We start from the raw sequence: 65,032 nt of genomic DNA on the forward strand, positions 1-65,032 counted from the left end.
GCACATGGCCCCCACCACCAGCAGAAACAGCAGAAATTGTACTGTCATTCCAAGACCGGGTCTGAACCCGAGCCTATGGGAGGGTTGTCTTCTGAAGGCCTCGGGAGCAAGAGGCTCACTCTCTCTAGCCAGTCTTCAAATAATGGTTAATTCCAGACTTCTGACACTCTTCCTATTTCTTTGTTCTCAATCTATGGTTCATATATTTTCTATGCCACCTGTATACTCAGCTTTATGCAGAATTCCTACTTAGATATCTAGTAGGCATATGAAACACTGTCACTGTCACTGTCATCCCGTTGCTCATAGATTTGTTCGAGCAGGCACCAGTAATGTCTCCATTGTGAGATTTGTTGTTACTGTTTTTGGCATATCAAATACGCCATGGGGAGCTTGCCAGGCTCTGCCATGTGGGCGGGATTCTCTCTGTAGCTTGCCGGACTGGACTGTCCAAGAGGGGTGGAGGAATCGAACCCAGGTTGGCTGCGTGCAAGACTAAATGCCCTACCGTTGTGCTATAGCTCCAGCCCATATGAAACAAATATGTCTTAAATGGAACAGATTAACTGGCAGGAATTACTGTCTAATAGTTACTAATTTCCTTATGAAGTGGGAGATTATTCATTGTGATTAAAGATTTTGTGTGTGTGAGTGTGTGCTTGAGAGAGAAAAGTCTTAAAAGATTTTTTAGCTGATCAAAATATTCTAACTACATAAAAACAAAGAACATGATCAGAGAATTTTCATAAAATTACTCATTCTAAGATGTAGAAAAGTATGAGCACCTAAATTCTGATTTCTTGTTTTTTTGTTTTTTGTTTTGTTTTGTTCTGGGAAGTGGGGACACACCCTTCATTGCTCAGGGGTAACTCCTGGCTCTGAACTCAGGGATCACTCCTGACTGGGGAGCAGGAAATTGAACCTATACCTTCTGGTTTCTAAAATCTTTGATTTGGGGGGCTGGAGCAATAGCACAGTGGGTAGGGCATTTGCCTTGCATGCGGCCGACCCGAGTTCAATTCCTAGCATCCTATATGGTCCCCTGAGCACCACCAGGGGTGATTCCTGAGTGCATGAGCCAGGAGTAACCCCTGTGCATTGCAGGGTGTGACCTAAAAAGCAAACAAAAAAAATCTTTGATTTGGGCTGACAAAATAGTACAGGAGGTAAGGAGCTTGTCTTGACCCTGGTTCGATCCTGACACTGCATATGATCCCCTGAGCTTTATGATGAGTCACTCTTGAGTAGAGAGCCAGAACTCCCCCTGAACACCACTAACACCCCTTCCCCCTAAGCTAATAAATAAAACAGAATTCTCAGCTTTGACTTGTGCCTTCTGTATTCAGTAGTTCTGTATCATTGGGCAAGTTACCTAACCTTTCTCTGAGTCATGATTGTTTTTTCCATCTAAGATCATGATTAACAATATTCAGCCAAAATTTATAATTCTTTGTGAGGATTAAAAATGATGTTCTTAGAACAGAGTATGTTATCTAATTCCCCAAGCAATTAACAGAAACTTTATTTGCTTTCATCGCATTCTTCTGAATTCTGTCTCTGTCTCCTAAATAGCACTTGGATCTATTTCTTCACTGCTCCGTGACTCAGGTTCAAATCACTATAATCTCTCAGTTAATGGTCTATCACGACTCCTAATTGGTCCATCTCTCAATTTGTTCTCCATATCTGCCACTCAATCTCTCCAAGTCTTTCTAAATCTTAGCACATGCACAATGTTCCCACTTCTCCCTGGATGGCTTACAAGGGTCGGCATTCGCAACCTCCTGACATAAGCAGTGGTCAGCTTTCTGTGGCTACTATAAATTACTGTGAATTGGCAGCATAAAACAACCTCCATCTATTAGCTCACTGACATATAGCTCAGAACTCGGGTGCAATTTGGCTGAGTTCTCGGCTCAAGTCTTCATGCTGCTTCACCAACCTAAAGTTAACATATCAGCTTGACTAAATTCTCTTCTGGAGGCTCTTGGGGAAAATCTGATTCCAAGCTCATCATTGTCATTAGCAGAATCCATTTCCTTGATATTGAAGAATTGAAATCCCTGTTTTCCTTCTGGCTATGATTTAGAGCCTGTTCTTGGCTAGTAGCCACTCTCAGGTATTTATTCTGTGTCTTCCTTCTTCATCAAGCTAGCAACAGCATATCAAATCTTCTTCAAATCTCCTTGAATTCTTCTGCTGCCTGACAAAGAAAACTCTTGACTTTTGGGGGATGGGGAAGCCTGGGGAGGGGGAGAAGGAGATTGGGGCCACACCTGGCAGCACTCAAGACTTGCTCTTGGTTCTGTGCTCAGGGATCATAGAGCTCAGGGAGCCACATGTGGTACCAGGGATCAAACCTGGGTCAGCCATGTACAAGGCAAATTCCCTACCCACTGTCCTATGGTTCCAACCCCGAAACTCTTGGATTTTAAAGGACTTTGTGTGGCTTGGTTTGGTCTTATTGGATAATTACTCTACCCTGAGTCAACTGATTAGTAACATTAAGTATATCTGCAGAATCTTATGTCATACAATCATCTTATTTGTAATTTTCATTCATCCTCAAGGGAAGGTGATCTTGTATGAGAGGAAGTCAGAAGCAGGATGGGTAGGGGAAGAGTTTTCTTATAATTCTATCTACCATTGGATGAGAAGCCAGGAAAAATAAACCTGAGAAAAGTTATGACCTTAAGCTAAGATGCAAAGGACAAGTAGGTGTTCATTAAATAAGGAAGGAAAGTTTGCAAAGAGTAGAGCAAATGCTTTGTACCTGGTGCCAAAGAGATAGTACAAGGGTCAAGGCCCATGATTTGATGCAGCTGACCCTATTCAATTCCTAGAATCACGTGGCCCTAAGCATCACAGAGAATAGCCCTGGAGGCCCTAAGCACCACCAGGTATGGATTTGTCCCCCACCTTCACCCCTCGGAGCACTGTAAAGGTGGCCTGGGAAATTTCAGGGCTAGAGCAACACCACTAAATCCTTAGCTCTGGCACTAAACCACCAATCTGGTTAGTTGAGAACTGGCAGGAGTGGCCCTAGGGTCCCTGAACACTGCTTAGGAGGCCCCCTTTGTAATGGAAGGATATAACAAAAATATAGATATATCCCAAAATGAAATATAAGGTCAGTGTGTCTGCAGTAGAGAGAATAAGAACCATGGTGCCTTAGAGCTGAAGAAATAGCTTAAATAAGGACCAGAAAGATAGCACAGCAGGGAGGGCACTTGCCTTGCGAGCAGGTGACCCGGGTTCGATCCCAAGCATCCCATATGGTCTCCTAAGCCTGCCAAGAGCAGTTCCTGGGCACAGAGCCAAGTGTAAACCTTGAGCACAGCTGAGTATGCTCTCTCCCACCAAAAAAAAAAAGAAAGAAAGAAAGAAAGAGTTCAAATGACTAAATACATGCTTCGCATATGAAAGACCTGACTTTAATCCCCAGCACCATATGGTCCCCTGATCACCACCTGGAGTGACCCCCAAGCACTGCCAGGTATGTACCTGAGACAAATCCCTCAACCACAGCTGCTGCAAAGAACCATAGTTATTTGAATTAAGTTTGCTAGATACTAGATCAATAAATAAGTCAGAGGAGCCAGGGCATATAGATTTCATAGATTCTGTTAAAAGGTTTTTTCCTCCATTGTAAAAGTCAGATGAATGGCAAAATAAGATTTATATTATGGATATACCACTATGCATCTAAGGTGGAAATTATATAGAGGTGTCACCTAAATTTGGACCATTCAAGCCAGAGCTTCTTCAAATTTTTCCACTCATGACCCCTATTCACCAGAAGAAATACAACACAAGCCAGCACTGCCAGAAACATCTCAGATATACAAATAATTCTGAATTAATTTTTTAACATTGCACATTTAGAAACCTTTTACTGTTGCTCAATTTTTATGAACTCCCTTCCTCATTTAGTTACAAGACCTTAAACAGTTTAAGAAATTAGGAGTTAGACCCAAAAGGAAAGAGAACAAATGGGAATGCCCTGCCACAGCGGCAGGGTGGGGTGGTGGGGGATGGGGTGGGGGTGGTGGGAGGGATACTGGGAACATTGGTGGAGGAGAATGGGCACTGGTGGAGGGATGGGTAAGCGATCACTGTATGACTGAAATGCAAACGTGAAAGTTCATAAGTTTGTAACTGCACCTCATGGTGATTCACTAATAAAAAAAAAATTTTAAAGATATTAGATGTTTCCCAAGAATAGTAGAAATAAGCACCAGGAGGTTGACTCCATGGCTTGGAGGCTGGCCTCACATTCTGGGGAGAGGGCAACTCAGATAGAGAAGGGAACACCAAGTAAAATGTGGTCGGAGACCATGTGGGGGAAGGGTGATGCCTGCTGAATGTAGACTAGAGACTGAACACAATGGCCACTCAACACCTTTATTGCAAACCACAACACCTAATTAGAGAGAGATAACAAAAGGGAATACCCTGCCACAGTGGCAGGGTGGGATGGGGGAAGTTAGGGGGAGATGGGATTGGGGAGGGTGGGAGGGATGCTGGGTTTATTTGTGGTGGAGAATGGGCACTGGTGAAGGGATGGGTTCTCAAACTTTGTATGAGGGAAACATGAGCACAAAAATGTACAAATCTGTAACTGTACCCTCATGGTGATTCACTAATTAAGAGTAAATAAATTAAAAAATAAATAAATAAAGATATTAGGTGTTAGGTGACCATGAAAGTAGTTCAAGAGACAATGGAGCACCATCAGTGGCATTCCAAGCAAACCAATTCAAGAAACATGCTAAATTTAACAGGATTGCATGATTAATTTAATATGGGAATGAGAGGATACGTTTCCCAGGAAACAGGCTTTAAGACAGGGATTAGTACAGAGGATGTTTACTAAGAAGTGAACTTGGAATTAACCTGTGCAAAAAGGCATCGAAGTAAAATTGAGTAAAGACAGAAGCCAAGCAGTAGTTTAATTCTAGCAAAGGCCTTAGTCAACCCCAGGAGGAGCTGTGAACATATTTCAGAGTTATCCACTTTTGGTGAGGGGGTTGACCAGAACACTACTGTGCCCATAAGTCACTGATACAGGACCCCTTGACTTTCTCTAGCTCAGGCAACTCCCAATGGACTGACAATAGAGGGCTGTATTTTCACAGCTGGAGAAAAAAAACCTTCACTTTTAAGAAGGAGTCTGTGTTATTTGCTGTTGTTGTTGGTGGTGGTAGTGGTGGTAGTGGTGGTGGTGGTGGTGGTGGTGGTGGTGATGGTGGTTACAGCCTCCACCACAGGATGAAGGCACATAGGGAGGAAGACATCCAGGAAGATTCCTAAATTTGATTAGTGCAGGGCTAGACTGATAGTACATGAGTAGGATGCTTGCCAGCAGACCAGGATTCAATCCCCAGCACCCCATTTGGTCCCCCAAACCCCCCAATGAGTGATATCTGAGCATAGAGCCAGGAGCAAGTCCTGAGCACTGTTGGGTCTGGCATCCCCCCTCAAGCTTTTGATTGGTGTATCTATGAGGTCGCATGAAAACCATGTGTGGTCAAGGTGGCTTTACGGTCACTTTCCCTCTGTATCTGACAGCCACTACATAGCCCTTGAGCTGACACCTACTTTGCCCAATAAGTGAGCGCTCATCTACTTCTATCTCCTCTCCTCTCTGCCCTACATATTCTTTGCTCCCCATCACCACTCCCTATTATCATTTGATGTGGGAAAAAGTCCAGCCAGTTATCGACAGGTCCCACCTGTGCTGGAACTAAACAAATAGCAAATCAGGCTCCTCTGGTCCAGGCCTCAAATGGGGCAGGCAGGTAGTGCCAGGAACCAGGCAGTGGGAAACAGTGATTACATCCCTACCCACCTCAGGCTAGACCTTCCTTCATTTTCCCGGCACTTAAACAGTCCTAAACCAGTGCCTTACCCTCCCTATATATTTGCATAAGGGGTGGGGCCAGAGAGATAGCACAGAGGGTAGAGCTTGTTTTGGCTCAGCCCACCAAGGTTTGATCCCCAATACTGCATCTAATCCCCTGAGACCACAGGGAGTGATCCTTGAGCACAAAGCCAGTATTTAAGCCTTGAGCTCATCCATGTGTGACCCAAACCTCCTTACCTCATCCGCCCCCCCATTCCCCCTCTCTCCTCCCCCGCACACACATACAAAGATTGACCGGGTAGGGAGCTCTGATTCTCTCAGTATCCCCTTACTAATCTGGTTTTTGATGCTTTCTCCTCTACCAGCTAGTGCAGAGATCAAAGAACAGAATTTCGGGCGTTATTGGAGTTCCTCGGGGATGAGGAATGCAAAGAAGCCAGCAGGGCTGAAATACTGAAGAAGTCCGTTTCCTGCCCAAGCGGCTAGACCCGCTTCGGTCCTGCGCATGCCCCTTCCAGCTTTGTTCCCGCAGCACCCCAGCTATGCTGGCTGCATCCGACCCCTCCCGTGGGAACCTGACGCCCTACACAGGCTGTTCCACCTACCTGAGAGCAAACTGGAAGCGTCAGCGTGTTGGGTGGGGGTGGGCGCTGCTTGGAGACCACGGACAAAGCCAGCCGCCTCCTCCCCCTTGTATGCTCACACTGAGGCCCTATTGGACCCCACCCCATTTGCCCAAGACAGTTCTCACCACCCTCCCGACTGTCCTTAACACCCAGTGAGACTTTTCCTCCAGACGGCCCTTTAACTCCCTGCTAGAGTTCTCAGGAACAAACCTAGGGGGCTTGAGGGGACCCCTCCCCGCCCCCATCCTAACTCGCTGCTGCGGGTGTCTTGAGAGTTTGCGGTAAAAGTCTGGGTGTCGGGCCCGAGGGAGGAGGCGAAGGGTGAGAGAACAGATGCAAGGGCTTCCCGGGCCGGTGGCAAAGGACTGCAGAAACTCTGGCGAGCGCGTGTCACCGAGGCCACTGCGGCACTGTCAACCGTAACCAGTGCCCCAGGCGCCGCAGACAGTGGCCCACGCACGTGTCCTCTGCCACGGCTGCCACCTCCACGTCCCCAGACTCGCCCGAGACGCAAACACCACGGCAGCCGTGCCCTCCCTCCCGCGCCCCTCTCTGCCCCTGCGGCCCTCCCTCCCCTCCCTCTCCCTGCAATCTCCCTCCTTACGGTGTCTCCATTCACCCTGAACCCCCAACCCTCCCTCCCACTCCACGCCCGTGTCTCCTCTCTCTCTCTCTCTCTCTCTCTCTCTCTCTCTCTCCTCTCTCTCTCTCTCTCTCTCTCCTCTCTCTCTCTCTCCTCTCTCTCTCTCTCTCTCTCTCTCTCTCTCTCTCTCTCTCTCTCTCTCTCTCTCTCTCCTCTCTCTCTCTCTCTCTCTCTCTCTCTCTCTGTGTGTGTGTGTGTGTGTGTGTGTGTGTGTAGGGGTGTGGGCGGGTGGGCGGGAAGACAATCTCTAAGCGAAGGAGCAGAGTGGGGAGATCCAGGGAGGGGAGCCCCGAGAAGCAAGCGGCGATGAGGTCCTGAGCGGGGCGGTGAGCCACCAGGTGGGACAGCCGCCAGCCGCCCGGGAGGGACGCGGGCCCGGGCGGGGCGCGGCGCGGCGGGCGCAGGGGAGGGGCGGGGAGCAGGCGGGGCGGGAGCCGCAGCCGCCCGCGAGCGCGCGCCGCCGGAGCAGGTGGAGCGGCCGCAGGAGTCCCGGCGGCCGGGCAGAGGGAGGCGGCGCGCCGGGCCCGGGCCATGGAGCAGCTCAAGCTGAACACCAGCGTGCAGGGGTCGGGACCCGGGCCAGTGGCTCCCCTGTGCCGCCCGGGGGGACCCCTCCTCAACAGCAGCGGCGCTGGCAACCTCAGCTGCGAGTCTCCACGCCTCCGCGGAGCTGGCACACGAGGTGGGTATCTCTCTAAGACCCCCTGCATGCGTCCTTTCTCACCGCATCCACCCGGCTCATCGATACCCCCCGCCCCACTGCCCCCGCGAACACCCACACCAGTCCGATACAGCACTCTTTGGGCTCCCGACACGTCTATGCCTCCCTGCTCCCACCACTCCACCAGACGCCCCCCCCTTTACACCCTGACACACCCTGAACCCCTCCCCCACCCCAAACCACAAGCCCTCCAAAACGTGGTGAGACTAGAATCTCCTCTAGCCGACCCTCCCAGGCATCTCCTTCTGTAATCAGTTCACAGAACCACAGTGGGGAGGGAAAGCAAGAAACCAATACAAGGTTGGGGGAAGGAGGAGAACGGGACAGGAGAGGGAAAACTGAATGGCCAGAATGAGCCCTGTCCGCCTGATCCGCAGTCTTCTCTAAAGAAAGTCTCAAAGCAAAACTAAATTGAATTGGGGGGAGGGGGGGGCTGGAGGGAAGGAGGCTTTTATTCTAGACCTCTCTGTTTCCATTTCACTCACTTTCGAATTTCACCTCTCAAATTGAAGTCCTCAAGTCTCTCTTAACTCTGACCCCAAATATTATCTGAGTTCCTTCCCATCCCTCCCTGGCTCTCTAATCTGTCTTTCCCGTAGATGCTCCCCTTCTAGAGCCTGGATGCCCCATTCCTCACCATCCCTCTGAACTATTATTGCCCATTCCACCTTCAAACTGCTTACTTTTTATCCCAGTCTCCAGAGCATCTTTCGCTCCTCTCATATGCCACCATCACCTTTTGTTTTTGATGACCCGGGTCAAAAATATATGTATATTTTGCACCTTGCCTATTCTTAAGTAGTTATTAGATGCTTACTATTAGAGTTTCAGGGCTAGGTAGAGACCCAGGAGAAACTAGACACAATCGGAATCCTCATTGATCCATAGTCAAGTGCCCGAGGAGGGACAAACCAATGGAAAAACTGCAGTCAGCATGGAAAATCCCCAGAGAGGGTCCAAATTGTGGGCATCTAAAGGAGAGGGCATTTGAGAACGTCACAGAGGAAACCTGTGAAGTTTTCCTCTGAAATCACAGAGGAACTGCTGGATTTGGAGTTCAGTAGGCACAAGAGTAAGAAGTGGATGCCGAGGAGAGGGAATAGTGTTAAGCAGAAGGTAATTAAAACAAGCTCAAGAAGGGAACAAAGTATAATGCAAGCATTTACCCTCACAAAATAACGCATGCTTTCACAGACAGTTTGTTACACATGCTCAGAGTTTTTTTCATTCAACAAATTTTTATGAAATCAGAGATTGTGCCAAATACTTGAAACGTGACTAGAACAAAACTGATATAATTCCTACTTTATAGAGTCCCCAGTGTAGAGGGGAGACAGGTAAGTGGAGTCCCAGCACCAAGTGGGCACTGCCTTGTGAGGTCTAGAGAAACCCAGAAGAGGAACATTACAGCCTAGCCAGGTCTTAGGAACCAATGTTGACCTCTTTAGAAGGTGAGTTTTTTTTCTTTTTGGGTCACACCTGGTGATGCACAGGGGTTACTCCTGGCTCTGCACTCAGAAATTACTTCTGGTAGTGCTCAGGGGGGGCTGGAGCGATAGCACAGTGGTTGGGCGTTCGCCTTTCATGCAGCAGACCCAAGTTCAATTCCTTTGCCCCTCTCGGAGAGCCCGGCAAGCTACCGAGTGTATTGAGCCCAAGTGGCAGAGCCTGGCAAGCTACCCGTGCTGTATTGGATATGCCAAAAACAGTAACAAGTCTCTCAGTGAGAGACGTTACTGGTGCCCGCTCAAACAAATCGATGAGCAACAGGATGACAGTGACAGTGCTCAGGGGACCATATGTGATGCTGGGATTCGAACCAAGGTTGGCCACATGCAAGGCAAACGCCCTACCTGCTATGCTATTGCTCCAGCCCCAGGAGGTGAGTTTTATTTATTTTGTTTTGGGGGCATACCTGGCAGTGTACAGGGCTTACTCCAACCTCTGCATTCAGGAATTACTCCTGGCAGTTTCAGGGGACCATATGGCATATCAGGGATTGAACCCAAGTCAGCTGTGTTCAAGAAAAACACCCTACCCACTGTACTATTGCTCTAGCCCCAACTCATTGGAGGTGAGTTTTAAGCTGACTTAAAATTTGAATTCACTTCCTACGTGAAGGGCAGAAAAGGCAAAAAGCATCTGAAGTACTATAACAGATCACGGAAATGCCCACAGTCTGTGGCAGTTTTGCTGTTTGTCAGAAATTCTGGATGTTTGAAATATATGCCTTTCTCCTTAATAGATGAGTAATGAAAAGTCCAGATGAAGACCACTCACCATTACTCATAGAAATCCTAGTGGACCTGGCAAAGAAGTGTGGATTTTATCCTGAGGGCAATGAAAACTACTAGATTGGTCCTGTGGCACTGTAACACTGTTGTATCATTGTTTATTGATTTGCTCGAGTGGGCACCAGTAACATCTCCATTGTGAGACTTATTGTTACTGTTCTGGGCATATTGAATATGCCACGGGTAGCTTGTCAGGCTCAGCTGTACAGGCAGGATACTCTCAGTAGCTTGCCAGGATTCCTCCATCCCAAGAGGGATGGAGGAATCGAACCCAGGTCAGCCACGTGCAAGGCAAATGCCCTACCCCCTGTGCTATCACTCCAGTCCTAGATTAGTTCTATGTTGTAGAAATAGGAAATGGAGTGGAGGACAAGAGATTAAAGGGGTGAATGTGATATGTTAGAAAGCTATTGTATTACACTGTGGTGAAAGGTGAGTCTGATTTAACTAAGGCACTGGTGTGGGAATGGAGAGAAGTGGGCGGATTTGGGGGGAGCCTCTGGAAACAGAATCAACAGAACCGGTGGTTTTATTAGACATGGAAAAGGAGAAAGAGGTCAAGGTATGATATCCAGGTTTCTCACTTAGGAAACTGAACGGATGTTGGTATTTTATAATAAAAAGGATACAAAAGAATGGAAACAAATTCAAAAGATGGGTTTGTATGTTCAGCTTGAAGGCCACTGAATTCAAATGTTGGTCAGGTGTCAAGGTAGGAGTTTCCCGGAGACTTTGAATCCAGCTCTCTGTAACTTAAGGAAGAAATATGAGCTAGAAATATAGGATTGAATGATTTTTATATACAGGAGATAATGGAAGTCACCAGAATAGATAGAACCACACAAAGATTATGTTGAATAAAAAGAAAATAAATACTGGGACAGACCTCTAAAGAAAACTATTGTACGGGGCCAGAGCGATAGCACAGCGGGGAGGGCATTTGCCTTGCACGCGGCCAACCTGGGTTCGATCCCCGGCATCCCATATGGTCCCCCAAGCACTGCCAGGAGCAATTCCTGAGTGAAAAACCAGGAGTAACCCCTGAGCATCGCTGGGTGTGACCCAAAAAGCAAAAAAAAAAAAAAAAGAAAAAGAAAAAAAGAAAAGAAAAGAAAACTATTGTACTTCTGTTGTAATTAGTTAAACCAATGTGTAAGAAGCAGGCAGAAGGAGTATCCACAAAGATGATCCAGACAAAACTACCAAAAAGCCAAGAAAGCAAGAAAAAATGATGTTTCTAGGCTTTTTTGGTTTGTTTTTTTTTTCAGGGATGGGAAAGGTTTGAGCTACACCTAGAAGTGCCCAGGAGCTGTTCCTGGTTCCGTGTTCAGATATGACCCTTGGCAATACTCAGAGCACTATATGTGGTTCCAACCCTATGCAAGACTGTGCCTTATATTTCCTGCTATCTCTCTGGTCCAAGAGAAAAAATGAATCTTCAGTGCTTATTACACTGAAGTTGGATTCGGTAGCTAGTCTAAGAGGAAAAATGTGGGTTTTAAGGGATGCTTAAAGTAGAGACCACAGAAGTGAAAAAGTGTGTGTAGAGAAAACTTTCAAGAAGTTTGGTAGGAAGAGAGGAAAAAAAACTAGAACAGAGAGAAACAGCAAAGGGTTGAAATGTGGTGTCTTTGTGTGTACCTGTATTTGTATATAGTCTATACACAAACTAGTCAGTATAGACGATGACATTTTTATAAATTTTCATGGGAATAGTTCATGAGAAAGTAAGGTTGAAGGTAGTAGGGATAGTCAATAGAGCAAGCTATGCTGAGTAAGGAAAATGTGACACAGTTCAGAGAACAGGTGCAAAAATTGGCTTCAATTTGCTGAGCTTGTTAATCACATACACCTGAATGCATGTTACCCAGCACTCAGAAATTACCCACTGGAGTCAGGGCAATAGTATAAGAGGGGAAGACACTTGCCTGGCATGCAGATGACCCAGGTTTGATCCCCAGTACCCCTGTGTGGTCCCCTGAGAACTGCTAGAAGTGATCCCTGAGTGCTGAACCAGGAATAAGTCCTGATCATTGCAGGTGTGACCAAAAAAAAAAACAAACTAAAACAAACTGAAAAAGAGTTACCCACAGATTTTCTTAGCTACTCCCACCTCCCACTCAGATATTACCCCAAAGATCCCCATTACCCAGGCATATGCTAGTGTTGCCAATAGAAATGTGTGTGTTACCAACATTACTCTGTTGTGATATACACATAACAGAGACTGGATATTACCTGTGCTCACTTAGACACTACCCACATAAAAACAGCTGTAACTCACACTCACTTATAATATTTCCCACACTCATTTAAATGCTACACATCAATCAAACACTTAGTTTCCTTTTCTTATTATGCACATGCAGACATTGCCCATGTTCACTTCAATTTTTCTCCAGGTATTACCCACACAGTTAAGTATTATGTTCACTAGGGTACTGTGATATGAATACTCCATCATACTCACAATTTTACTTACCATCTACACATCTTCATTTAACTTCTCACATACCTAATGACTAAACTATTGTGCTTACATGCTTGAATATTATTTTTGTTCACCCAGCTTTTACCATCATCACTTTCCTGTTCACATTCACATCTCTGAATAGGACCCTTGTTTCTTGAGATGTTGAGGTTCTGTGGAATACCTGCAGATTCTTGGATATTACTGTTGCTTATTCAAATGTTAAAACCCCTTTTGAGGGTAGCACATCAGTCCTTGGGAAACTGGGATCAAATCCAGAGCTCCCTCACACAAAACATGAGCTCCAGTCCTTTGATCCATCTCCCTGGTCACCCATATCCTACAATACTTACTCAGATACTACCTAAATCTAAATATAACACACACACAATCAGACATGATCTATAAACATTGTTATTACTCTTCTCCAGATATTGCTTACAGAAATATGTATTACTGTCACCCACCCAGTTTCAAAGACAAAAGTATTGCCCACTGATCAATCTGATATTTCCTGTACACCTACATCCTTGAATATTGCTCCTGGCTCTTCTGTTACTGCCATTATACTTGGATGCACCAGCTTACCTGGTTATTACCCACAATCAGTTTGATGTAATCCATGATCATCTTAGACACATGGGTATTACTTTGAGGTTCGTGTGCTTGTGTTGACCATATCCAACACACTAGTGAGAAATATGATTGGAGGCATCAGCAGTTTAAATTCATGATTTACATTAGTATTCATTCATACTGGATAGAAGTTTGGGGGATTCCAACAAATAATAACAGCACTCCAGATTTATTTTATTATACAGGGTAATAAAGTATTCACTGCTCTAAAACTTTCCCATGCTACACCAATTAATTTCTCCTTCACTCAGATCCTTAAATCTAAGATTTGCTTTCAGTGTTTGCTAACTTTCTTTTAGTTAGTTTTTTCATATCTCCTATTTAATAACAAAGACTTGTGAATTAGTTATCATTTAACATAAGGTAACAACTGGAAATGCCCAGTGAAGTTGCAAAACTCTGTATCATTGTTAGTCACTGAAACTTTGTCCTCTATTTTTAAGACTCCCACATACATTTGAAATTTCATAATAATGAACATAGACTCATATTCCTGCTCCACCACAATTCACCACATTTCAGAGCTCACATACAAACACATTATTTGATGAATGTATGAGAACTGTATCTTTTGTGCTTCAGAATATAATACCAACTTAGAATGTAACTATTGAATCAAGAACTAGCTGAAGCTCAGATCCAGAAAAGAATCTGACTGCATTTATAGTAGACAGATTGGGAGGAGGAGAGAAACAAAAAGAATACAACAAAGATTTGGGTTAAAAGACTAACGATTTCTCAGAGAGGGTTCCCCTTACAAACTTTATTTATTTTACACAGACACATACACACACATCTCAAATTTTCATATGTATTTTCTATAAGAAACACTGATATGTCTTCCCTGCAGAAAGGTTCATAACCCATCTCTGTGCAACTCAGATGGCTTGCGTATAATAACAAAAGTAACACACACATTAAAATCACAGCCTGTTATTGACACCACACACACACACACACACACACACACACACACACACACACACGATACTTAAACAGTTTTATCCGAGTCAGTCAGGAAAGTACATGCTGGAGCTTTCGGAGCAAGGAGTGGAAAGATACTGGGATTAGGGGCAAAGCAGCTGCTTTTGTGTTGTGATAGACTTTTTACAAATTTGTTAATGAGCATGAGTTAACATTATGCCAAGTGTTAGAGCTATGCAGGAGAGTAAGATAGACATTCCCCTTGTACTCAGTAAGTTTGTATTTTAGTGACAAACACAATAAACTAAACTTAATAATGCAGTGATAGATGGCAGGAGAGATTACAAAGAGAGAGAAAGTCTCCGAGATTAAGACTCTGTTGGGAGCAGGAGGTGGCATGATGAATGGCAAACAAACGAGGAAGAAGTAGGAGGCAAGCTTTTAGTCATGAAGAGATTTAGTCCCTTAATAACTATGTGTTCCTGGCAAGTAATATCTTTGCTGGGCTTAGTTCAAGGATCTCTAGTGAGCACTTACCTGAAGCCTATAAGGTTATTGGTATGAGTAAATGGTTTTTATTCTCGGGCCAAAACAAGAATCATTCAAATTACACAGAAGACTCCTGAAGCTGAGGGCCCTTCCCTCCCCACAATCTGAAAGGCCCTGCCCCTCCCCTCTTCCCCTCAAGCTCCAATCATACTCATGCTAACGCCATGGGTTGAAGTGATTAATTTCAGAGTAATTCAATTCTGTTTTGTCTGGGTCTACTTGGTTACAATATGGAGGCTCCAAGATGAATCCATTTCCCAATAAACAATGACACAAATAGATGGGGTCAGTTTTCTGTCTGGCCCAGTAATGCTAGCTCCTTCCTGTGAGCTCCCACGGCACTTTGTGTATTCCTCAGCCTCACTTCTTATCACATTGTGTGACAGTTATCTGTGTATTTATTCAAGATTCCCTCTAGACTGTGAGCTCTCCGGTAACAAAAAAATTTGTCATTTCCAACTTTTTATCCCCAGTGTCTGACCTAAAGGGAATCTTCTGGAAGTGTTTGCTAAATGAGAATAAATAGAGACAATGTAAAGGTAGCACTGTAGCACTGTCATCCCATTGTTTATCAATTTGCTCGATATTCGATAATGTAAAGGTGCAGCAGAAAATATAGAAGAATTCAAACAGAGGCCAATAAAATAATACAGTGGGTGAGGCACTCACCTTGCATACAATTGTCCCTGGGTTGATCCCTGGCAACCCATATAGTCCTGCAAGCACCCCGTATAGTCCTGCAATCCCTACCAGATCACCAGACATGATCTCTGAGTATCGTTGGATATAGTTCAAAAATAACAAAACAAAAAGAGAAATAGATTCTTACCCATGTATAAAAGTCCCATGGGTCAGAGGAAAGTAATATTTGTTCCCAAAGCTAGTGAGGTATCTAAAAAAGACTTTATAGACAAAAAGGTAGTTGATCAGAGTCTTGAATGACAATGAAAGAATAGGACTTCACCACATCCAGAAAACAAATTTGTGATGGGGAGGAGTTAGTAGGGAGGTGGAGATGGGGAGACAGTATAAGTGAGGGGTTGGTGAAAGAGCATTCCAAGCTAAGAACTAAAATGTGCAAGACAGAGAGTAATGAGTATGCATGGTGCTTTCAGGAAACTGAGTCATCCAAGGGATTAAGTGCACACATTGCAGGAACGAGATAGGAGGAGGAAAGGACAGTTTTCAAGGAGTCTGAATGTGCTAAAGAGTGTAGGTAGAAGAGAGTAAGTGGATGGGGTGATGGTGGTTTGTTTTTAGACAGTACAGATATGATCTGACATCCTTCACAAGGTAGTGCTTCCCTCCAAGGAAGTCAAGTGGAAAAGTCTGAGAAGAGACCCAGGGGTTTGGCAGCTAAAGCTTAGGAACTTGGGGAAGAAGGATGTAATAATCAGTGGTGAAGGGATGAGACTGTGATGAGCTGAGGGACTGGAGTGATAGCACAGAGGATAGGGCATCTGCCTTGCACGCGGCCTACCTGGGTTCAATTCCCAGCACTCCATATGGTCCCCTGAGCACCGCCAGGAGTAATTCCTGAGTGCAGAGCCAGGAGTAACCTCTGTGCATCTCTGGGTGTGACCCAAAAAGCAAAAAAAGAAAAAAAGACTGTGGTGAGCTGAGGAGAAAATGAGAAGATGCAAATCATCTCATCATTTCCTCAAGTTTGGCTATAGAGAGAAGGAAGGATTTGGACCAAAGTTAGACAAGAGATAGGTTTTTATCACTGTATCACTGTCATCCCATTGCTCATCGATTTGCACAAGCGAGCACCAGTAACATCGGAAAAAGTTAAGATGGTTTAAGTAAGTCTCAAGGGGGTCGTGAGGTAAAGGGTTCATGTTCACCATTTATTTACTTAGTGGTGTGGGTGGAGCAAGGTTCTTGGGACCAGGTGGGAGCTGTTGGGGAAGATGAGATTTTAGGGTCTGGCTGACCCCTTATATTCCTCCACTACCACCTTTCCCATTTCCTATTCAGAGCTGGAGCTGGCCGTTCGGATCACCCTTTATGCAGTGATCTTTCTGATGAGTGTTGGGGGAAATGTGCTCATCATCGTGGTCCTGGGACTGAGCCGCCGGCTGAGGACTGTCACCAACGCCTTCCTGCTCTCACTGGCCGTCAGTGACCTTCTGCTGGCTGTGGCCTGCATGCCCTTCACACTCCTGCCTAATCTCATGGGCACATTCATCTTTGGTACCGTTGTCTGCAAGGCGGTTTCCTACCTCATGGGTAGGTGAGACAACCCATCTACCTCTATCCTTTGCCCTCTCCTTTCCTGAAGTCCTGCCTATATAGAGAGGGTTTTTTTTTGTCCCCATGGGAGGGTAAAGTTGGTGACACTAGTGAATGTGTTGTGTGCGCTTTCTCTTCCCTTCTTTTAGGGGTGTCTGTGAGTGTGTCCACGCTAAATCTGGTGGCCATTGCCCTAGAGCGCTACAGCGCCATTTGCCGGCCACTGCAGGCACGGGTGTGGCAAACGCGCTCCCACGCTGCTCGAGTGATCGTGGCCACGTGGATGCTGTCGGCACTGCTGATGGTGCCGTACCCGGTGTACTCCACTGTGCAGCCAGTCGGGCCCCGGGTGCTGCAGTGTCTGCATCGCTGGCCCAGCGCGCGGATTCGCCAGACCTGGTGAGGGCGCTCGGGGAATTCCCGTCTCCATGTCCATTCAGTGCTTCTGACGGGCTCCAGAATCTTCCTCTGGCTGCTCCACGAATTACCGCTCCATGTCCTTTCCACGCCTACCACCTTGGGATTCCCATTTGGCGCCTCCCCTCAAGTTTGTAGCCTTTCCCAGCGACAATGCCCTAAATCCTCCATCTGCCGCTGGGACTTGGACCAATCCAAGAAAGCTCCGTCCGTCCTTGAGAGCCCCGCATGGTTGGTTTGTGCTCTGTTTCCAGGTCGGTCCTGCTGCTCCTGCTCTTATTCTTCATCCCGGGCGTGCTGATGGCCGTGGCCTACGGGCTCATCTCCCGGGAGCTCTACTTAGGGCTTCGCTTTGACAGTGACAGTGACAGAGAGAACCAGAGCCGAGTCCGAAACCAAGGAGGCCTGCCGGGTGGGGTGGGTTCAGGTGGGTGAAATCCAGCCAAGAGGGGGCCTTGGGAAGCAGATGGGGTCTAGAAGGGGTGGGGCGGAAAAGAAGCGTGAGAAGGAAGGGGGCGTGGAAATGGGGGAGTGAGTCAGGAAGAAGTCTGGCTGGCGCTTGCGCGCACCCTGCCTGACCGCCCACCCTCTGTGCCCAGGTCCTGCACACGCAAACGGGCGCTGCCGGTCGTCGGAGGCGGGGCTGGGCTGTGAGGACGGCGACGGCTGCTATGTGCAGCTCCCACGCTCCCGGCCTGCGCTGGAGCTGTCGGCGCTCACCGCGCCCGCGTCTGCATCAGGATCGGGCTCCCGGCCCACCCAGGCCAAGCTGTTGGCTAAGAAGCGTGTGGTGCGGATGTTGCTGGTGATCGTTGTGCTTTTTTTCCTGTGTTGGTTGCCGGTTTATAGTGCCAACACGTGGCGCGCCTTCGACGGCCCCAGTGCGCACCGCGCGCTCTCCGGCGCGCCCATCTCTTTCATCCACCTGCTCAGCTATGCTTCGGCCTGTGTCAATCCCCTGGTCTACTGCTTCATGCACCGCCGCTTTCGCCAGGCCTGTCTGGACACCTGTGCCCGGTGCTGCCCCCGGCCCCCTCGAGCGCGCCCCAAGCCTCTTCCAGACGAGGACCCTCCCACCCCGTCCATCGCTTCCCTGTCCAGGCTGAGTTACACCACCATCAGCACTCTGGGCCCTGGCTAAGGAGGGGGAAAGGGAGTGGGGGGAGTGGGGGGGAGGGGAGATGGGAGCTGAGACAGGACAGATTCCAAATATAAACCCGTGCAGTCCCACAAAAATACACAGACCCAAATTGAAATGACATACTGACACCCAAACAACTCCCCTCCCTATGCAGGGGAAAGTGGCTTATATGACAAAGAAAACAAACTAGACCCACACACAGCACATGAGACACACTCTAGAACTGAACACACCCAGACACAGCGTCCCTAGCTGCATGCTGTCCCTACAGAGTGGAAACTGTCAGGGAGGCTGCCCAGCACTCTTACTCGTGGCGGTGATTCTCTTAGGGCTCTTGAATCCACACTGGGCTGACTCCTGAGATGCCGTGTCTGTCCCCAGCTTGACCTCACTGGACAGCACCGGCAACCAAGCGACCTAATCTCACTTCTTCCTCAACAGCAGACTGTTTTGCACTGAAAAATTTCTTTGGTTTTTTGTTTGTTTGTTTGTTTGTTTTTTCAGTTAAATACTGTGGTCCATCCCTGTGCTCCTTCAGTCAACCTTTTCAAGAACTAATAAATGATGTGGGTTCCTCCTAAACTGCCTTTCTGAGTATTCATTCTGGGGGATAGAGAGGAAGCATGCAATTCTATGGCAACCTTCCTGTCAGTTTTCTTCCCTGGCTGTTTTGATTTTTGTTTGTTTTTGTTTTGTTTTGTTTTGTTTTGTTTTGTTTTGTTTTGTTTTGAAGGGGGGTGGTTGTTGTTGGGACTTTGTTGTTATTGTTGTTGTTGTTTTGCATGTCCCCTGACAAAAAGCTCCTGGTTTGAGACTAGATGAGGCTGGCTGTGTTTTCTCAGGTTGTTGCCCTGGACGCATTTTCAAGCCTGTGTCATAGGTTGTGGCTGGGAATCATGGTGGGGTGAATGGTGGAATCTTCATGGCACATGATTCCTGAGCACATTCTTCGGAAGTGGGAAGAAGGGACCGTGTCGATGCCCATTTAAAAATAGTTTTTTCCCAATAGTGAGTTTTGTGTTGAAATATGGAACGTAATCAAGGTAAAGAGGAAATGAAGTGAAATTCATCAGTTATACAGTTGGGATGGGGGCGGGGGCGGGGGGTATAGGCACTGGTGAAGGGATGGTGTTTGAATATGGTATAACAGAGACATAAACCTGAGAACTTTGTAACTTTCCACATGGTGATAAAATAAAAAAAAAATAAAATAAAGTCTAAAAGGAAAAAAAATAAATAAAAATAGCTTTTTCCTTTGCTGTTTTTGGGCCATACTAGTGGTACGCGGCCCTTACTCCTGGCTCTGCACTCTAAACTCTTACTCCGGGCGGTGCTCTGGGGGTCATATGGGGATGCTGGGGATGAAACCCAGGTTGGGGGCATGCAAGGTAAATGCCTTACCCACTGCACTATCTCTCTAGTACCAATGTTCATTTAAAATGTTGTGAAAAATGGGGCTGGAGTGATAGCACAGCGGGTAGGGCGTTTGCCTTGCACGCGGCCGACCCAGGTTCGATTCCCAGCATCCCATATGGTCCCCTGAGCACGGCCAGGGATAATTCCTGAGTGCAGAGCCAGGAGTGATCCCTGAGCATTGCTGGGTGTGACCCAAAAAGCAAAAAAAAAAAAAAGTTGTGAAAAATAAAAGGAATCAGAATATTATAAGATTCCGTATTCAATTGTGGTCAAAACACTGTGGGGACTGGATCCTAACAGGTGTACAGATATTAGAGACAACCCAGCCATGCCGCTGTCTGACAGAAGCACCCATACAAAGGGTAAAAGAGCCAAACCTGAATACAGTCCCAGAACCGAATCTCCCTCTTTACCATAAGATCCATCCAGTCCCAGAGACAGAGACAGCAGCGTCAATTCTCCAAACTCTCAGTAATAGAGAAGAAACAATGATCACCAAGGCCATTTGCGGATAATCAGAGGCAAAGTCTTTTGGAGGAGAATTTGCTTAGCAGCACTTACTCTTATAACAGTTGGAGAGACTGAGACTCAGAGCAGGGGGGGAAAGAGCTACTCAAAGTCACACTCTAAACTAGAGCAAGACAAAAAAAATTTCCATTGAAGTGGACTCTGTGTTGCATCTGGGACTAAAGTCATCATATCAGGACCAGAGCCCAGTGTGTGGGCTCTGAATCTCATTTTTAGGATACAGAATTTCACGGGGCTGGAGTGATAGTACAGCGGGTAGGATGTTTGCTGGCACGCAGCTGACCCAAGCTCAATCTTGGCATCCCATATGGTCCCCTGACCACCAGGAGTAATTCCTAAGTGCAGAGCCAGGAATAACTGCTGAGCATCACCTGGTATAGCCCAAAAAGAAAAAAGAAGAAGAAGAATACAAATAACAAAATTTCAGATAGATAATTGCCAGGATACTGACCAATATCTTGGAAGTGACCTGGCAGTAATCCTCCTCGACGCCACAACCAAAAAATGCTTTTAAAGTACCCCCACTACCTTCCACACACCCCGACTGGAGGAAGCAAAGGACCATGAGAACGGAGACCTAAAAGTCTTCTGTTTACCAATGCTGAGACTGCTCCCAGAGTCCTTTCACAGAGCTCTGGGCTGCAAAAGGCAGGAGGGAGGAAAGATAAGAGGGGGAAGGCGTTCCGAGCTGTCAAACACAACAGTGCTATTTAAAAATAGAATACCAGCTGGTCTGAGGAGCTGAAGGCAAGATATTGGGCCTTTATTTCTCTTGCCAGTTCTCTCAGGGGCGGGGAAGAGTTGTTCATGGGCTTCACAGTACTCCTCACCCCCACCCCCTTCCATAGTGCCTTCTGAAAAAGATGACAATGTTGCCCTGAGTCAGCACCCATCAGGTCCTCCTGATGGGCCTGTGATCACGAAGACCACCAGATGGCAGTGCAGAGCCCCACGAGGGAAAGCTGGATCTAGTCTGGCATGTGAAGGTTAAGCATTGAGACCCAGGCCTAGCCTAGAAACCAATACCAGTCTTAGAATATCCCCATTCCACTCTCAGTGCAGCCCTTTGTGTATGGAACTATACACGCGTCTCCCTCTCTTATGCCCTAACCATTTACCAGACTTGGAATCTTGGGGTCCTTCCATCTATTTTCCCTCTCTGGAAATCTAACAAAACATTTCCAATTCACGTTTAATATCATTGTTTTCATGGGGTTCTGCTTGACCGTTCTGGCCATTTGTCTGCTTACACGGTACATACTACTTCTCTGTTCTGTCTGCCGTGATTATGTGTGTTCTTGCCAGATTCCTTATGTTGACTGGGGGGACAGCCTGAGTGACTGGGCCTGGACAGAGGGTTGATAGCAGGATGGTGGGGAACCTCAGTGTTTTTCAGTGCTGCATGACATTCACTTTATCAATACAAGTATTTTATTCTCAGAACTCTTCTACAGAACATTTCTCTTCACAGAGTAGAGAAGAGTTGCTGGAAAAAACCTAAAGGGTTACAGGAGTTCCTGCAGTCAAATGAAGGCAAGACCAGGACTGAAGTATCTAATTCCAAAGTTTCCTTTCCTGTGAACACAACAGACTGCCTGTTCCTGGTTACCAGGACTGGCCCCCGGAGAACAAGTTTGAAGCAAGGTTGCTGAGAGCCCCAGAGACTGGAGCCCCAATTTTCTATCACTTTCCTTATGTATTGTCTTAAACCAGCAATCATAGGAAGAATGAGGGTAATCATTTGCAAACATCTGCGCATCTATGCTAACCTAACCAGGCTGTGCCAGAGCAATAGTATAGCAGGTAGGGATTGCATCCAGCCAACCTGGGTTGTTTTCTGGTTCCCCCCAAGCACCACCGGAGTTATTCCTGAATGCAAAGCCAGATATAAGCCCTGAGCACCACCTAGTGTGGCCCAAAAACAAAAATAAAAATAAAACCTAACTAGCTTAAGTTAATACAAGCCAACAGGAAAAACATGACTGACAGGACAAGGGGGTCATGTGACTGAGGATCTCTAAGATGAATAATATTTATTATTTATTTTTAATTTTATTGAATCACCGTGAGATAGTTATAAGCTTTCATGTTTGGGTTGCAATCTCACAATGATCAAATACCCATCCCTCCACCAGTGCACATTCCCCACCACCAATATCCCCAATATATCCTCCCTTTCCCACCCTCTCCCTGCCTTTATGGCAGACAATATTTCCCATACTCTCTCTCTACTTTCGGGCATTATAGCTTGCAACACAGACATGGAGAGGTCATCATGTTTGGTCCATTATCTACTTTCGGCATGCATCTCCCATCCCAATTGTTTCCTCCAGCCATCATTTTCTTAGTAATCCCTTCTTTATTTCATCTGCCTTCTCCCCTCTGCTCATGAAGCAGTCTTCCAGCTATAGGGCAATCCCCCTGGCCCTTGTATCTACCGTCCTTGGGTGTCAGCCTCATGTGATGCTACCCTACACTCCACAAATGAGTGCAGTCCCTCTATGTCTGTCCCTCTCTTTCTGATTCACTTACCATGTTTATCCATTTATAAGCAAATTTCATGACTTCAAGATGAATAATCTTTAAAGAACCTTTTCTGAGGGAGGTACAGAGATAGGAGCAGTTATAGGACCAAGGGATCTTTCCCCCTGAGGTAATGGCTTTCCAGGAGGTAATAGTGCCATAAACCACTGCCTCACCCCTCTCCTCAGTTTATGTGGGTCTATTCCCGACACCTGCTTTGATTCCCAGCATTGCATATGGCACCCCCTATCCCTAAGCATTGTCAGAATGATCCCTTAGCCCAAATCCAGGAGTAATCCCTGAGCATAGCCAGCAGTGGCTCCAAACCCCCAGACCAAAGCTTCTTTTTATTTCCATTGTACCCCATTGCCTTCCTTCAAGTATTGATTGAATCACCAGGCTCCAGCACTCCTGCCTCTCAAAAGTTATACGATTTTTTGCAAAGTTTCTGAGTGAGTCTCAGTTTCAGCTATAAAACAGAATGATTATATAACCCCCATAACTGTCATTTTGAAAATTTAATGAAACAGTGTCCAAAAGTGCTTGTCATGGAGCAGGAGCAATAGCACAGCAGGTTGGGCATTTGCCTTGCACACAGCCAACCTAGGTTGGATTCCCAGCATCCCATATGGTTCCCCAAGCACCGCCAGGAGTAATTCCTGGGTGCATGAGCCAGGAATAACCACTGTGCAACGCCTGGTGTGGCCCAGAAAGAAAGAAAAAAGTGCTTGTCACTGTACCAGGTGAATAGCGTAAGAAAAGTTAGACACAAGTATGAAGGAAAAGTACCGGAAAATGAGTTTCTTTGTAGACAGATGTCGAGCCCCAACTGAGGGAGCAGAGCTTAGGGGAGGCTCAGAGCCTACTACGAAGGTGTCAGAAAGTGGTACAGTTAGAATTTGAACTCAGGTTTGCCTGGCTCCAGATCCCATGCTCTTTTCACTATGTACTCTGACTCATTTCCCAGAAGGGCCATGGAGGGTTAGAAAGGAACAAATTGGTTAGAAGCAATGTGGAACCACTCAGGGCTCAAAGTATAAAAGCAGACCTCTACTGCTATGCAGGCTCGGATCCTTCAGTGATGTCCAGTTCTGGCATTCCCGTTCCTGGAAGGAATCCGCTGGAAACCCACAAGCAAACAGATGATGTTTCACTCTCAAGTCTTACAGAAAAGTGGATTTCTTGGCTAAGTCTCAAAATGTCCTCATAAATTTCTGATATGGGGGAAAAGCAGACAAAGGATTTATCAGAATGAACATGCCAGGGGCTCATCTTTCTCACAGACGACTGGGGTCAGAGTGTTGGATGACCAACTCCACTTGGTCAGGTCTAACTCATGGTTTTCCTTTAAGTTTTCTTCTAGACCTCGGTAGGAGAGAGGAGAGATAAAAAGAATGAAAATAAAGAACGGGGAGAAAGCAACCTCACCTAGATTCAAGGCTTTGATGCTGAAATATAGTGCTTGAAAATGGGGGCCCTTCGAAAATGTTTATCTGTGGACAAATGGCACAGGAAATAAGGTGTGTGCCTTGCACATGGTTTGATCCCCCACAGCGCATATGGTTCCCCCAGCACTGCCAGAAGTGAACCCTGAGCAAAGAGCCAGGAATAGATCTTAGTACTTCCGGGGTGTGTCCCAAAACAAAACAAACAAGTGGGGTCAGAGATGAATAGGGCACTTGCCGTGCATGTGACTGACCTGGGTTCGATCCACAGCATCCCATATAGTTCCGTGAGCACCACTAGGAGTAATTCTTGAGTTCAGAGTCAAGAGTAACTCCAGCAAACAAAAATGTTAGCCTTTATTACAGGTTTTTTCTCTTTTCTTAATTAAATTTTGCACTTATTTTATTTTTTGTCTCCTCCCCCTCATTGTTATTATTGCTGTTCCAGTTACCATGGGCCACACATACACATACACACACACCTGACTGTTGCTAGCTAATGATCACATATTAGAGTATATTGCTTGCATACATACTAGAGACAAACATCAGAGTTACTGGGATAATATTTGGTAATACAGCAGTGTGGGATTGAACTTTGGCCTTATGCTTTCAAGGCAGGTACTCTTAAGTCCCTATGCTACCCCTGGGACCCCTTTTTGAGATTCTAACCATGATCCTTTGGCAGCTTTCTGTCCTCTGATCCTCGACCTTCAGAGGCACTTGGTCTAGTCAAACTTGATCCATCATCAGCATCATTGACGAAGATTAGCACCCCTCTTTGGTGGAGCTCAATCTTTTGAAAACAGACTATAACTGCATTTTGAAGAAAGAAAATAGTTAGCCAAATAGAGCCATTGAAGTAGCACTTTGTCTTAATCATTTTGGGACCCTAGAGCCCCAACTAGGCACATCAGGAGTGAAAGCTAAGTCATGAAAAGGCCCTTGAGGAATGTACATTTGAACGTTAAGACTGAGTAAAGGAAAGTACAGTTACCCAGAGTCAAATGTTGAGTAACAGGGACAAGGTAACAACACAAGATATTTCCAGCTGAAATCCTTGATCTACATTTATGGATCAGAATTACTACCACACTGTATGAGGGCAGAGACAAGGCTCACTATGGAAGGAGGAGAGCCTTCCTGGTGGAACTTACTTTGTGGAGAGGTAGAGGAAACAGTCCCTTTCTTACCTCAGATCATTTTGGTTTTTTCATATTTAACAGCAGGGTCTTTTCTAGCAGGATGGGACTTCAGGATATTTGGCAGCTAGTCACAAGGTTACCTAGAAGTATGAACCTGAAGTTCGTCCCAGAAAAGGCAAGAGCAAGAGCAATGGGGAGTGAGAAGTGGGGGTTGGGGAGAAGTCAGGAAAAATCTAGCTATGTGTGGAATTTTTAGTTACCGCAGCCAGAGAGCTGGCATAAGCCCTTACACTTATTAGGAAATAGATGCACCATCAATTTGAATGGTGATGAGGGTCTAACTAGATTTAAGTAGCAAAACTGGAGATTTGGCTGTATGCAGCTACAGTCTAGGCAGTTTGCACAAGTTCTCTGGTATGATCATTGATCCTATTGGCAGAGACATCCAGTACGGTGTTTCCTAAAGACATTGACTCTAGGAGAAGTAGCTCTGACTGCTTGCTGTTATTCCTTCTCTAAGTCTCCATTTTCATCACCATCTGTCATTGTTCCTCATCTGGGAACATTTTATACCTCATTATATAGCTATGAGAGTGAAAAGAGAAAAAGTATTCATCTCTATGGAAAATGTACATTTTGGTGAGATTGTTAGAGGCCTTAGCATTAAAACAATTTTGGGACCAGAGAGATAGTAGAGCAGATAAGGCACTTGCCTTGCACATATGGTCCCCCGAGCCCCTCCAGGAGCGATCCCTGAGCCCAGCTGGGTGTGACCTGACCCCAATTTTGTTTTGTTTTTATTTGGCAGTGTTCAGAGTCCCAGTTCCCTTTCCCTGTGGCAGTAGTAGGGACCTTAGAGCCTGTCCACAACAGGCTCCTAAGAGACTCTCTACTTTGCCACCCTCTAATTTGATTTCTGGGAACCAGGATGCAGCCAAATCAAAGATTCTATTTTGGGATCATTTAAGTGCCTTCAGACACCAATACTTTCTTTTAAAAAACAAGTTAGATTATTTGGGAGAATATAAAGAGAAAAGGGAAGAGTTATGTGTTTAAGAGAGAAGGCATCCTTCTCAAGTAGAGAGAGACAAGTATGTTCATGTCCCAAATATAAAGTTGAGCCAAATAGTTTTCCATTTCCTTGGAAACAAATGAATATAAGAGGTTTTGGTTGTAAGACCTGGGGAAGCTTGATAAAGGAAGTACCCTCTGTGCTAGACTGTGCTCTATGGATGTTATATTGTGTGTGTGTGTGTGTGTGTGTGTGTGTGTGTGTGTGTGTGGCCATAGACAGCAAATGGAATTTCAGAAAATAAAATTAGTTTTGAGCCAAGGATGAAAATGTGAAATATACACCAGTTAGTTCTAACAAAACCATGAAAACAGAATGATGCCTTCACAATTATAGAGGAAATGCATTTCCCAGGGTGGGCAGGCAGAAAAGGCCTGATGAAAATAAGTGAACAGTTTTAAAAGTCAGTGCAGAAGATTTGACAAGATTGGGGGAGAAAATGATGGGGAACAGAAACCTGAAGGAGGCTAGGAAAAATCCGGAGAAATTCCTCAGAATCTCCAATCCCCACACCTCCAAGGACCTCTTTCTGCCACTCTAACCAAAAAAACCTGAAATTGTGGACCCCAATTGTCTCTTACTAATCTACTCAGTTATGGGTAGAAACCCCAAGACTGAAACTTTAAACACTTGCCTTGCTTGTTTGCTGATCCCTGCCTCTTTTCATTGCAATGTTCATTTATTCAAAAGACCTGTGTATTCTTATTTTTTTTTTTGCGTTTTGTGTCACACCCGGCGATGCTCAGGGGTTACTCCTGGCTCATGCACTCAGGAATTACACCTGGCGGTGCTCAGGGGACCATATGGGATGCTGGGAATCGAACCCGGGTCGGCTGCGTGCAAGGCAAGTGCCCTACCGGCTGTGCTATTGCTCCAGCCCCAAGACCTGTGGTTCTTGCAGCACAAACACTTCCTTGGTTTCAGCAATTTCCTCTGAGGAAAAAAAAAATTCCCCTCTTCTTCATTTAATACATTTTGTTTAGTTTTCCTCCTTTTTACTCACTTGTCAGGTCTCTAGTCAAATACATCTGACTCAGAAAATCCTCCCTGCCCCCTGAGTCTATATTTTCCCATTCTCTCTAATTTTTCTCATTGCACACACACATATTTAAGATTAAATACTTGTTTGTGTTTGTGGCTCTTTGCCTTTCTTTGCACTGTGAACTCCCTGACCGCATCTGCCCTCACCACTCTTTACTCAGTACCTAGCTCCGGGCTCTCCTTCACTATTAATATTTATTTTAAAGGGGAGGAAGGAGCGGATTATGACCTTAGTAACATTCACCCAAAGGCTTTGGAACAAACCGGCTCTCCAACACTCCGAATTCTCCCTCCCTGCTGACTTTCCTGCCGCCTCCTCTAGAGTTTGTACCTGGATTCCTGTTCTCACGTCAATATTCACTTTCCAAGTTATGCACTGAATAATCATCTACCAGACTTCAACCTCAGTTTTTCTGTCCCTACAAAATTGTAATACCAATAGGTCCCACCTCACAGACTTGTTAGGAGGATTATGAGAGAATCCACATGTGAATAGCTCACAGAATACCTGGAAAAAGGCAGTTGATGAAGGTTAGCTGCTATTATTAAGGTTGCTAACAACTAATAGCCTCTAATATTCCAGCTACTGGATTTTTCCCATTTCATTTAGACATGTGCATACATATACATAAAGAGATCTTATGCATTCATGAGAAAGTAAAAGCACAGTAAAAGTAAAAGGCCAAAAGGGGGACGTTATACCTCTGCAAATCCACTGAGAAAAAAATACGGTTAATTCTTATGTTATCTACCAGGAGAAAGAGGCATAGAATCTGGCTCTCAGATTTTTCCATATCTTCCCTCATTTTTTCTATTTTTTCTTATTTTATTTTATTTTTAATTTTTTATGTAAGAGCCATGATTTACAAAGTCACTAATTGTCAAGTCGTAGACATACAATAATTCAACATCAATTCCTGCACCAGTGTCAACTTCCCTCCACCACCACATGATCCCTCTTTGCAGTTCTGTTTTCTAGTGCTGGACACAAAGGAAAAGCAACGGGGCAAATCCCTCCTTCCTGTGACGCTGTGCTCTCTGCACTCTTCTCTGACTCACAGGGCTGCTCAAGTGACCTGCAGCTGCCTCTTAGGGAATAACCCAAGGATCCCGAAGTTCACAGATTTCTCTAATCATGCCCTTGAAAATTCACCTCTGCCAGAAATTTATTTCGAGGAATCCCAGTGGCCTCCTCTGGCAAGTTGTATGACATGAAGAATTTCAAGCCGGGCCCATCCTGAATTTTTGGTTTTTTGTTGTTGCTGTTTGTTTGGGGGGAGGGGCCATAAATGGGGGTTACTCTTAGCTCAGGGGTCAATTCTCATGGTATTGTGGAGTCCCAGGGACGAAAACTGCATACAAAGCAGACACTCATCCCTGAAAGCTATCTTTCCAGCACCCCAGCTACATTTTAAATAATATTCCTAAGTAATTTCTCTACACACATAAAATTCTGAGAAAAACATATCTAAGAACAGAATTTTTTAAAAATATTTTTTCTGCTCCAGTTATTCATTTCCAAGTTCATTTGTAATAGCTAGGCTTCATTTCTCTCTCTTTCATATGTTCCTTTTCAATTTTATTTTTAATTAACCAAACCCAGCAGTACTAAATGCTTACTCCTGAATTTGTGTTTAAGGATCACTGTGGGTGGTGCTGGGAAACTATATATGGTGCTAGGGGTCTTACAAGGGTCAGCCACGTGCAAGGCAAGCATCTAAACCCCTATACAATCCATCTAGTCCTCAAGCCCCACTTTGTGCATATATACTTATTTCTGCAGATATTCTTTGGCTGTTATGTTATTCACTCTTTTGTTACCTCCACATACTTCTGCAGGAATTCTATATAAGCAGCCTCACATCTGTTCAGTGCAAATGCCTTAATAATTTAAAATAACAATTCATCGTGTTAGGTTATGGATAAATGACAGATTTTGAACAAATGTGGAGATCACCTGTACCAACAACTCCATAATGCTTTTCTTCAGCTATAGACAAAGCTATTGTCACACGTTTCAATATTCAATTATGTTTCAATAAGTATGGAGAGACAATGATTACAGTGCCCTTTGTGAGTTAATGCACACATTCTTCACTATGCTTAGGGAAAAAATCAACACAGCTTATATTGAAATTGCATGTGTGCATGCAATTTATGTGGTCCACAAATTGCATCAAAGGATGTTTCGAGAACATTATTGATCTCAGCGAAGATATGGAAAAGGACTGTCACTGCTCAGGTGCCAACCTGCCCTTCCCAAGAATAGTGTCTCCAGAATTCACCTAGAGGCTCTTTGGCCTTCTTCCAAGAGCTCGGCCACAAAATACAAAGAACTGCCTATATGTGGTTATCATCCATTTTATCTTATTTCTGCCTGGAATTCGGCAAATTTTGACAAACTGTATACTTCAACATTGATTTTTTAAAATTCCATTGAAAAACAAGCCCTTGGCTCTACAATTTTTTATCTGGTGAATTCCAAGGAATGTCCAAGACTGGAATGCTAGAAGACATCAGTATAAGGTAAAATTTTAGTTAATTTTCCCATTTGGTTGCTGGGTCCTCTGTGGTTGACAGGTTTCTCAGTGCCTGCAGAGTTTTTTCTAGCTAAAACTTCACAACAATGTAAATGTCTGAAATCTGAGATCTTGTAGTATCCTTATATTTATTTTCAATGGGAGTCACTATCAAGGGGTGCTCAGGGGAGCCAGGGGCCCCTCTTTGCAATTCTTCGCCAAATGATCCAGCAGTTCAATACTAGGACCCAAGGATTCAGTGCTACTCAGGCCTCTGCTGTGTGTGGAGTGGGGGAGGGAAGTTCAAGGACTCTGGGGTTACCCAAAACGCAAGGCCTTAACCCCTGTACCATTTCTCCAGGTCTGTGTTGTAGCATTTTACTGAGGAAGTGGAGTGGGTGGTGAGTTGGCTTCCTACAGGCAAGGAGAGAGGCTGTCTTCTTTAAAGAGATTTGATGCAGCCATTATGTTACATGACTGGCAGCCGAGAGGGGGCATCTTGACTTTAGTGCATGCATGAAGCTCAGGGGCGAGTTTCTTCCTTGCTTGCCCCCTGAATATCAAGTAAGTATCTATATACTTAGAAAACTTTAAAAGTACTGCAGTCATTTTTAGACATAAAATAATCTTAGTGAAATGCCCACTCCTATCTAAGGCAATACTTTCCCTTTTTTCTCTTTCCTCAGCCCAGACTGATTCAGACTGGAAGAAAGGTCTACGAGGGGTGGGTGTTGGAAGTATGGGAGGGACAGTTGGTTTCTTTGTTTTCCCACCTAATGCTTCTCCCTATTCCCCCACTCCTGGGGTATGAGGCCAACAGATCTAACCTCAACCCAACCCAGTTTTCTCTAGGAAACAGAAATTACTTTGGTTAAAACTTGTGTTTCATGTTAGTAGCTGAAACTATACCTAAGAGCAAGAGAGAGAGCTATCTGTATATATTCCTATTTTTTCAGTTTTGCTATAAAGCAATGATTCCTGGTGACTTGTGTGATATTTTGTTTATACAAACCCCTCTTTGTGGGGGAACTGGGAGTGACAGTGCAGCAGATAGGGTGCTTCCCTTGCACTTAGCAGATCCAGGTTTGATCCCCAGCATCTCATATGGTCCCCCAAACACTTGGAGTATTTCCTGAGTACAAAGCCAAAAGTAACTCATGGACAGTCCCAGGTGTGCCCCCCCCAAAAAAAAACCTTTTACATTCCTCAAACATAAGGAGAATTTTTTATTTTTTTTTATTTTTTATTTTTTTTTAAATAATTTTATTGAATCACCATGTGGAGGGTTACATAGTTCTCAGGATTATGTCGGTTATACAATTCTCAAACACCCTTCCCTTCACCAGTGCCCATCTCCCATCACCAACCCCCCCAGTATACCTGCCACCCCCTCCCACCTCCCCAGTCCCCACCCTTGTACATGATAAGTTCCACTTCGTTTATGCCTTATCTCGATTACATTCCATGTTTCAACACACAACTCACTACCATTGTTGGGGTTTCCCCCAAAAAAGGAAAGCAGTCCTATTGCCAAGGAGGCATTTGATAGTTCTCCACTGCTAAGAATATAGAGATATTAAGTCCAGCTGTTTGTTACATAACTTTTCTTTTTCCCCCTTGCCCCGCGCCACCGAGTTCACGCCTGTTTGGTAATCGCCACGCTGCCTGACAAGGGAAAAAAAAACCGAAAAGGATGGTTATTTCCCGTCATCGGCAGGCGTGGGGCTCTGGCTTAGTTGATAGACTAGTAGAGTTTCTGCAAGCAGTTTCTGGAACCGAAGGGCTTGCGCTGGTATCGGCTCCGGCTCGAGATTCCACCAGCGTCCCACTGTTCCATGTACATAATTTTTCCCCTTATATCCCATTCCCACGCCACCAGGTCTGTTTGCTTAATGGACATCACACTATGTTTGACACCACGCCGCGTTTCTTCCCGAGAAAGAAGGATATTTCTTCTCAGCCGGCGTGGGGATATAGCTTAGTTCAGTCTAGAGAGATGGCTACCACTTTGATTGCCTTCAATATTTCAGCAACAGACTTACTATTCTTGTTAGGATCTCCCACAAAAGTCCGACCCATTAAAAAGGGACATATTACATATTGCTGATGCTAAGATGACATTAGGTCGCGCGGCCGCGACAGCGGCCGCGCGGTTTTGGGTTTCTGTATAAAGTCCAGGAAAAGTACAACCAGAAATATCACTACAAACTTTTACCCTTTTATGGTGCTCATAAGATGGAGAAGCCTAGAGAGAGGCTCGGCGTCTCCATTTTGCGCTCAGGAAAACCTCGGATCCTGCGCTGTGCTCAGGGGGGAGGTGTGGAGAGAGAGAGAGGTTAAAAGAATTGGGGGATGCCCGGCTCCCACTGTTTCAGCGCACCGTGGGGTCTCTGGTCCCATGCCGGAATTAGTTCAGTGGGCTGTTTGGAGTCCAAGAGCGCTTCCTTGGGCTCTTCCATCATGCTCGCTCCGCAGCAGGGTCCAAAGGCATAAGGAGAATTTTTTAAAGTGGAGAGGGTGAGGAGGAGTGTTTACATTGAAAACAATGTTTATAATTCTTTTTTTTTTTCTCCTGGTGCTGAGAATTGAACTTAGAACCTGGCACAAGCAAGGCTCTATCACTGAGCTCCATTTCTGGCTAACATACGTATAATTTTTATTGATTGATTCATTTAATGACATCAACAAGGAATCCACTGCCCATTAGTAACATCTTAGTAATACTATTAAATTACTTCTGGCATCACAAGGATGCCAGATGGCATATGGGTTCTAAAATACAGCGCCAGTTTGTTCAGAATATAGAAGAACATAATTAAGGAATAGAATTTGGAAATAATCTTCTAGTGTAACCATTTAAGTATGAATTTAATATCATTAAGTACATTCTCACTGTTGTACAACCATCACTATCGTCAAGAAATTTTTCATCTTCCCACACTGAAGCTGTTGTACCTGTAATTAAAAAAATAACTCCCACTTTTCACTCCCTCTACTTGACAACCATTTTATTTTTTATCTGGGAATAAATTTTGTTTGATACACCTGTGTCTGAAAGTTTTAAAGTGTATTACTATCTTAGCCAAGCTTGTTCCATTTTTTGGTGTGTGTAGGTTCCCACTTGGAATTGTCCAGGAGCTACAGGCATGCTTGGTACTTGGGGCTCACTCCTGGTAGTACTTGAGGTATTGCTGGGGATTGAACACAGGATGCCAGCATGCAAAACGTACAATCTAGCCCATTAAGTTATCTTTTCAACCCTGTTCTCAGTAACTTTTAAGGAGAAAATATTCCTCATTTATGATAAAATGTGTTTTATAGGATACATTCTATGCTTTTTAAAAAATACGTTATTTCATTTTAGGCACTGCTATTTACAATGCAGTTAATGGTAGGGTCTTATGCATAAAATATTTAAGTTCCTCACACTTCACCAGAGTATCTATTTCCATCCACCATTGTTTCAGTGTTCTTTTCTGCCTCCCATCCTAGTCTTCCTTTCATCTCCCACTCTAGTAAGCATTCAGCTGAAAATCCGTCCTTAGATACTGTTACTGTTGGGCATTTATTAGTGTCTTCCCATGATTCTTTATGTTCCACATAGGAGGGAGATCAGTCTGTGTCTCTCCCTTTCCACGTGGCTAACTTCATTCATATCCATCTTCCATCTACATAGTTGCAAAGGGCATGATTTCATTTTTTTATATAGCTAGGAAATATTTCATTGTTTATATGTACCATAGTTTTTGGATTTTTTTTTCTGTCATCAATCCTTTTTAAATTTTTTTTTATTTTATAAAATAGTTCACAATATTTGATTACATTTACTATTCAAACACCAATCCCACCACCATACAGCTTCCCACCACCACATTTCAGGTATTTCTATCCCGTGCCCCAATCCCTGCCCCAAAACAGAACCAAAGTACTCTATTTCCCTCTGGGTTTGGTTGCCTCCTACTTTGAATCCCATCAAAAGTGGTGCGGTACTCTTGGAGTATGGGTAAGGTGTGTCCCATGAAGCGTCACAGCTGCGCAGTCCAGAAAAATGTTCAGTGCTGGGTGAGACTTGGCCTGAGCATGTGGAGAGCAGCCATGAGCAGGACAGCAGTTGAGTTCTGGAGGTTTTCGGCTGCTGAGGCTGGGTCCTTTGAGGCAGGGAGGGGTCTCACCCGCCTCCCCCGCGCCTCGGGTATCCTGAGTGAAACAGCCTGGCGCGGGCTGTCATCAATTTTTGGGTTGTTTCCAGATTTTGGGCTATTGTGAATAGAGCTGCAATGAACATAGGCGTGAGAATGTCTTTTCTGAATAGAGTGTTGGGGCCTTTGGGAAAGAAGCCAAGTGTAAGTGCTGGGTCATATGGAAGCTTAATTCCTAGTATTTGATAAGTGTCCATATTGTTTACCAAAAAGGTTGAACCAGCTGGCATTCCCACCAGCAGTGAATAAAGGTGACTTTTCCCCCCACACCCACACCAGCACTGGCTGCTTTTGTTCTTTGTGATATGCACCAGTCTCACTGGTATAAAATGATATCTCATTGTTGTTTTGATTTGTATTTCCCTGATGATAAGTGATGCAGAGCGTCTTTCATATGCCATTTGGCCAACTGTATGTCTTCTCTGAGAAAGTTTCTGCACATCTCTTCCTACCAGTTTCTGATGGGATCTGTACTTACTTTCAAATATTTATTACTTTTAAATGGAGCCTAAACCTCATAGGCAACAAAGACCTAACCAACCTTAAATGCTTATCTCTCTCTCTCTCTCTCTCTGACAAATTTTTTTTTAATTTTTTATTGAGTCACCATGTGGAAAGTTACAAAGTTTTCAGGTTTAAATCTCAGTTATACAATGCTCAAATACCCATCCCTTCACTAGTGCTCATATTCCACCACCAAGAATCCCAGTATCTCTGACAAATTTTGACTTGATATTTCCAAGTGGGGCCCAAAGAAAACAAAAGATATATCCTTTTACCTTATAAAAGCAAGATGTTAAAAATAATTAGGTTTTGAAAATAAACTTAAAGGTTGGAATGAAGTCTCCTTAATATTTTCATGTTACCTCTCACTTTATTGTATTTAGTATAAGTAAAGAACATCTACTCCACCAGCAGCCTTCCTACCCAAATACACATCCTAGCACAGATTAAAAATGATAAAATTTGGTTCATTTGGAAGAGATGTTCAGTGATACTGATAATAGCAGCAAGTACTCTCTCCAAAATTTTAACATGCCAGAATAATTTTTGAATTTGAGACACTTATATAGAGAGCCAGCTAACACTAAAGGTAATTTTATCAATAAGACATTAAAAGATGGTTTCAGTATTCTAATTTTATTATAAAAAATTAGCATTGATTCATGTTAAACTATGACAAATTTTTTTCTGTTCCTATTCTCTTAGCATTTTTTATTAGTGTAGTGATTTTCCTTGGGCTTACTAAATATAAAACCTTATGCAGATATTTTTATGTTAGTCTTTTTGTATATCATATGCTGTATGAAAAATGGGAGTGGTTATGTAGAAACTTTTATAATTCTGAAATGACTGTCAATAAAGCATGTTAAAATTTGTAACTTAATTCCTTATATAAATTGGAAGCTCGGTTTGAAAAAAATAATAATTAGGTTTTGTTATATTGCAATTATTAGTTTTTGGAGAGGTTGAGAAATCAGAAAAGATGTTTGGACTTACTAGATTAAATATGTATAGATAAAATATAATAAATGTATTTAGAACTTGAATGCTTCATTCAGCTGGTGCCAAACTCTGAATTAGGCAACAGCAATACACTGTTATCAGTTGTATTTTAGTTATAATTGAAGTTGATAGGAATTTTATTTCTTTTACTAAACTCTAATGGCTCAAGTTCAGTTTCTCTTATCTAGGCCTAAACATGAGACTTTATAGAGTTTTATAAAAATATACATGTCATGGGGCTGGAGCCATAGCACAGCGGGTAGGGCATTTGCCTTGCTTGCAGTCGACCCAGGTTTGATTCCCAACATCCCATATGGTTCCTCAAGCACCGTCAGGAGTAATTCCTGAGTGCAGAGCCAGGAGTAACCCCTGAGCATCACCGGGTGTGACCCAAAAGGCAAACTATATATATATATATATATATATATATATATATATATCAGAATCTACTCTGAATTTCCTGGTATTTCTGAAATATTTTGGTATGTTCTTGTATATTTTATATATATATGTATATGTATATGTACATATACATATATATATATATCTCCTGCCCCCATGCCAGGCTGTCATCACAGGGGCCCCCTAGGAGGGGAGCAGGTTGAGTTTCCCTCCCCATCCAAAGCAGAGCCTCCGCAGCCAAAAACCTCCAGAACCCAGCCACAGCCATGCTCAAGGCCACTCTCCACACACTCTGACAAGCCTCACTCATGAAGGAACCGACAGAGGAACCCAGGTATGTGGGACCCATGGCTGAGATCCAAGCCGGATCAGGACTGGGCCTCCTCCAACCAGGTCCCCTGTTTTCCAGTAGCTTGGCAGCCACACCCACAAACCGTTCCCGAGGCCATGTAATTTCATCGATGGCCAAGATCCAGAGACTATAAAACAAAGCTCCTGAAAGAGAGCGATGCAAAATCTCACACGGCAGAGCCTAGCAAGCTATCCGTGGTGTATTGGATATGCCAAAAATAGTAAAAATAATGAACCTCATTCCCCTGACCCTGAAAGTGACAGGGACGAATGAGACATTACTGGCGCCCACTTGAGCAAATCGATGAGCAATGGGACGACAGTGATACAGAGATACAGTGATTACATATATTTATGTATGCTATGACTCAGTGATTTCATATGTATCAATAAACTTTCCTCTTTAACAAGCACTTTCATTCACTTTTACAAATGAGATATAGTAGTCACTTTCTTCTTTAAAAAAGTATTCCTCATTCGACATATGTATAAAACAGACATTTTGTCTAAAGCTGTATTTTATGATGGGAGTTTAAGCTTTGCCTCTCATGGCAACTATCAAATTTTCTCGTCAGTTGCATCGTTTTGTTAGGAACATTCTTCAGTAATTGCTACCATCATTTTAAGTCTCTGGCACATACAGACAGTTTTTAATATGCTCAGAGGTTTTTTTGAAGGCTCTGCAATTACTGTAGAGACAGAGTTCATGTCTTGGAAAATCAAACATCATTTCTGAACCTAAGGAAAGGAATTGTATTTAGTACTTCAAACTGATGATACTTCAAAGAATAGATCTTGGGTGCAGGCTTCTGATGTTACCTTTAAACAATGTTAAAACCATGCCTTTGCACTAAGTTAGGATTTCCAGGACTCTTTATCACTGTATCACTGTCACTGTCACTGTCATCCCATTGCTCATCGATTTGTTCAAGCAGGCAGCAATAATGTCTCCATTGTGAGATTTGTTTTTACTGTTTTGGGCATATTGAATATGCCATGGGTAGCTTACCAGGCTCTGCCGTGCGGGCGAGATACTCTCTGTAGCTTGCCAGGCTCTCCGAGAGGGGCGGAGGAATCGAACCTGGGTTAGCCATGTGCAAGGCAAACGCCCTTCCCGCTGTGCTATCGCTCCAGCCCAGGACTCTTTATAGTCAAAGAAATAGAAGAATCACTCCTGGTGAACTTGGAGGACCATATGAGGTGTTGGGGATAGAACCTGGGTTGGCCAAATGCAAGGCAAGTGCCCTACCCACTGTTCTATGGCTCCAAGCTTGCCCACAAACTAGAGACAGGAGTCTAGTACAGGGGTAGGGTACTTGTCTTGCATGTGTCCAACCCAGGTCCTGTCCCCGGCTCCCTGGCATGCATATGGTCCCTCAAGCACATCCAGGAATAATTCCTGAGTGCAGAACCAGGAGTAATCCACAAGTACTGCCCCAAAACCATATTTTTGAGTATTGCTGAATTCAACTTTCAACATAATTCACCCTAAATTATGGAGCATAAGTAACCATTTAAAATTTTCCCTTAAAAAGTGGCTTTTTATATAAAACAATTTTAAATAAGATCAATTTTTTTATTCCCTTTTATTTCAGACATAAAATTCAAAATCACATCTTTCAATCTCTTGATTCTTTGGGATTTCTTTTTTTTAATTTTATTTATTTTATTTATTCTTTTGTTTTTTTGGGTCACACCCAGTGATGCTCAGGGGTTACTCCTGGCTCTGTACTCAGGAATTACTCCTGGCGGCGCCTAAGGGACCATATGGGGTGCCAGGAATGGAATCCGTGTTGGCCGTATGCAAGGCAAATGCCCTACCCACTGTGCTATCACTCCTGCCCCACTTCTGGATTTCTTTAAACTTTCCTCTGTGCTGTTTACACAGGAAACAGACACTTATCAAAACAATTTGTTGCAATTTCAGTCAACCTGTTCATTATGAAGATTTACTATTCAAAGTGATGCTATTATTCCTGTCCTCTTTAACAACTTTCATGACATACACAAAGACTCAAGTTCTTTGATTGTTGCTTTTCTGGCATCATATTGATTGTGATACAGATTAACAACTCTCCTGAACTGATATCTTCTATAGATGTACTTAAAAATTATGCTAGATGATTATCTATTTACTATTACTATCTATAGATAACTATTTAATTATGTTAATTGTCTATCTGTAAGAAAGTAGGATCATATAATTGGACTTATATGAAAATTAAAGAAATTTTTTTAACATTTTTTAAATTTTTTAAAAAATTTTATCACCAAGTGGAAAGTTACAGAGTTCTCAGGTTTATGTCTCAGTTATACCGTATTCAAACACCATCCCTTCACCAGTGCCCATATTCCACCACCAAAATCCCCGGTATACCCCCCGCCCCCCACCCCAACTGTATAACTGATGAACCTCACTTTATTTTCTCTTCACCTTGATTACGTTCCATATTTCAACACAAAACTCACTATTGTTGTGGGAGTTATATCCCCAAACAAGATAACCCTAATAAGGAGGCATTTGATAATTAGTTTTCCATTCAAAGATTGTATGTTTTCAGGTTTTAGAAAAGGTCGCGCGGCGGCGATCGCGGCCGCGCGGCTCGGATCTGTCCCAGTCCCGAATCCTGGAGCCGTGTTAGTTGCTGCTCAGTGTCGCCAGGGTTCCATCTGGAGAAGGTGTGCAGGCGGCACCTCCTCCCTCCGGCCCCCCAGTGTTGCTGGCCCCGATTCGGGTCCGGGTCCGGGTCCGGAGCATTGTCCGGGCCGCGTTGCTCACCAGAATGCCTGCCGCTTCTCTCGGACTTAAAGAAATTTTAAGCCAGCCATTTCTAATTCCAAATTAGACAGTCTGGATCACATAAATTGGTAACTTGTCATAGAGTATGAAGATACAGTTTATCAAGTACATATCCAATACAAGACCAGAAGTTTGTTGTAAAGAAACAGTTTGGAAAGATTAACCTCAAAGAATACTTCAGATTGTCAAAATATTGCATCACTGTATCACTGTCATCAATTTGCTCATCAATTTGCTCGAGCAGGCACCAGTAACATCTCCATTGTAAGACTTGTTGTTACTGTTTTGGACATTTCAAATACACCACAGGTAACTTGCCAGGCTTTGCCATGCAGGTGGGATACTCTCGGTAGCTTGCCGGGATGGAGGAATCGAACCTGGGTCAGCCGCATGCAAGGCAAATGCCCTACCTGCTGCTCTATCATGCCAGCCAAAATATTACAATATCCTATTGTGTTTTGCACAGAAAAAGACTAATTTGCATAGATTATTCATGAGATTTCCAAATACAATGAAGGCATATGCCTTTTAAAAATTGACAATGAGCACCAGAGAGATAGAGAAAGTGACTGATCCCAGTTCAATCCCCAGTACATCATCATATGGGGCCCTCAGAAGCACCAGAGGTCACTCTTTTTTTTTTTTTGCTTTTTGGGTCACACCTGGCGATGCACAGGGGTTACTCCTGGCTCTGCACTCAGGAATTACTCCTGGCGGTGCTCAGGGTACCATATGGGATGCTGGGAATCGAACCCCGGTCGGCCGCGTGCAAGGCAAACGCCCTACCCGCTGTGTTATAGCTCCAGCCCCCAGAGGTCACTCTTGAGCAGAGAATCAGGAATAGCACCTGAGCACCCCTAGGTGTAGGCAACCTACCTCCTACCCCAATTGACAATGGGTAACTTTCTTTCATGTAGCCAACATTAGGTCTGCAACATGAATGTGTTCCTGTGATACCATGCATATAAGAGAAACTTAACTACCTATGATATGCCTGGCTTACTTCAAAATCAACCTGCAAATCATCAGCAGACACACTTCTGTTTCATAGGGAATATGTTTACAGTTACCATGTTTCCCTAAGGCTTTCAAACCATCTCTTTCTCCTCTTGAAAAGAGTATTTCATAAAGTTCAGGAGCAATATTAAGTTTACTCCCAATAGCCAGACTCCCAACTCTACAATGAATGATAAGGGTCAATTTCTGTGCTTTGGTTCCCCAATCATTTTACTATGCACTTCCTTCCAAACGATCAGTCTTTCACTGGTCCAAACAAAACCATAGCATTTACAATATTTTCTTCCCATTTAAATGGGGGTTTTCCTAGTTTTTAAGATACTGCTTTAACTTCTCAACGTTGAGACTCACTGCAAAGGTCTAATGTTCTTGTCAGTGAAGTAAACCTTCTGCCACAGATTTCCTAGGAGTAGGCAGATTTTTTCAAACAGAATACAGAAACAATCCTATGTCATATGATGATTCATTCTCAAGTATCAGAACAGTGCTATAAAGAGGCTCAAAATAAAAATTTTCTTATCTTGAAGACTGAAGTGGTAGTTTACAGCCCCATTCTTCCATCTATGATCTGTGGTACACAAAAATTCTAATTTTGGTAGTTCACCAAAACTTTCTACCCAATCAAAGCAGCTGCAGATGTTGCATGAGCTGAAAATTCTGATTTTTATTTGATTTTATTTGATAAATAAAATACTTTCTGCATTGGTTTTTGTTTCTTAATCTTAGTATGTTCACAAAATATTTCTCCTGTTTTTTTCCCAATCTTCAGATGTACAAGTCCTGTTTGTTCTGGCCTGGGAGGTCATCTCTACAGGAGGCTAAAGAATGGAGAAGTTTCAAGGAAATTGAAAGAAAGGAAAGCACCAGGAAGAGAGAGAGAGAGAGAGAGAGAGAAAGAGAGAGTTCCTGCCATAGAATCATAGAGGTAGACTGTGGTAGGAACGTGACTGAAGGGAAACTGGGACCATTGATGGTGGGAAATGTACACTGGTGGAGGGATGGGTGTTGAGTCATTGTATGACTGAAAACTAATCATAAACAGCTTTGTAACTGTGTATCTCATACTGGCTCCATTAAATAAACAAATTAATTAATTAATTTAAAATTTTTTTAAATAAATTTTAATGTTAAAATGGACTGGAGCGGCCCATTCGCCGCTGCCGCCGCTCCAGTATGACCGAGGAGGCCAAAAGAGCTACTTTGGACACCAGCAGCCCACTATGGGGACCCGGTATTTCTCTAGATTTTCCCATCTTATGAACACCATAAAAGGGTAAAAGATTGTAGCGATAGAATTTCAGACAGAATTTTCCCTGGACTTTATACAGAAACCCAAAACTGAGCAGCCGCGCGACCTAATGTCATCTAATCATCAGCAATATGAAATGGTTCCTTTTCAACGGGTTGGACTTTGGTGGGAAACCCTAACAAGAATAGTAAGTTTTTTGTTGAAATATTGAAGGCAATCAAAGTGGTAGCCATCTCTCTAGATTGAACTAAGCCATATCCCCATGCTGGCTGAGAAGAAATATCTTTCTTTCTCGGGAAGAATCGTGGCGTAGTATTAACCATAGTATGATGTCCATTAAGTTGGCACGGACCTGGTGGCATGGGAATGGGATACAAGGGAATAAAGTATTATGTACATGGAACAGGGGACGCTGGTGGAATCTCGAGCCAGGGCCGATACCAGCGCACTACTTTTGGTTCCAGAAACTGCTTGCAGACTTTCTACCAGACTATCAACTAAGCCAGAGCCCCACGCCGGCCGATGACGGGAAATAACCATCTTTTTCGGGTTTTTTTCCCTTTGTCAGGCAGCGTGGTGACTACTAAACAGGCGTGAACTCGGTGGCATGGGACGAGGGGGGAAAAAAAATAGAAAAGTTATGTAACAAACAGCGGGACTTAATATCTCTACATTCTCAGCAATGGAGAACTATCAAATGCTTCCTTGACAGTAGGACTGTCTTTTTCTTTTTGGGGGGAAACCCCAGCAACAATAGCGAGTTATGTGTTGAAACATAGAATGTAACCAAGATAAAGCGTAAACGAAGTGAAACTTATCACTTACAAGGGTGGGGATGGGGGAGGCGCGGGAGGGGCGGGAGGTATACTGGGGTGGTTGGTGATGGAATAGGAGCACTGGTGAAGGGAAGGGTGTTTGAATATTGTATAACTGACATAATCCTGAGAACTATGTAACCCTCCACATGGTGATTCAATAAAATTTTTAAAAAATGGACTGGAGCGATAGCACAGTGGGTAGGGTATTTGCCTTGCATGCTGTGGACCCAGGTTCAATTCCTCTGTCCCTCTTATTTATTTATTTATTTATTTATTTATTTATTTATTTATTTATTTATTTATTTATTTATTTTTAAATTTTTATTGAATCACCATGTGGAAAGTTACAAAGTTCTCAGGTTTATGTCTCAGTTATACAATATTCAAACACCCATCCCTTCACCAGTGCCCATATTTCACCACCAAAAACCCCAGTATACCCCCCGCCCCCGCCTTCCCACCCCCAACTGTATAACTGATGAATTTCACTTCATTTTCTCTTTACCTTGATTACATTCCATATTTCAACACAAAACTCACTATTGTTGTTGGAGTTTCCCCCCAAGAAAGACAGCCCTACTACCAAGGAAGCATTTGATAATTAGTTTTCCATTGCTGAGAATGAAGAGATATGTAGCCCCACTGCTCCAAGTACATAACTTTTTTTTTTCTTTTTCCTTTTCCTTTTTTTTCCCCTCATCTCCCTTCCCGCGCCTCATAGTATGGTGGACGCCACGCCGCATTTCTCCCTGAAAATGGGAAACGACCAGGAAAGAGGGATATTTCCTCTTCTCGGCCGGCGTGGGGCTGTTGCTTAGTTCACAGTTCAGAGAAGTGGCTGCTACTTAATAACCTTCAATATTTCAACAAAAACTCATTGTTATTATTTGGAGATTCCCCCCCAAGTCAGACCTGTTAAAAAAGGAACCGTTTCACATTGCTGACAATTATAGATGTTAAGTCGCGGTTTTGGATTTCTGTATAAAGTCCAGGGAAAATTCTGCCAGAAATTGTATAGCCCAGCTCACAGTCCCAGTGCATTGCTATAAGAAGTATCTGGAATCAAAGTTTTAGGTGCAGAGGGTCCGTTTCATTCTCAGCAGCTCCAAATTTATCTGGGCCGAGGGCATGCCGGTTACACCCACTTCCCACGATGCCCTAGGAGACCCAAGTGTAAAAATTGAATACCTCTGGGTTAGGATTCTTAGAAGATGGCTCCTGCCATGTGGATACTGCCACCACCGCCATTTTCCATGCAGGAAGACAGGGTGGGGAGGAAAGATCCACCCCTGGGCAGTACGGAGTTGAAGTCCAGTTCACATTCCCAGTGCATTGCTATAAGAAGCTGCGCTGGATGCCAAAATGCGTTAGGTCTCTGGAATCAAAGTCTTTAGGCGCAGGCGCAGAGGGTTCCTCCTCTGTCCCTCTTGGAGAGCCTGGCAAGCTACCTAGAGTATCCCGCCTGCATGGCAAGCTACCCGTGTTGTATTTGATATGCCAAAAAAGAGTATCAAGTCTCATACTGGAGATGTTACTGGTGCCCACTCGAGCAAATCAGTGAACAATGGGATGACAGTGCTACAGTGCTACAATTTTAAAAATGAAGTAAATTAATAAATTAAATAAATTAAAAAATAAAATATGTAATATAAATATACAATATAAATATAAAAATAAAAAATTAAAGGAAGCACTCAAAATATATGAATATTGCATACACAATCTGGTGAGTAGAAGTTCTTGGACTTGCTCTCTAGCATCAGGTCATTAAATAAAAAAAGCTTCTTGAAGTTCAACCTGAGATTCCTTGTAGAAGTCTCCAACAGAACAAAGATAAAGAAGGTCTCACTGTCAAATACCATAAAGAACAGAATTGAATTAGACAACCCAGGTATGCTTTATTTTTCTATGTAAGCATCATCCCGCTCTCCCTAGTTTCTCTCTCTCTCTTTCTTCTTCTTCTTTCTTTCTTTCTTTTTCTGTGAAGTTAGATAGTTTTTATTGAAACTTACTTTAAAAGATATAAAGGGAGAGAAAAAATGATTGAAGAGAAAAACGCAGACTTCTCCAGAGTGGAAAAAGTAAAGATACATAGAGAAAAGCAAGTGAGATATGAGTACAAGGGAGAACACAGGCTTGAAGAGTAAACCTAGTTTCCCTATTTTTGATCAAAAAGAATCTCAAAGATGGGACCAGAGAGATAGTTCAGCAGGTAAGGCACTTGCCTTATATGCAGCTGACTCAGGTTCTGTTCCCAGCATCCTATAGGTCCCAAGCACTACCAGGAGTGATTCTTGAATACAGAACCAGGAGAAAACCATAAGCACTGGTGTGGCAACCACCCGAAAGAAAAAGAAAGAAACAAAAAGAATATCAAAGATTATTTATAAAAAAAAAGAGTGGCTTCATTAGGTTTAGCCTGATAATTTACTACGGAGGAATGGAAGATGAAGTCTTACTCCTGACATTATGCTCACTCCTAGTGGTGCTCAGGGAACCATCTGCAGTGTCAAGGATCAAACCAGGGTCAGCCACATGTCAGGCAAGCACCTCAATCCCTGTATTATTTCTCCAGCCCCGGCCTGATAATGTATATAAATGTAACTAGAATGTCATTTTTGAAAATTATCTGTTAATATCCACTTGAAACTAAATCACTAACGGCTCATCCCTCATGCCAAGTCTTTTCCTCAGCCACAGAGGATCTAGACTTTTATACGACAACATCAAAGAGACTTTTGAAGTCTTCCTGTTTGCTAACATTTTTCAAGCAAGAACTTCCTGACACTCCTATCATAACAGCTTTATTTAGAAGTTGCTTTTTTGTTTGTTTGTGAGGAGCGGACGGGGGTGGGGAGGATAGCCACACCTGACAATGCTCACAGGTTACTCCTGACTCTGCACTCAGGAATTACTCTTGGCAATGTGCAGAGGACCATATGGGATGCCAGGGATCGAACCTGGGTCAGCCTTATGCAATGCAAGTGCCCTACCCACTGTACTATCCCTCCAAATCCTCTTTTTGTTTGTTTGGTTGATTGAATTTGGTTGGGGGGTTACAGCCAGTGGTGCTCCGAGCTTACTCCTGGCTCTGCACTAAGTGACCATTCTTGGCTAAAAGGGACCATATATGGTACCAGGATTGAACCCAGGTCAGTTGTGGGGAAGCTGGAGTTTAACCTGCTGTACTGTTACTCTGGCCCCACTGCTTCTTCTTCTTGTCTGTTTTTTCTGTTCTACCAATTGGGGTGACCAGAGACTCTATGGAAGAGGCTACCCTGGTCTTTTGGTTCCTCATAAAGGTCTGTATATACCTGAATAGCTATACTTCAGGAGAAAACCCAAACTAGGTAAGACTCTCATGTTCCATGTCTGATAAGTATGAATGAGATAGCTTTATAAATCCTCATTCAATAGGAAATAGAAAGATAGTCATATTTTCCTCAAAGAACATTGGAATTCCTATTTTGATAATGTAGTATAGCTGAAATCACTTTCCTTCATTATATTGAAGACAGAAGTACAGCAAAACTCAGCAGGGGCCCCAAGATACCTTCCATCACTTAGTTATCTCTTGATCAGATGGGGAAAAGTCTTTTTTCCCCCTTTTTTTTTTTTGCTTTTTGGGTCACACCTGGCAATGCACAGGGATCACTCCTGGCTCATGCACTCAGGAATTACCCCTGGCGGTGCTCAGGGGACCATATGGGATGCTGGGATTCGAACCCGGGTCGGCCGCGTGCAAGGCAAACGCCCTACCCGCTGTGCTATCGCTCTAGCCCCTCCCCTTTTTTATTTTTAAATCAATGTTTGCTCTCTTTATAAAATGCTAGTCTCATGTACCAAAGAGAAATCCTTTCTTCCTGTCAGTTGAGGGCATTCTTTAAGCGTCACCCAAAATAGCACACCCAAAATAGTAAAGATTTTTGTTGTTAAGTGTTGGTTTTACCGAATGGGATTACATTAAAATGCTTATGCACCACAAAAGAAACAATGACCAGAATAAAAAGACACTCCATAGACTGGGGAGAAATATTTACCCACCACTCAAATGACAAAGGGCTAATATCCAAGATATATAAAGCTCTGGTTGGACTTTACAAGAATAAAACAACTAACCCCATCAAAAATTGAGGGAAAGAAATAAACAGAAAGTTTTCAAAGAAGACACACATATGACCAAAGGGTAAATAATAAAAAGTTCTACATCACTTTTCATCAGGGAATACAAATTGAAACAACAATGAAAGAACCCCGAGTACAATGGGTAGGGCACTTACCTCACACACTTGAATCCCTAATCCCCAAATGCACTACATATGGTCTCCTAAGGCCACAAGAAGTGATCTCTGTGTATAGAGCCAGAAGTCAGCCCTGAGCATTGCCAGTGTGGCAAAAAAATAAAACAAAACAAAACAAAAAACCAAAACAACAATGAGGTATCATTTCATATCAGCGAGACTGGCACACATCATAAGGAACATAAGCAACCAATGTTAAACAAATAAGACTAAGTTAAATTAGGAAGCTTCTGCACCTCAAAGGAAATGAAGACTAGAATACCAAGACAGCCCACAGAGTGGGAGAATTTATTTTCCCATGGTTCAACCTATAGCGGGTTAATACCCAAGGTATATAAAGCACTTGTAGAACTTTACAAGAAAAAACATCCAAACCCCATCAAAAAAAAAATGAGGAGAAAAGATTAACATAAAGTTCCTCAAAGAAGAAATACAAATGGCCAATAGAAACATCAAAAAATTCTCTATTCCACTAATCATCAGAGAAACACAAATCAAAGAAACAATGAGATAATATCACATCACACCACAGAGATTAGCACACCACAGTTTTTATACATTAAGTCTAAAAACAACCACTGTTGGCATGGATGCAGGAAAAAAAGAAACCCTCACTCACTGTTGGTGGGACTGTCAACTGGTCCAGCCTGCTTGAAAAACAACATGGACACTTTTCAAAAAAACTAGGAATTGAGTTTCTATATGACCAAGATATTCTTTTCCTATAAACATACCCCAAGAACCCCTAAACAATGCAGAAAAAGTATCTGCGCTCCTAAGTTCATTGCAGCAATATGCAGCCATTAGGAAATAAAATGAACTTATGAAATTGCTGAAACATGGATAGACATGGAGAGTAGCATGCTAAGTGAAATGAGAGAGGGCACTCATTTCTCACTCATTTGGCAGATGTAAGGAAACATAGTAGAAGAATAATCACTGTCACTGTCATCCCGCTGCTAATCAATTTGCTCGACCAGGCACCAGTAATGGAGATTGTGAGACTTCTTGTTACTGTTTTTGGCATATCCAATATGCCACGGGTAGCTTGCCAGGCTCTGCCATGCGGGTGAGATACTCTAGGTAGCTTGCTGAACAGGTCTGCATAGAAGTAGGCTGGAGGGGAGGAGGGGAGGGGCGAAGGAATCGAACCCGGGTAGGCTGCGTGCAAGGCGAATGCCCTACCCGCTGCGCTATCGCTCCAGCCCAGAAGAATAATACTCAAAGACAATCCAAGGCCAGGATCAATCCTTAGTGGAAAGCTTGCAACAATGAGAGGAGAGTGGTTAGGTCAGAGAAGGGACCACCACAACAATGAAGTGATCATTCTGGACAAGAGCTGAGTGCTGAAAGGAGGTAAAGTGATATGGATGATACTCTTTCAGTAAAAGTACTGCATAGTGTTACTGAAGGTCTGCATAGAAGTAGGCTGGAGGGGGGGAGGGAAGGGGCAGGAGGGAAATTCTGGACAATGATGAAGGGAAGTAAACACTGGTGAAGGGATGAGTGTTCAAACATTATAAGACTAAAATGCAATCATGAGCAACTTTGTAACTTTATTATCATATGGTGATGCAAAAACTTTTAAAAATGAGTAAAAACAACCACCATTGGCTGGGGATGTGGGGGAAAGGGCATCCTCATTCACTGCTGATGGGAATGTCAGCTGATCCAACCTTTTTTTCTTTTTGGGTCACACCTGGCAATGCACAGGGGTTAGTCCTGACTTTGCACTCAGGAATTACTCCTGGCGATGCTCAGGGGACCACATGGGATGCTGAGAGTCGAAGCCAGATCAGCCGCATACAAGGCAAACACCCTACCTGATCCAACTTTCTTGGAAAACAGTATGGACAACTCTCAGAAAACTAGGAATTGAACTTCCATAGTAACTAGCAATTCCAGTTCTTGGCATCTATCCCAAGGGCCCCAAAACTATTCAGAAAAGGTATTTGCACTCTTATGTCTATTGCAGCAGTATTCACAATAACCAAAATCTGGAAACAGCCCAAATGTCCATGAATAGATGACTAGGAAAAGAAACAATGGTACATACACACAGTGGAATACTGTTCAACTATAAGAAAGGAAACTGGCCACTATCTAAATGGATCTGGATAATGTCATGATGAGTGGAGTTAGTCAGAGGAGAGGGGGAAAAACCAGAATGATCTCTCTTATATGTAGTATTTAAAGAAACGGGGTGGGGGAATAACAGGGTGAGGGATGCCCAAAGGAGACAGAAACTGAGAGATGGTTTCCAATAGGAAATTTAGCACAGAGAATAATAAGGGAGCTGAGATGGGACACTGAAATAAAGATGGAGGGAAATGGATATTCTGTGTATTTGAGTGGAGGCGCTGGAATTTTTGTGTATAAAACCACACCAATAACAGTTTTTCAAACCACAATGGTTAAAATATTTTTTAAAGAGCTGGTTTTAATTCCACTGGGTCTAGATTACTCCATCATGATGCTTGAAAACAGCATCTTACACTTCCCGAAGTGTTTGATCTAAACATAACTAGCCAAGAAGATATGTAAGACTAGGAAGTACTTTTTAGTGGAGGACCTTTTAAACAAGGATTTTGTATAAGGGCTCTCAAAAGTATTAGACAAAACTTCTCTACTGTGTAGCACTGTGACACTGTCATCCCGTTGTTCATTGATTTTCTCGAGCAGGCACCAGTAACGTCTCCACTGTGAGACTTGTTGTTACTGTTTTTGGCATATTGAATACGCCATGGGTAGCTTGCCAGGCTCTGCCGGGCAAGTAGGATACTCTTGGTAGCTTGCCCAGCTCTACAAGAGGGACGGAGGAATCAAACCCGGGACGGCTGCATGCAAAGCCCTACCCACTGTTCTATCACTCCAACCCCTTTACTGTGTATTTTTCTCAAATTTCCAGAGGTTTATTTGACCCACCACAAAAAACTTTGTCCCATTTAGATAATATAGAAGCAAAGGACTCTGTTATATGTTGCACAGAAAAAATATTTGAGGTGTAGTTTTCTGATTTTCCCTTCCCCCTCTCCCCATTTTGATTCTCCTATCATAGAAATCTCATGCTAAACACCAGTATTGTGTATGTCTCTTCCTAAGAAATATTTTCAGTTCTCAAAATTGTGCCAGCATTCTGGATGATACCATTAATCTTTGCCTTGCACACAGCCTACCTGGGCCCCATTCCTCCGTCCCTCTCAGAGAGCCCGGCAAGCTACCAAGAGTATCCCGCCTGCAAGGCAGAGCCTGGCAAGCTAACCATGGCATATTCAATATGCCCAAAACAGTAACAACAAGTCTCACAATGGAGACGTTACTGGTGCCCACTCATATATAATAAGGTTGCATTATAACATTTTTTCATAGGTTATGCAGTCAAAATCAGAAAATACTGGGATGTATCATCAAAACAAGAAAATAGCAAAAAAGAAAAAGAAAGAAAGAAAATAGCATCTCTTTTACCTACCTGACTTCCAAAAAAGTAAAATAGATAAAGGTAAAAATCTTTCATTAGTAAGATTAGGTGGAAGTGTATAACTTAGGTATGTGGCAACAGTGAACTAATCCTGAGCTTCAGTATAAAACTGATTTACCTATTATGGTCTATTCTGAAAATCTAAAGTTTTAATGGCAATCAACAGGGCACCTGTCTTCTGTAGAGAGATCAGGTACCAGAAATAAATATGGTTTTCTTATTGAGGCTGTTATGCTATTAGAAGTCACCTCAATCTGATGGGAGGAAGAAATAAGCAGAGTATGGCGAGTTTGCTTTTTCAGATGCTGCTTTAAATACCATATTCTGAATGTACTTGAGGCTGCTGATTCTATAGTGTGTGGCTATCTTGTCCTATTTTTCCCCAGTAAAGATTTCTATATTGATTCTGTCTGTTCACAGTCACATCACTGGTTTGCAGAGACTTTATAGCATAAATATTTATACCTTGAAACCAGGCTTAGGATCCATGTTGTGATTGCCCTTCTCTACCCTGTCAGCTCTTTATTTCACTTTGATTCCTGATAAATAACTTAAATGCTTGCAGTTTTATTCACCCCCATGTGCTGAGTAATGAGATGAGCCTGCACCACTGGGCTGTAGGAATACGAGATTATTAAAGCTCTGCCAAGGCGGAAATGACTGAGTGTCAGCAGTGATTCAGACTCAAACCACAGATTTTCTTCTGCATTTTTTTCTGCTGCTCAGTACAATCTAAAGTACTCAATTTGGGATGCTGGAAAAAAAATGTGCAAAATGCACCATCCTATATAATTCAACTGAGGCACCCTTACCAAATTGACTCTCTTCAAGTCTTGCCTAAATTCTTCACAAATCATTATAGATTTGACTCAGTCTTCTTATTTCTATCTTATGCTCATTAGTTTCATTCTCATCTATGATGGATTTTATTCACTTGAATTTATATTTCATTGCTATTTAACATTTAACATTTCTTTTTCTATTTATAAAGGTAATATTGCAAAAATAACTTGATTTTGAACCTAATAAAAAGGCATAAAGAAGAAAATATGTGTTTTTAATCTCATCACTGTAAACATTTTGGTTTCTTCTGAACATTTTCATTTTAAAATATAGCCAGGAGGGCCAAATAAATAGTACAAAGGTTAAGGAGCATGCCTTGTATATAGCTACTCTGATTCAAATCCCAAGCACCAAATATAGTTTTCTGATCCCTGAGCACAAAGCCAGGAAAAGCCTCTGACATGATCAGGCGTGGCCTCTCCCAATGTTCTTCCGCACCAAATAATAATAGCATAGCTAGGCTCATACTTTATAAACTGTTCAGTAAATATATGTACACATATAGATTTTATATAAAATTGCTGTGAAGCCACACCCAGTCAGAACCATAACCAGCTATTTTCAAGGGATTATGCAGACCTAAGTGTTAAACCCAAGGCCTTCTACGTATACAGCATGAGCTATGAAACTTGACCTACATCCCTGGTTCCCAGAATTATTTTATTTAAAAATAAGTTTTATACAGGGCCAATGCACTTGCCTTGCATGCAGACAACCCTGGTTCAATTCCAGCATCCCATATTGTCCCCAAGCATCGCCAGGAGTCATACAGAGCCAGCAATAACCACTGAGAACTGCTAGGTGTGCCTCCAAAATAGATAAATAAATCATCATCATCATCATCATCATCATCATCATCATCATCATCCCATTGATCATCGATTTTCTCAAGCAGTCTCAGTAATGTCTCCATTCATCCTAGCCCTGAGATTTTAGAAGCCTCTCATTACTCGTCCTTCCCAACGGTGCCGCATTTGAGGCTCTTTCAGGGTCAGGGGAATGAGACCCATCATTGTTACTGGTTTTGGCCTATAAATACGCCACGGGGAGTTAGCCAGGCTCTCCCATGCGAGCAGGAAACTCTCGGTAGCTTGCCAGGTTCTCTGAGAGGGAGAACTAGGCTATAAAATGTCTTCGAGGCCACGCACTTCTAGGGAGCTTGGTTTTATAGTCTCTGGATGTTGGTCATTGATGGGATTATACAGCACTGGGGGCAGTCCCTGGGTGTGACCGAATAGCCACTGGAAAATGGGGGATCTGGGCAGAAGAGGCCCAGTCCCTATCAGAGCAGGCTTGGAGATCTCAGCCCCGGGTCCCACACACCTGGGTTCCTCTGCCAGTTCCTTCATGCATGAGGCTTGTCCAAACATGTGGAGAGGAGTCTTGAGCATGGGCTCTGCTCAGGGCAGGGAGGGAAATTCAACCCACCCCCTCTGAAGGGCCCCGGTGAAGACATACATACATACATACATACATACATACATACATACATAAATTTTATTGGTGCTGGAGCAATAGTACAGCAGGTAGGGTATTTGCCTTGCATGTAGCCTACCAGAATTTGATCTTTCACAACCTGTATGTTCCCTGAGTATGCCAAGAGTGATCTCTGAGTACAGAGCTTGGATTAATCCCAAATATGGACCCGCAAAATAAATAAATATATTTTATTATTTATTTATTTGGGGGGAGTGAGTTTGGATCATACCTGCTGGTGGTCAGGGGTTATTTCCAGCTCTGTGCTTAGAGGACCATAGGCAGTGCCAGGAATCAAACTGGCTGTAGGCAAGTCAAGTGCCTTAAACCTATACTATATCTCTGGCCTATATCCAAATTTCTTAATTTAAAGTTGCTACTTATAGTTCTGCTGTGATAGATACATAAGAGTTTGGTTAAGAAATATGAAATTTTCTTTTGACAGTGCTAAATCAAAGTATTTATAGATTCAGAAGTTTAAGAGAGAGATTTTAGTTATAACGGCTTCTGAGTTAGAGTTTTCTCTTTTTTGTTAACAAAATTAATATATACATACACATAATGGGGAAGTAAAGGAATTTAGAATATAAATTAACCTTCCCTGCCCACTATCATGAAAAGCATAATGTTCTCTGGTTCTTACATTACAAACTTTATATATTTATGTGTCTTCATGAAATTACACAATTTGTATTGCTCTACATTTGCTCATCAAGCAACAACAATAATGTCATCAGTATTACATATTATATTTTCTTCTCTTATATCTTGGGTATAACTCCCAGAATAATAGTATAATGGCCATCCTTCTTTAGACCTGAATGGGCCTCTATTCATTGCTATGCATAGTATAATGTTCATATATGAGTCTTATAAACACAGTGTTTATTGTGATCTCTGTTAAATCTATGTCACAACCTAGGGATCAGCTAACTACTTCTCAGAACTTGTTCTCCCATGAAATTGCCAGATGGTGATATGATCTTTTAAAGACTTCCTCTAATGGATGCCACTTAGTTATTTGTTTTTACTTTTGCTAAAGTTTTCTCTATCCTGACACCCTGAATATTCCTAGACACATCAAGTACTGCCCTCTACATGATGCTCTGCAAGTCTTAGAATCAGACTCAAGATTACATTCATACGTTACATAAAATTTACTTCTCCATGTCAATTTTAAAATAGAAAGAACCGGAAGTAATAAAGATTGTTAACTTAGCTAGGTAAATTAGACAGAAGTCAACATAATATATTATACTGTTTCTATATACTCTCCCTCTATATATGTATTTGCATATATGTGTGTGTTCACAAAATATGTGTGGCTCTTGCCACATGCGTTCAGTGGTCAAGCAGCTTTCCCACCCGGGCCTGATGCCACTGACAGATGTATGAAGGGGCAAACAGGACCGCCAAGCTTGTTGGTGATCAGTCGACATTTATTCCAATCTTGATCCTGCTGTTTATTCCATTCTCCCCCAGTGCCTATTCCAATCTCACTGCATGCCCCATTCCAATCTCACATTGTCCCTCATTCCCATTTCCTAGTTTCCCCACTCAGTCTCACTCAGCCCAGTTTCACAGCCTTAGTCAAGAACCAACCTCCAGAGTTTGAGGTAGCAAATACACATAGGTGAGATAGCACAAACAACATCTGTAAAGCCATTCCTTCCTGGAAAACTCTTCTTTTTTATTTTCTTTTATTGGATCACCATGAGATACAGATACAAGCTTTCATGTCTGAGTTACAATCATACAATGTTCAAACACTCATCCCTGCACCAGTGCACATTGCCCACCACCAATCTCCCCAGTATACTCACCTTTTCCCACCCTTCCCCTGCCTCCATGGCAGGCAATTTCCCACATACTCTCTCTCTACTTTTGGGAATTATGATTTGCAACACAGATACAGAGAGGCCATGACTTTTGGTCCTTTATCTACTTTCAGCACACATCTCCCATCCCGACCAATCCTTCCAATCATCATTTTCTTAGTGATCCCTGTTCTATTTCAGCTGCCTTCTCCCTACACTCATGAGGCAGGCTTCAAACTTTGGAGCAATCTTCCTGGCCCTTGTGTCTACTGTCCTTGGGTGTCAGTCTCATACTATGTTTTGTTTTATACTCTACAAATGAGTGCAGTCCTTCTATGTATGTCTCTCTCTTTCTGACTCATTTCACTTAGCATGATACTCTTCATATCTATCCACTTGTAAGCCAACTTCATGACTTCATCTCTCCTCACAGCTGCAGAGTATTCCATTGTGTAAATGTAGCAAAGTTTCTTTAACTAGGCGTCTGTTCTCGAGTACTCAGGTTGTTTCCAGATTCTGGCTATTGTGAACAGTGCTGCAATGAATCATAAAGGTGCAAATGTCATTTCTACTGTGCTTTTTTGCATCCTCGTGATATATTACCAGAAGTGGTATTGCAGCATCATATGGAAGAGAGCGGATCTGCTAGGAGATCTGCTCAAGGGCTGAAATTCAACTAAGGGTGTTTCTCCTTTCCTTAGTCCATAAACATTTAAACAATCATCTTAATTCTACTTCTTAATAATATTAGTAATTGTGTATGGACACATTAGAGATATAAAGAGCTTAAAGGGTGGCTCTCCTGAGGACAGCTCGCTATAGGTCCAGACTACTCAAGCCTTCCTTTAGTCCTTCCTAAACCCAGCAGGGTTCTTGTCCAGTTGGTTCTTTTTGGGTCATGACAGAATTTGTCCATGACCATGCTCTTAATTTATAAATTTCATGGCACTTGGCCTGTCCTGTTTCGATGCCAGGATAGCTTACCCTGGGTCTATCCAAGTTCCTTCATAGGGACCCTCCTTTTGGGGTGCTAGGAACTAAGAGCAACTGAGGCTTAAGTCAAGTAAATCTGACAGATGCCCAGGAGTAAATATTATTCAGTGTCAATTAACTCTCATGTTACAAAAGCATAGCATTAACTGACTTCCTGTGTCTGTACAAAAAGGATATTGCTCTAAAGTAAACTATGCAAAGGACATAGGGAAAGAGAAAAGCAGTATTTCACTTACAAATACAAAATATAGAGTCTTTAGAAGGACCTGACCTTACAAATCACAGGGTCTGATTTGGGGATACATGTAATTAACAGATAGGGGAAGCAAAGCACAAAGGAGAGATTAAAAATATACAGAGGAATGGGAGTGCCTTCAGAGCACTGTGATGGGTGTAACCCAGTAAACCTAAGCTCTCTGCGGCAAGGGAGAAATGATGAACCAATGTTATCTTAACATACATATATATATTTATATACACATGTGTGTATGTATATATATATACTTCTTCATCAAGACCCTGAATGAATGGTTTGAGGCTCTTCATGTTCCTGGAGCGAGCAGATGCCATTGGGCTACACTAGCACGCCACAGGGATGAATGGAGATGTTACTGGCACCCACTCAAATAAATCAATGAACAACAGGATGACAAGTGACACAAGTGATGTATATGTATATGCGCTCATATTCTCCAAGTTTGTGGCCTCTCTCTAAAGGAATGGCAAAGAAAAACCTGGAGATAAGCTAAAACATTACATAGTAAACACTTATGTCTATGCTGATTATAAATGAACGTTTTTAACTAAGAACTATTTACCTTAAAATACATATTTTTCATTTAAGCTACATTACATCACTGTTCTCTATAGGGACAGAGAGATAGTGCAGTGGGTAGGGTTCTTGCCTTGCGTGCAGCAGACCTGGTTTTGATTCTTGGCACCACATATGGTACTTCAAGCACCCCAGGAGCAATACTTAAGCCAGGAGTAGGTCTTGAGAACCACTGGGTGTGGGCCAAAAAATAAACACAAAAGAGTATTATTATATAAATTCCAAATCTGCATTGTTATAAATCAACATCTGTATACACTACATTAAGTTCACCACTGAAAGTTCATTCCCAGGCAGGAGAGATAGTACAGAATGTAAGGCACTCACCTTGCATGTAGCCAACTTAGATTCCTGGCATTCCTTCTAATTCTCTGCATCACCAAAGCTCACTCTTGAGCACAAAGTCAGGAATGGCCCTGAGAACCTCTGAATGTAAACTAAATCCCCCTGTCCAAAAAAAGTTCAATCCATCATACTTTACCATGCATTTGTCTCTTTTTATATAACTGGCCCACCCTTCTCCCTTTCTCCCTGCTAATACCATTAATTCTCTTACTGGACATTGCCTTCTAAGCAAATGTTAAAAAAAATAGTTCATTATCTTCCCCATCACTTCAGGTCTTTGCAGTGAGTTGGGATGGCTAGAAATCCTGAAGAGGGGTCCCTTGGTCTCCTGAACACACCAATTGGGAGTAGTTTATTAGGTGCTTAAATTTACCATTCGTAAACATAAAAACATCCATTTTTGAATTTTGTTGTCTGAAGAGTATGTTTTGACCAGAATAAATGTTTGAGTAATATGTATGGAATGTTGAGAAATTCTCAATCTTACCAGTTTTAGTTAAATGTGTGATTTGCCTGTAAAAACAATTTTTTAGACTATTGACTTTGTTACATTCCGGAATGCTCTATGATTCTCAAGAATCGTGATGTGAGGAAAGTAAGATGCCATCATGAGTTAATTCACATATAAAGTCACAACTTTTCTCAGAGGTGGGGTTTTTTTTGGTGTTTTTTTTTTTTTTTTTTGCTTTTTGGGTCACACCCAGCGATGCTCAGGGGTTACTCCTGGCTTTGCACTCAGGAATTACTCCTGGCGGTGCTTGGGGGACCATATGGGATGCCGGGGATCGAACCCAGGTCAGCCACGAGCAAGGCAAACGCCCTACCCGCTGTGCTATCGCTCCGGCCCCTCAGAGGTGGTTTTTTAAAATAAATTTTTTATTTCCAGTATATCTGTTCTTGACAAACTGAATATATCAACATATGGTAAGGGAAAATACTTACTATAAGATACTCAAACAGCTATCAAGAAGTTTCTCCCATATATTGGTTAGAGAAAGAAACAACAGTGGAGGGAGGGTCTTATTTTTTTTAAAAAATAATTGATTGAGATTTTGTAGTTTACAATACTGTTATGTACCATTCTCATGCACATAATTCCAATACCATACTCATCACCAGTGTACCCACATTGAGGGAGGTCTTTTGAGCGAGTGAAAAATACTACTTTTGGGGGCCGGAGCAATAGCACAGCAGGTAGGGCGTTTGCGTTGCACACGGCCAACCCGGGTTCGATCCCCGGCATCCCATATGGTCCCCCAAGCACCGCCAGAAGTAATTCCTGAGTGCAAAGCCTTGAGTAACCCCTGAGCATCGCTGGGTTTGACCCAAAAAGAAAAAAAAAGAAAAATACTACTTTTGGAGAGCTGCTTCGGAATAAAAGAGAAATAGCTCCAGTGGCAGACCAGATGCCTAACAGGTACAAGGCCCTGATTTCAACCCTTATATCACATAAATTTTCTGAGTACTGAAAACTGTATACTGCTATGCCCTTATACAAATTTTTATTTATTTATTTACTTATTTATTTATCATTGAATTACTGTGAGATAGAGCATTATTACAAAACTGTTCATGATTGGGTTTCAGTCATGCAATGTCCCAATACCCATCCCTCCACCTGTGTAATTTCCCAGGACCAGTGCTCCCAGTTTCCCTCCCACTCTTCCAAACCACTCTCTACCCACCCCCTGCCTCTATGGCAGGCACTCTCCTCTCTCTCTCTCTCTCTCTCTCTCTCTCTCTCTCTCTCTCTCTGCTCTTTCTCTTTCTCTCTCATTTAAGGCTTCATGGTTTGCAATACAGATGTTGAATGTACCTACTTTCCCTGTCCCTGTACCTACTTTCAACACTCAGTTCTTGTCCAGAATGATCATTTCCAACTAATGTCATAAAGGACCCTGCTCTATCTTGACTACCCTCCACGCCCCCATCCCATCTTGTGATAATTTCCAACCATTGACCAGTCTTCCTGGCCTGTTTTCCCTGTCCTTATACAGCTTTTTGAATAAAAGAAACTATTATAAATAGTAATAATAAATAAAATAAAATTTCTATGTGACGTATAAAATATTAAGTTTGATAACTTTTGTTCTAAGTTTTACATTTTTTTTTGCTTTTTGGGTCACACCTGGCGATGCACAGGGGTCACTCCTGGCTCTGCACTAGCTCAGGAATTACCCCTGGCGGTGCTCAGGGGACCATATGGGATGCTGGGAATCGAACCCGGTTCGTCCACGTGCAAGGCAAACGCCCTATCAGCTGTGCTATCACTCCAGCCCTAAGTTTTACATTTTAAACCCAAAAACATTGTGGTAAGAGTTTATAATGAAACTAAACAATATGGTATCTCTCAATTTTTTTTAACTTGAATTTGCTAATTAGAATAGAAAAATGTTGGTGGTGAAATGATTCACTTATGAATGTTAATTCTTAAGATGAATCTCACATTTTATCTCTGTCATCACGAAAATTTTTGCAGAAAATTTTGGGAATATGCAAAGGGTATTTTTATCCATGCAAAGAATTAGTTGTTATTTTCACTGTAGCTTAAATGACTGAAATGTCTTATAACTAAAATGGTCTAAACGCTCTCTATTTTCCTTTATATTTAAAAAATTATATTATTATTGGCAATACTCCCTAAAGCATTATACAGATTCAATGCGATCCCTATAAGTATACCCATGACACTCTTCAAAGAAATGGATCAAGCAATCCTAAAGTTCATATGGAATAACAAACGTCCAAGGATAGCTAAAACAATTCTTGGGAAAAAGATGATGGGAGGCATCACCATCCCCAACCTCAAACTTTACTACAAAGCAGTAACAATTAAAACAGCATGGTACTGGAACAAAGGCAGAGCCGTAGACCAATGGAACAGGGTGGAATATCCCTACACACAACCCCAAATGTATGACCATCTAATCTTTGATAAGGGAGCAAGAGATGTGAAGTGGAGCAAGGAAAGCCTCTTTAACAAATGGTGCTGGCACAACTGGACAACCACATGCAAAAAAATGGGTTTAGACCTTGACCTGACACCATGCACAAAAGTCAGATCAAAATGGATTAAAGACCTCAACATTAGACCACAAACCATAAGGTACATTGAAGACAAGGTCGGCGAAACCCTCCACGATATTGAAGATAAAGGTATCTTCAAAGGTGGCACGGAACTAAGCAATCTAGTAAAAACAGAGATCAACAAATGGGACTACATTAAACTAAAAAGCTTCTGCACCGCAAGAGATACATTGACCAGAATCCAAAGACTATCCACAGAATGGGAAAGGATATTTACACAATACCCATCAGATAAGGGGTTGATATCAATGGTATATAAAGCACTGGTTGAACTCTACAAGAAGAAAACATCCAACCCCATCAAAAAATGGGGCGAAGAAATGAACAGAAACTTTACCAAGGAAGAAATACGAATGGCCAAAAGGCACATGAAAAAGTGCTCTGCATCACTAATCATCAGAGAGATGCAGATCAAAACAACCATGAGATACCACCTCACACCACAGAGACTAGCACACATCCAAAAGAACAAAAGCAACCGCTGTTGGAGAGGATGTGGGGAGAAAGGGACCCTTCTTCACTGCTGGTGGGAATGCCGACTGGTTCAGCCCTTCTGGAAAACAATTTGGACGATTCTCAAAAAATTAGATATTGAATTCCCATTTGACCCAGCAATACCACTGCTGGGAATATATCCCAGAGAGGCAAAAAAGTACAATCGAAACAACATCTGCACATGTATGTTTATCGCAGCACTGTTTACAATAGCCAGAATCTGGAAAAAACCCGAATGCCCCAGAACGGATGACTGGTTGAGGAAACTTTGGTACATCTATACAATGGAATACTATGCAGCTGTTAGAAAAAAGGAGGTCAAGTATTTTGTAGTTAAGTGGATGGGCATGAAAAGTTTCATGCTGAGTGAAATGAGTCAGGAAGAGAGAGACAGACATAGAAAGACTGCACTCATCTATGGTATATAGAATAACAGAGTGGGAGACTATCACCCAAGAACTGTAGAAATAAGTACCAGGAGGTTGACTCCATGGCTTCGAGGCTGGCCTCACGTTCCGGGGAAAGGTCAACTCAGAGAAGCGATCACCAACTACATTGTAGTCAAAGGCCATGTGGGGGAAGGGAGTTGCGGGCTGAATGAGGGCTAGAGACTGAGCACAGCGGCCACTCAACACCTTTATTGCAAACCACAACAGCTAATTAGAGAGAGAGAACAGAAGGGAATGCCTTGCCACAGTGGCAGGGTGGGGTGGGGGGGAGATGGGATTGGGGAGGGTGGGAGGGACGCTGGGTTTACGGGTGGTGGAGAATGGGCACTGGTGAAGGGATGGGTTCCCGAACTTTGTATGAGGGAAGTATAAGCACAAAAGTGTATAAATCTGTAACTGTACCCTCACGGTGATTCTCTAATTAAAAATAAATAAAATTAAAAAAAAAAAGTTAAAAAAAAATTATATTATTAGGCAATTCTTGGAAAAAAGTCTAAAAACACAGGTGTAGATGCAGAGCAGTTAGTCAAACATGTGACCACACATACTGAAATAATACATATGTTATGAGATAACACACATATTATGCATATGCATATATATACATATATATTAGGAGGATGGAGAGATAACTCAAAGAGCTGCAGCACATGTTTTGCATGCATGAAATCCCAAATTCCATCCCTGCCATTTTATAACACTGGTGGACACCAAGCAACACAGTGACCAAGCAACATTGCACTGCCAGATCCAATAATTGAACCATCTGATCTGGTGATTGAGTATCATCTTCCACCTCACCAAATAAACGTCTTTCCACCTTGAAAAAAATTAGGCTAGCAATTTAGTATTTGAGGAATCTGAGTGTGAATGTAACAAATATTCTTTGTGTATTGCTTTTGCAAAAATTGCCTAGATCTACAGCTTTTGTTCTACACAAGCTTGCCCATTTAAGTCTTCAGAAATATAGTTTATTTATTTCTCTAAAAGGTGCTGGTATTTGTTTATGTTTCAATGTTATATGAATGTGTATATAAATATGTAATTGTTTCTCCCCCCAATTGATGCTGTTTTTTATATCAAGTAGTCAACGTACACACTTGACTTTGGGGCTCATACATTTTAGTGGTGGTTCTTGACAGGCACTGTATATCAAGTTGAGGTGTTTGCACACTTGGCCTCCACACTCACAAGGGTTGTTCTCTCATTCAGTCATCCTGTTGACTGTGACTGTGACTGATATTCCTTTTGACCGAATATTTCCATAGGGTCCAGAGGTTATCAGAACTACACCTGGTGGTGCCAGGAGTCTATGTCATACCAGGGTTCAGTCACAGCCTCACACATGTAAAGTATATATGTGCTCCACCATTTGAACCACTGTAAATTTCTTAAACTGTAATAAAGAGAAAAAATGATGTGTATTTATTAAATTATGCAGCATATTTTCTCTACCACTTTTTCTCATATTGGAAACAATATAAAGTAGTAAAGAACATAAATGAAAACTCTACTCAATTTTTATGGAGGTAAGAAATATCCCAAAGCCCAAACCACAGAAAGGAAGAGCTACCAATGGTGATGAAGATCAAAGAAAATATAATTACAAAAAACATATCCACAGTGCCAGCAGAACACATTCTCCAACTGGGCAAATCCTCAGATGCAGAAGCAAGATCTAGTTTGCAACCATAAGAACCCTTCAGAGCCCATAAATTTAAAGAAAACTGTCTCTTTAAAATGGGTTTAGTTCTTTACCAGGAGTAAAGCTTACACAGCTGAACAAGGGATAATCAGACAACCATTTTGCAGGAAGCAATTTCAAGCAACAGAAGAGGAAATCTGCATTAATTGCTAAAGCAAAGGAAAAGACTCACATTAAGAAGTATGCCATGGAAATTCCTGCTGGCTCATTTACCGTAATGAAACTCCTTCAAATAAAGTACAGAAGAAATTACCTCTCTCAATGATAAGCAATAATTGTCTTAATCATGTAAAACTTAAACAGAATTACTCTAATAAATTAGGAATAAAACTATAAAAATAAGTGACAAATAAAAAGCATGTATTTTTTTAAGATGTTGTGAAAGACCAGGGAAGTAATTTAGAGGACTGGAGTGCGAGCTTTGCATGATGGAGCCTCAGTTTTTTTATTCTTCTCCAGCATCTCAAGTTCTCCTAAGCATCAGGAACAATCCCTCAGCACCACTTAAACTAAAACAAAATAAAATAAACAAGAAAAGTAAGTAAGTGAAATAAGCTAGATTGAAAAAGAAACAATTGCACTCATGAGATATACAGACAAATCAAACAAGGGCGTGAACATCTCTCCCCTCGCCCGCCCCTCAGTTTCTTATCTTCTCTATCCTCAGTTCTGTAGTATAGGAACAAGGGTAATCTGGTATCTCTTCTTTGATATCTTGCATTTTCCTGTTATTCTGTATTCCACAGATAAGTAAAAAAAGTTGATATTTTTCTTTCTTCTTCTGATTTACTTTACTAACATGATATCCTCCAGTTCCATCCAAGTTGTGATGAATTGAATGGTTTTGTCCTTCTTTGCAGTTGCATAGTATTCATTATACACACACATACACATCACCTTCATCTTTATTATCCATTCAGTTGTCATTGGACACCTAGATTGATTCCATAGCCTGATATTGTACTAGATACTGCAATAAATAATGATGTGTATATGTCCTTTTGGGTAAATTACATAGTTGATCATTCTAAAATGATTATATCTAAATAAAAGAAATAATTCAACAGAATAAAAAATAAATAGAAGAGGAAATCAGATTACAGGGATCATTCTCTTTGGGAGACCTTCTCTCCCCTATAATTTCTACTTCTTATGGATTAAAGATCACACTTGTGTGTTCCTATAGCACTATATTTCTCTTCAATCATAGTTCTTATTTAGAACTTTATAATAACTGCCAGTTTATTTTCCCTGTTTCTGATGTTGTTACGATGAGACAATCCAGGTAGCACACATTAGGCTGTGATGCTTACACACTTAGCTGTGGAGAGCCAAATATCACACTTGGTGTGGCACATGGGATCCCAAATAGCAGTGTCACCCCCAGCATGCTCAGAGTGCAGTACAGTCCCAAGGATCAAACTCAGAGCCTCATGCCTACAAGGCAGATGCTGTATTATTGAGCTACCCCTGGACCCCATAGCTGCCAGTTTAATCTGAGTTCTAAGAGAGCAGTATCCCTGTTTGTGCAAAACAAACATCCATCTGCATCACCTTGAACTGTGTTTTCCAAAGTGGGTAATATCACCATCCCTATCGTGCAGTGACATGACAGGATCTGTGGAGGTAGTAGTAACTTTAGCTACAATTAGGGGGAAAGGAGGGAGTGTTTTCTGTTTCTTCATTTAAATATGTTGGCATTGGTGGTGAGAAATGTACACTGGTGAAGGGACAGGTGTTGGAACCTTGTGTGACTGAGTCTCAATCATGAATAACTTTGTAACGTGTATCTCATGGCTATTCGATTAAAAAAAAATGTTGGGAGAAATTGAGTATTTTTTTTCTCAAAAGGGGATGGTAGACTGAATAGGATTGGGAACACCTGACCTAGAACAACAAATATCAAATGAATGAGTAAATCAAAAATCTTTTTAAGCCCCATGACAGATCTGAAAATTACTCACAAAGAACGAAGTTCAGATGTCTTTGAATATAGTGCCTTGTTTTTTTCCCATGCACCTTGAAACCTCTCTATTTAAAGCGGATATGAGTAAACAACAAAAATAACTCACAAAATAATATCAAGACTTGGCAGAACATATCACAAGGAATGGTTTCATAAGCCAGCCTGAGGAAGAAGTTGTAGGAAGAATCTTAGAGAAGTCAGCCTGATGCGCCCTACTGCAGTTGGTCTCCAAGGATACACAATCATAAAAATTAAGCAATTTTTCTCATGCAGATGTTACTGAAGGGAAGCCAACCAGCACTTAATTGGAAACCATGAAGGCATATCTTGAACTCAGTATGAAAAATATATATATATTTCTATCAAAGTTGCCCAGAAATAGAGTTGGTGGAAAGATCGTTTTATGTCACTGGACTTTTTCAGTACAGGCCAACTAAGGAAAGGCAGCGAGCTGGCAGAGGATATTTAAGCATTGGGAATGCAAGTGATTTCATTGGCTTTGAGGTTCCCTTTAATGCTGATCTTAGTTGTTTAAAAGTTTGGGGCTGGAGCAATAGCACAGCGGGTAAGGCATTTGCCTTGCATGTGCCCAACCCGGGTTCGATTCCCAGCATCCAATATGGTCCCCTGAGCACCACTAGGGGTAATTCCTGAGTGCAGAGCAGGAGTAACCCCTGTACATAGCCAGGTGT

General features: G+C 42.6%; 1 protein-coding gene across 1 annotated transcript; it reads left to right on the top strand.

Moving 5' to 3' along the window:
- Nucleotides 1-7,404: 7,404 nt before the first annotated feature.
- On the top strand, nt 7,405-19,104 carry CCKBR (cholecystokinin B receptor). The gene is made up of 5 exons (XM_055141766.1): nt 7,405-7,817; nt 16,710-16,961; nt 17,114-17,363; nt 17,636-17,808; nt 17,981-19,104. The coding sequence occupies exons 1-5, from the start codon at nt 7,667-7,669 to the stop codon at nt 18,520-18,522; spliced, it is 1,368 nt and encodes a 455-aa protein (XP_054997741.1). The 5' UTR covers nt 7,405-7,666; the 3' UTR covers nt 18,523-19,104.
- The last annotated feature ends 45,928 nt before the right edge of the window (nt 19,105-65,032 follow it).

This window comes from Sorex araneus, chromosome 6 (assembly GCF_027595985.1).
Source record: "Sorex araneus isolate mSorAra2 chromosome 6, mSorAra2.pri, whole genome shotgun sequence".
NCBI lineage: Eukaryota > Metazoa > Chordata > Mammalia > Eulipotyphla > Soricidae > Sorex > Sorex araneus.

Bases quoted from the DNA above. Each gene is read 5' to 3' on its own strand.
- CCKBR (XM_055141766.1), top strand. From the start codon at position 7,667: ATGGAGCAGCTCAAGCTGAACACCAGCGTGCAGGGGTCGGGACCCGGG. The intron at 7,818-16,709 runs GTGGGTATCTCT...TTTCCTATTCAG, and splicing joins CCGCGGAGCTGGCACACGAG to AGCTGGAGCTGGCCGTTCGG. The intron at 17,364-17,635 runs GTGAGGGCGCTC...CTCTGTTTCCAG, and splicing joins GCGCGGATTCGCCAGACCTG to GTCGGTCCTGCTGCTCCTGC.